Source organism: Miscanthus floridulus, chromosome 2 (genome assembly GCF_019320115.1).
Source record: "Miscanthus floridulus cultivar M001 chromosome 2, ASM1932011v1, whole genome shotgun sequence".
In the NCBI taxonomy this organism is placed as follows: Eukaryota; Viridiplantae; Streptophyta; class Magnoliopsida; order Poales; family Poaceae; genus Miscanthus; species Miscanthus floridulus.
In genome coordinates this window covers 47,852,660-47,923,816 of record NC_089581.1, presented here as the reverse complement: position 1 = coordinate 47,923,816, position 71,157 = coordinate 47,852,660, and the positions used below count along the sequence as shown (strand labels likewise).

The 71,157-nt window shown below is 49.0% G+C and overlaps 4 protein-coding genes, 1 long non-coding RNA gene and 2 pseudogenes across 6 annotated transcripts; 2 read left to right on the top strand and 5 right to left on the bottom strand.

Annotated features, from left to right (window-relative positions):
• Positions 1 to 34,937: 34,937 nt before the first annotated feature.
• On the top strand, positions 34,938 to 38,399 carry LOC136523442 (uncharacterized). The gene is made up of 2 exons (XM_066517127.1): positions 34,938 to 35,748; positions 37,662 to 38,399. The coding sequence occupies exons 1-2, from the start codon at positions 35,074 to 35,076 to the stop codon at positions 38,019 to 38,021; spliced, it is 1,035 nt and encodes a 344-aa protein (XP_066373224.1). The 5' UTR covers positions 34,938 to 35,073; the 3' UTR covers positions 38,022 to 38,399.
• A 258-nt stretch (positions 38,400 to 38,657) lies between these two features.
• Positions 38,658 to 42,758, bottom strand: LOC136523428 (putative disease resistance protein At3g14460). Of its 2 annotated transcripts, XM_066517121.1 has the most exons (2): positions 41,838 to 42,062; positions 38,658 to 41,751 (listed from the first exon to the last, which is right to left on the bottom strand). In XM_066517121.1, the coding sequence occupies exons 1-2, from the start codon at positions 41,916 to 41,918 to the stop codon at positions 38,890 to 38,892; spliced, it is 2,943 nt and encodes a 980-aa protein (XP_066373218.1). In that variant the 5' UTR covers positions 41,919 to 42,062; the 3' UTR covers positions 38,658 to 38,889. The 2 variants fall into 2 exon arrangements, with proteins under 2 accessions (XP_066373218.1, XP_066373212.1); XM_066517115.1 differs by having other exon boundaries at positions 38,658 to 42,758.
• Positions 42,759 to 45,218: 2,460 nt separating this feature from the next.
• On the top strand, positions 45,219 to 51,717 carry LOC136538708 (uncharacterized). Its single transcript, XM_066530671.1, has 5 exons — positions 45,219 to 45,774; positions 45,862 to 45,911; positions 49,015 to 49,141; positions 50,692 to 50,796; positions 50,878 to 51,717. The coding sequence occupies exons 1-5, from the start codon at positions 45,348 to 45,350 to the stop codon at positions 51,498 to 51,500; spliced, it is 1,332 nt and encodes a 443-aa protein (XP_066386768.1). The 5' UTR covers positions 45,219 to 45,347; the 3' UTR covers positions 51,501 to 51,717.
• Positions 51,718 to 52,853: 1,136 nt separating this feature from the next.
• LOC136538707 (uncharacterized) lies at positions 52,854 to 54,585 on the bottom strand. The gene has a single exon (XM_066530670.1). The coding sequence runs from the start codon at positions 53,521 to 53,523 to the stop codon at positions 53,185 to 53,187; it is 339 nt and encodes a 112-aa protein (XP_066386767.1). The 5' UTR covers positions 53,524 to 54,585; the 3' UTR covers positions 52,854 to 53,184.
• Positions 54,586 to 55,297: 712 nt separating this feature from the next.
• On the bottom strand, positions 55,298 to 58,610 carry LOC136536494 (tyrosine N-monooxygenase-like; annotated as a pseudogene).
• Positions 58,611 to 60,265: 1,655 nt separating this feature from the next.
• LOC136538706 (uncharacterized) lies at positions 60,266 to 60,793 on the bottom strand. Its single transcript, XR_010779437.1, has 3 exons — positions 60,704 to 60,793; positions 60,528 to 60,620; positions 60,266 to 60,446 (listed from the first exon to the last, which is right to left on the bottom strand). It is a non-coding gene; the product is annotated as an uncharacterized lncRNA (long non-coding RNA).
• A 120-nt stretch (positions 60,794 to 60,913) lies between these two features.
• LOC136536493 (uncharacterized) lies at positions 60,914 to 63,301 on the bottom strand (annotated as a pseudogene).
• Between the last annotated feature and the right edge of the window lie 7,856 nt (positions 63,302 to 71,157).

Sequence of the window (71,157 nt, the reverse complement as noted above, 5' to 3'; positions counted from 1 at the left end):
TATCATTCTGGATCTCCTTTGTGTCAACCCCCTTTATGTACATTTTTATCTTACCCCTCTATAGTTTGGCTGGTATATATATATAAACTAGCGATGATTTTTTTCCTTTTATCTTTGAATATTCTTTACGTACTTTCCGTGGAAAATTTCAATGCTCTAGAATATTCACTAATGAAATGCTATAGTAATATTCTGTACATTGTGAAATCATTAACATTCTTATCATGGTGTAGGAAATGCAAAACCGAGCATGCGGGGGGGGGGGGGGGGGGGGACAAGTGTGGAGATGGCTAGGGTTAAGGGCACTAGGCATGATCTTGTGAGGCATTGTCAAAGCACAATTTGGTAGGCGCTGGCCCTAAGGACTATTATGGGCTAGGCCTATATGGCAATGCAATGTTGATGTTGGGCTATAGTGGGTTTTTGTTCTAAAAACAACTGGAAGATGCTAAAAATATTTTGGCTTTTCTTTTTATTATATTAGACTTTTATTATACCAATTATGTTTCTATTATTTTAGTTATCGTTTACCATTTCTGCTTAGGATAAACAAAAATGATTTCAGAAAATCCTAGTTTTTCCTTTCTAGCCCTAACTAACATATGTATGTGTCGGGTTCATAAACCCGGGGTCTCCAATGGACCCGCTTCCCTGTAAAACCCGGCCCAGCAGGCGGCGCAGCGACAACGCGTGCCTGGGCCGGCCTAGGTACATAATGATAGGCCGGGACAACTGATTCGGTCCCTGACTAGAAGGCCTAGCCAAGGTGGGACCGTAGTTCGGCTCCAACATCCTTCTCCGACTGAGGATACGCCAGACCTCTGCTCGCTGCTCTTTTTCGACCGACACTGGTAGGGACCGACTGGGAACGACTGACCAGGGGGCGCCCGCTCGGTGAGGGCCCGGGGATTAGGCGGAGCAGATAAGGTAAGGCTCTCAAGTCAACCGCAATACCGAGGACCATACCATGCCATGCCCTGCGCACCTGCAGGACGGTGCCACCAGGCCATGCCAGACAGGCACTATACAACCTTCCAGATGCATCAGATCACAAACAGTATTGAAGGCGCTGACGTTTGCCGTAACAGGCGAATACGGTAGAGCCTACCAGATGCGTCTGAACATAAACAGTATTATGGGCGCCGATAACCGACTCGTGCCCAACAGCGTGGGCAACAAGACTAGTTAGCACACGTATACACACTCTCTCTCTCTCTTTCTCTGACTTGTAAGGCCATCCCCTTCAAACTATAAAAGGGGATGAACTCTCTCCTAAAAGCTCTCTCGAGAAAAAAAACAAAGGGCTAGACAACTCGAGGACTCGACAACCTGAGGACTCGAATAGCTCAATAGCTCTAGAACTTGACAGCTACACAGAGCATACGCTTCAATACTTAGCTCACGTTAGAGCATCTGTCACTCTCGGCCACTCGGATCAGAGTCAGACCAGACCTCTAACACCATCCTTCTCACTCCTACTCGTTTGTAACCCCACAACAAACTTAGAGCACCTAGGCTCAGGAATAAAGTCACCGACTGACTGAAACTGGACGTAGGGCATGTTGCCTGAATCAGTATAAATCCTGTGTCATTGAGTGCTAGGTCACATCCGATCACAATGCATGGCAAAACTACAAATATTTACTTGTTGCTCACTTTTCGCACCGACAGTTAGCGCCGTCCATGGGGAGGACACCGTGCGTTCACGCTTTTGGTCATCAGATGGCCCACCTTTCCACCATCTTCAGCATGGCGGGCTCGAGCGATACAATTCGCTTTGGCTCGCTGGAGTTTCCCATGCTCTCACCTGTTGGGATGTGGGTTCCTCCCGTCTTCGAGCCACTCCAGACTTTCCTCTTCGGAAGCCTAGACTTCATCGCCGACCAGCTCAGCGTACTCTGCCTCCGCAAGGAGGCGCTCATCCCAACATCCACTAGAGGAGGAGCGCCCTCCACCAGCCTCGGGCCACTTGATGACCTCAACATCGAGACACTCGCGCTTCGCCTTGGGACCATGCTGGGCTCAAATCCCATGGTGAGTGATGTACATATTGTTCTTTACTCACTATTTAATACCTTCCGTCGACTCTCTAGAGGGACCCCGTTGTCCCTAGCGTGACCGTCGTATGACTAGTTCCCCTATGGCTTCGTGTCCCCCGTGGACGCGTGCGCGTGGGGGCTCCAAAGGATGCTGACACTACCCCCTCTCATGTCCGAGTTCATGGGGATGGTGGGCTATGCTCCCACCTCCTTTCACGACCTCATCGACGATGAGGTCGAAAGCAACGACTCCAGCATCGGTGATGTTGTGGTACCTAGCCAGCCTCTGTCCTGGGAGTGCGCTATGGTGGACGTCTCAGGACAGCCACCGGTGGTAGTGGAGTCTCTACAGACTCACACCCCTCTAGACCCCCTGTGAAGCCCCTCACACTATGCCACATGCACGTAACCTAATGAGCGGCGCTCGGGGTCATGCCCGTCAGGTCCAGCGTAACATACTGGACGGAGGGGATGACCCCCTCAGTTTGCTCGGGCTAGTCAGAACATCGCTGCTACGGCGATGCTTCTACGTGGCCTCCTCAAGCCTACCGACCCTAGGAACAGGCAATCCACCGCAACCTCTAGGCGCTGGTGGACACCATCACTGTTCAGCAGGCGGAGAGCTCCACGTCGTGACACAGGCTCACGGCCTCTTGCCCAACTGGGGGACTTGGGCCGCACCAGTCGAATCGCTCCGTCCACTCACCACAGTAGTTGCCGAGCGTGGAGCAAGAAGCCATGGCTACACCATAGCCCAACCCAGTGCCCACTCCGCACCGACCACCTATGTGCGAACAGTTTGGGCCGAACCATGATGCTCGTAGCGTCATCAACAATTAACGCCATGCTCGACACGACGATAATGCCCATTGAATGGCAGTGAGACCAGGCGACGCGGGCCCCGGCCTGACCATCGAGGAGTGCGGGGACACGCCCCCTAGGCATGGTGGCTGACCAAACAATCAGAACCCAAGCCCGGATGGCCTAGGGCCATGGGCCTTTGGTCGTTGCATCCAGAAAGCACTGTTCCCACAGCATTTCTGACCATCCACCAACATCGCTAGATACACCGGGGAAACAAACCCCGGTATATGGCTCAAAAACTTCCAGCTTGCCTATCGATCTAGAGGAGTGGATGATGACCACTTCATCATCCAGTACCTCCACATCTATGTGGGGGAGCACGTTCGAGCATGGCTCAAATTCCTTCTGCCCGACAGCATCCGCGACTAGGCAGATCTCAAGAGGGTCTTTGTCAGAAATTTCCAGGGGACATATTGTCGGGGACCTAATACCAGGGTACCCTAGGAGGTGAAACTAATAACCATCGAACGCTAAAAACTCTCGGACGGACAAGGGCGCCACTGCGTTTTTTGCCCGAATGACGGGGGTTTGGTTCTGCCTCGCCCGACGCCCATGGGCCAACTTCGCCTCGCCCGAGGGCTAAGGGATAGACTCCGCCTCGCCCGACCCCCGAGGGCTAGGCTTGGTCTCGCCCGACGCATAAGGGCTAGACTCCGCCTCGCCTGACCCCCGAGGGCTAGGCTCGGTCTCGCCCGATGGATAAAAGCTAGGCTCCACCTCGCCCAATGTTCGAGGATGGACCTCGCCTCGCTCGATGTCTGAAGACTAGCTCCGTCTCGCCTGACAACCTCTCCCCGTTCCCTCATGATGATAGGTATAGGGTAAGACAAGATGTTTGGGTCAACCGCGGCATCGAGGACCATACCCTGCGCCCTGGCAGGAAAAGTACTGCCAGGGAACGATGGGATAGGTGCTTTAGACCCTTCTAGGCGTGGCAGAGCCTGAATAGTGTTGTGGGCGCATGCTCTTTGCCCTATAGAGTTGTAGGCGCCGCCTTCAGTCCTCAGACACGGAACCCGACATAGACATACGACAACCACTACGGTCCAGGAAAGGACTCGCGCCCTCCATAATGACGGATGTGTTGTCGCCACGCTGTGGTCCCAAGGGAGCAGCGCCCGCCCCACGGCCCCTCAGGCCCACCAGATTGGAGCACTCGCTTCGGCCTCCGGACGTCCTCTTCGATCAGAAGGCCTTGCCCATAGCGCTACTTCAGACTCCGACCCCGCATCCCTCTGATGGGGATTCATAGGAACTAGAAGGCGTGTAGAGCAAGGCTAGGCAAGGCTCATAAGTCAAAACCACTGTACCATAGTCCATATCCTGCACGGAGCAGTACTCTATAGCCATCCTGACATTCTATAGTGGCATTGATAGTATTATAGGTGCTTACCATTATCTGGTATCCGCCGGAATGGACAACAAGGCTTGGTAGACATAAACAAGAAGGCTCAGTAGCATATGCACCCTTTCCCTCTCACTTGTAAAGCCGTCCCCTTCATCTATAAAAGGGGATGTGCTTCCTCCAAATAAGGGGACCAACTTTTGACGGACAACACCACACACATCACACACGGCCAAGCTACTACCAGGCTCTTGGCATCCTTTCGACCCTTCCATCAGAGACTTGGGACCAGTCCCTCTCTTAACCATTTGTACCTCCTACTATGAACCATTTTCGGTGCTAATAACACGAGCAGCAATAGACTGGACATAGAGACATTCAGCCCGAACCAGTATAAATCTTGTGTACTTTAGCGCACCATCCAGGCCTAACGTGCATCAATATAAATTTACTTGTCGGTGCTTGTTTGAAACACCGATAGTTGGCGCGCCAGGTAGGGGACTTTGCACGTTCCAAATCAGGCCTCAGATGGCCAAGCACGCAATCAGCTAGGTCCCGGGTGTGCACATGCATTTTGGTGACCTGGATTTCATCATCACACTGGGAGGAGAGCTGGCGCTGGCCCACATGGCCATTCAGTCTCTCCCCTCTGTCAACTTCAACTACCGAAGGCTTGAGGGCTAGCCCGGCGTCTCCCTTGGACCCCAGTCATCCAGGGAGGTCACACGCTGCATCACCCGCTCTCCGGAACGCCACATGTGGAGCGCCCCGACAGCGTTTCCATTTGGTCTCCGCAACACTACGGCGACCGCTGGCCACCTTCTGGCACTACGCATGGTACAGCCGCCCACAGATAGAGAGTTCGTGGGGGCAATTGAACATGATACGGAGACTCTCCACAAGCTCCTCACGGAGGAGCCAGGATTGTCCTCCAGCTTTGACTCCAGCAGGGGCAGCCATCACCCTTCCCGGGAATGCTTCATGGCGCAAACCCTCGAGGGCGCATTGAACGCGTCTCTAGGGAGGAGGCTACCCCAACAAGCAACCCTGACGGTAGGTTCGGAGGGGAGGCAGTGGCCCCATCTCGCTTGAGGATGGGGCAGCTGAGAGCCCGAAAGCTAGAGATCGATGAGGCTGGACTAGGGCTCGCACGGGAGTACGCGGACATCAATCGCGAGATCGAACACAGCGAAAACGGTGGGCGCGTGCGCACCACGGCCCACAATGTACACCAGAGCATCCTCACCGACGATGGGACCCTCCCTCACTTCACTCAGGTGAGCCAAAACATCGCCGCTGCGACGGCCTTGCTGCATGGCCTTCCAGAGGCCGCGATGTCCGAGGATCGCCGAGCCCACCGAGAAATTCGTACGTTGCTCGAGCATGCGGCGGCATAGCAATAGGAAAGCTCGTTGTCTCAGTGACGCGAGCCCGAAGCCAGCCAGTGCACGCCCTCGGTGCGCCCCACCAAGGATGTGTCTATTCACCAGACACTGCCATGCGGCAGACAACACACCGCTGTCCCGGTACATCAACGTCTCTGCCACAACCACGACGTGCGCAGCACCATCGATGCCCGTAGGCGCACCCATGGCGACGCGAGGGAAGGAGCCCACCACGGCTATCATCCTCGATGCAGCGGACCCTATGACAACGGCGAGGACCGAAGCCCGAGCCCCGGCCTGCCAGGCCCTTAGGCCTTTGGCCAACACATCCTCAATGTTGCTTTCCCACCAAGGTACCGATCGCCTACCAATATCCCTAAATATTCTAGGGAAACAAACCCAGGGCTTTGGCTCAAAGACTATCGACTTGCCTGTCAAGCCAGTGGTGCGAGTGATGATGATTTCATTATTCACAATCTTCCGCTATTCTTGGCCGATTTGGCATGAGCGTGGTTGGAGCATCTACCGTGCAACGCCATTCAAAGTTGGGCGGATCTGAGGGAGATCTTTGTGGGGAACTTCCAGGGCATGTACAAATGCCCTAGAAACCCATAGGATCTCAAGAACTACTGCTAGAAGGCCGATGAGACCCTTCACGGGTACATCCGGTGCTTCTCCCAGTAGTGCAACGAGCTACCTAACGTCGCCAACGCTGACGTGATAGGAGCCTTCCTATCCAGGACAACCTGCGAGTCTTCGGTTCATAAGCTAGGGCACAGGGGCCTGCGGACCCCCAAGGAACTCCTAGACATCGCCACTAGCCATGCCTTAGGAGAGGAGGCGGTCGGAGCCATCTTCGACTATTCCGATAGCAAGGCGAGGTGGGACGAGGGCGCCGACGAAAGAAAGAATAAGAAGCAACGGTGCGACAACTCGCTCGTGGCCGCTGCCGATCACAAGGGTGGCCGGAAGCCCATGAAGGGCACTCTGAACCACTTTGAGAAAATGCTCGAGGGGCCATGCCCAAACCATGCTTTCCCGGCCAAGCATCTGTACAAGGATTATGGCCTCATGCGCAAATTCTTGTCCGGAAGCTCCAACAAAGGGGAACAGGGGAAGGATCCGCCCCCCGCTATGGATGACACCGAGGAGAAGGATGATGCCTTCCCGACTCCAAATGGTGCCCTCATGATCTTCGGAGGATCAACGGCTTATGACTCCAAACGATGCCAGAAGATCACACGCCGTGAGGTCTATACGACTGGATCGGCCATGCCTGCTTTCCCCTGGTGGTCAGAATCCGCCATAACCTTCGACAAGACCAACCATCCGGATGCCATCCCACACCCAGGAAGGTACCTGCTTGTCGTCGACCTAATCGTCGGCCCACAGCGACTCATGAAAGTGCTGATGGACGGAGGCAACGGCCTCAACATCATGTACGCCAAGACGCTCGACGAAATGGGCGTCGACCGAACGAACCTCCACCCCATCTGAGCTCCTTTCCATGGCATCGTGCGTAGTAAGCAGGCCATGCCACTAAGGTAGATCGATCTGCCCGTCACTTTTGGGGATCAGTCCAATTACAGGACTGAGACCCTCACCTTCGACGTAGTGGGGTTCCTGGGAACTTTCCACGCCATCCTGGGATGACCATGTTATGCGAAGTTCATGGCCGTCCCCAACTATACATACCTTAAGCTAAAGATGCCGGGTCCCTGTGGGGTCATCACCGTCGGCACCTCCTTCCAGCGCGCTTACGAGTGCGAAGTCGAATGCTGCGGCCATGCTGCCACAGTCATCACCTCCAAGGAACTCGCCACCCTCAGGGAGAAGGTTGCCAAAAAAATGCCCGACACCAAGAAATCAACCGGGTCGTTCGAATCAACGGAAGGGTCCAAGGAGGTTCTCGTGGACCCCAGCAGCTCCGAGGGCAAAAGGGTCCGCATCGGTACCACGCTCTCCTCTGAATAGGAAGGCACGCTCATCGACTTCCTCCGCGATAACAAAGACATCTTTCCATGGAAACCCTCGGATATGCCAGGCATCCTGAGGGAGATCACCGAGCATACCTTAAAAATCCACCCAGGTTCCAAGCCGGTGAAGCAACGCCTGCGCCGCTTCGATGAGGAAAAGCGCAGGGCCATCGGTGAAGAGATAACAAAACTATTGGCCGCTGGGTTCATCAGGGAAGTACACCACCCAGAGTGGTTAGCAAATCCCGTTCTTGTGCGAAAGAAGAGCGGGAAATGGATGATGTGTATCGACTACATGGGCCTCAACAAGGCGTGCCCAAAGGACCTATTTCCTTTGCCACGCATAGACCAAATAGTCGATTCTACCTTAGGGTGTGAAACCCTCTGCTTCCTTGACGCATACTCCGGCTACCACCAGATTGCGATGAAAGAGTCCGACCAGCTTGCGATGTCTTTTATCACCCCCTTCGGATCGTTCTGCTACATTTCAATGACGTTCGGTCTGAAGAACGCTGGGGCAACTTACCAGCGTTGTATGCTCAACTGCTTCAGGGACCTCATCGGGTGGACCATTGAGGCCTACGTCGACGACATCGTAGTTAAGTCCAAACGGGTTGACCACCTTATCGCCGACCTTGAACAAACCTTTGCGAAACTCTAGGCAAATGGCATCAAACTCAATCCCGAAAAGTGTGTTTTTAGGGTCCCGAGGGGCATGCTGCTCGGCTTCATTGTCTCCGAGCGTGGCATCGAAGCCAATCTAGAGAAAATCTCAGCCATCACAAGGATGGGCCCGATCTAGAACATAAAGGGGGGTTCAGTGGATCGTAGGATGCCTTGCCGCCCTCAGTCGATTCATTTCGCGCCTCGACGAACGAGGACTCCCCCTTTATCGACTTTTGAAGAAAGCTGACCGCTTTGAGTGGACCACCGAGGTCTAGGAGGCGCTTGACATGGTCAAGCTACTTCTAACAAAACCCCTAGTCCTGGTTCCTCCAAGCAATAGAGAATCTCTCCTGTTGTACATAGCAGCCACCACGCAAGTGGTCAGCGCCACCTTAGTAGTGGAGCGGGAAGAAGAGGGGCACGCCTTCAAGGTGCAGCGCCCTGTATATTTCATCAGCGAGGTATTATCCGACTCCAAAACCCGCTACTCCCAAATCCAGAAACTCCTCTACACCATCCTCATCACCAAAAGGAAGCTACGCCACTACTTCGAGTCACACCCTGTGATAGTCGTGATGTCGTTCCCCCTCGGTGAGGTCGTTCATAGCCAGGATGCCATAGGAAGAACCGTAAAGTGGGCACTCGAGCTGATGGATCAAGGCATTACTTATGCCCCCCGAATGGCAATCAAATCCCAGGTGATGGCTAACTTCATCATGGAGTGGACCGAGGTCCAGATGCCACCAGCAGTCATCGATCAAGAGTACTGGACGATGTACTTTGATGGATCGCTGATGAAAAAGGGCGCTGGCATGGGACTAGTCTTCATATCACCCCTCGGGGTCCGCATGAGGTACATGGTTCGGCTCCATTTCCCCCTCATCAAACAATATCGCCGAATACGAAGCGCTCATCAACGGCCTACGAATCACCATCGAGCTGGGCATCCGACGCCTTGACATTAGGGGAGACTCCCAGCTGGTCATCGACCAGGTCATGAAGGAGTCAAGCTGCCACAACACCAAGATGGCGGCATACTACCAAGAAGTCTGATGGCTGGAGGACAGATTCGACGGCCTCAAACTCAATCACATCCCAAGGCGCCTCAACGAAGCAATCGATGCACTCATGAAAGCAACATCCAGCCGAGAGCCAGTGCCAACGGGTGTCTTCGCTAGCGATCAACACAAGCCCTTGGTGTGCTACGAGGGGTCGGAATGGGCCGACGATAGCCCATCTGATCCGGCCCTGGGGGCCGACCCGTTGACTGCTCTGCCCAACCCCGAGGTCATGGAGCTTGAAGAAGATCTAGCAGTAGAGCCTGACCCTCTCAATGACTAGAGAACGCTTTACCTCGACTAACTCCTCCGCAACACACTACCAGAAGACAAGATGGAAGCCCGATGGCTCGCACGTCATGCCAAGTCCTTCATTCTTGTAGAAGGCGAACTCTACAAATGGAGCCACATCGGGATCCTATAGCTCTGCATCCCCAGCGAATAGGGAAGACTTCTACTGAGCGACATCCATGGTGGGGTCTTTGGTCACCATGCCACGCTGAGGACCTTGGTTGGAAATGCATTCCGATAGGGCTTCTACTGGCCCACCACAATAGCCGACGCCGAGCAAATTGTATACACCTGCGAAGGGTGTCAGTACTACGCTCGGCAGATTCACCTCCTGACCCAAGCACTCCAGATGATCCCCATCACGTGGCCCTTCACGGTCTAGGGGCTCGACCTAGTTGGGCCACTCAAAAAGGTGCCCGAGGGCTTCACCCACCTACTTGTCACCATAGACAAGTTTACAAAATGGATCGAAGCTCGACTGATCTCCATGATCAAATCTGAGAAAGCTGTGATGTTCTTCCTCGACATCATCCATCGCTTTGGAGTACCGAACTCCATCATCATAAACAACGGCACATAGTTCATCGGTAGGAAATTCATTTGATTCTGTGATGAACAACACATCCGGATCGATTGGGCGGCCGTCGCGCACCCCCGGACGAATGGGCAGATCGAGCCTGCAAACGGCATGCTCCTGTAGGGCCTCAAGCCCAGGATCTTCAACCGGTTGAACAAGTTCGGCGCGCGCTGGGTCGCCGAGCTCCCGGCGGTGCTCTGGAGCCTAAGGACAACTCCCAGCCGGGCCATCGGCTACACACCTTTCTTCATGGTCTATGGTTCCAAGGCTGTTCTCCCAATGGACCTTGACTATGGGGCACCAAGAATCAAAGCATACGACGAACAGGGGCCGAGGCATCCCACCAAGACACCATTGACCAGCTAGATGAAGCTCGTGACATCGCCCCCCTCCGTTCGGCCAAGTACCAGCAGGCGCTGCAATGGTACCACAGCCAATGGGTGAGGGACCGAGCCTTCAACGTCGGGGACCTTGTCCTCCACCTCGTGCAGAGCAATAAGGACCGCCACAAGCTCTCCCCGCCCTAGGAGGGGCCGTACGTCGTCGCAGAAGTACTCTGCCTAGGCGCCTACAAGTTGAAAACCATCAACGGCGAGGTCTTCACCAATGCCTAGAACATTGAGCAGCTACGTTGTTTTTACCCTTAAATAAACGCATGTTCTTTCTTATCAGTTTTTGTCTTTACAAATCCTTGATCTTTGGTGACATCCGACCCCTGCAAATCACGAGGGGCCGGACCTCACTCGGGGGCTGACACAAATAATACAAGTACGTTTATCTTGCAAACACTTCATGTGTTATCTTTGCAAACTTTCTCTAAGTTTTCCGTTCTTCTCATAACAAGTCCTAAAGACTAAGATTTTAGGAACAAATTCTGAGTACAACTGGTAGGACTACGGGAGACCCACGCCCCAGCGGCTACAACCTCTTTGCTCACCAGCATAATCAGAACTAATTCACCTGCACTCCTAGTTTTTTACAACTTGGGCCATGGGAAGGCATCGAAACCTCTTCCACAAAAAGAGGAAGCTGAAAAAGTTGTTTGCTGTAACAAAAGACGAAAATTTGATCATTTTCACACAAATTCACCACTTACAAAGTGATTTCTTTACAAAAAGGACTCTTCACTCGGGGGCTCCCCCACAAACTTATTCAATTATAGCTCCTACATAGCTTTGCCACAAATACTACTATGGCCACTGTGCCACGCTCTCCATCGGCGGCGTCCAGGCACATACACGGCCCAGTTCATCTACTGTGGCCACCGCGCACTGCTCCCCATCGGCGATGTCATATCGCTTCATGGGATCCTCGAAGGCGCCATCATCTGCAATGACGAGCACCACGCTGGTGACTACGGTGTCCCTCCACCGGGGCGCCCAGGGACTATGCCATCGTCATCGGCCACAACCCTAACAACGGCGCCTCTGCCAGGATGCCCAGGGACTACGCCATCGTCATTGGCCACAACCCCAACGATGGCGCCTCCGCTGGGACACCCAGGGACTACGCCATCGTCATCAGCCATGACCCCAACAACAGCGCCTCCGTCGGGATGCCCAAAGACTACACCATCATCATCGGCTGCAACCCAAACAACGGTGTCGGGGCAGGAAGCGCCTCCCGCTGAAGGAATGCCGCAACCAACGACGGTAGAATTGACAACGCTCAGCACCCTCCGACGCCCTTCCTCCTTCGACAGTGGCGACCCCTCCTCAGCACAGGCAAACTAGGCCATCTCATCTATGTTGGATGACCTCCAGCTCGACATCGCGCTCCAGATTCACGAGCGGATCTGTGAGTTCTTCTCTCCTTGGCATTACCCTCTCTTACTTAGGAGCTGATGCATTTAGTGAAAAGGAAGGAGAAGAGGTGGTGGCTTAGAGGCTGGCAAGGAGGAGGGACGAGAACTCTTTCCCCCCTATTTAAAGAGGGGGCTTAGTAGCTAAGGAAAGGCGAAAGGTTCGGACGAAAAACTCTCTGCCTTCCTCTATTCAATACAAATGTGAAATCAATGCCGACATAAATCTGAGGGGACGCGCTGGAAATGATGGGACGCGCTCTGGTCAACGGGACGCCGCCTGGTAAGTCAGAACATCACCCGGGCATGCCCCGCCACTAATACGCCCTGGGCGCAAGAACTAGGGCACGCTCACCTGCAGACAACTCTTCGCTTCCCCAGGAGGGACCATGGAACGACCCAACGATGGAACCTCCCTCCAGGGGGAGCCAACGGGCCTCCTGGGTCGATCGGGCAGCCCAGGCAAAACAACAAACGAATGACCAAATTGAAAGATAAGCACCCCTATTTACTTACTTTGAGTGTTAAATTCTTTACCGAGCCTCCGACCCCAGCAACGGTAGGGGCACGGACATCGCTCGGGGGCTGCCGAGGGTGCATGTTTGTTTAAACACCCTCTTAGCCCGACCCCTCCTTATGTTTGAGAAACCAAAAGCACGGCATGTGGGAATAAAACTGTGAATACAACTGGACGAACCACCAGACCCTACGCCCCGATGGCTACGGTGTTTTTTGTTCACCAGCATAATCGCATTCACAGTTCCTCACATTACTAGCCTTAGCTCCCACCTTCCCAAAAGGAGTTTGGAGGGGTCCACCTACAGAGCCCCCTTTTAGGGGGGAAGCTGATAGATCGCTTAAAAATCAATCGAGCGGCTCGGATTGCCGCCAAGAGACAAAAACAAAAATAGTAGTACTTATGCAGGTTACGCTGACCTCGTCGCAAACGTCGGACCCGAACCTAGCATGGACATGTCTGGTAGGAGCTTCCCATGGCTCATACCACCAAGGTAACGTTATCAACGCCCGCTTTCGTTTCGATTAAACTATATGCTAAATCCATACATCGAAACGTTGCATATGCAAATCTTTGCATCTCAATGCTTCATGTCGCGTCACGAAGCGGTAGACGCCTCATTCAATATGAGCAACGCTTGACCAGGGTTCGAAGGCTAGCCCACGAAGGGCTCGAGGCCGCCTCATGTCAAATAGAGCTAGGGGGGAAAAACCGAAATGAGCCCCAGTGGCCTTGCTCGACCCCATTCAGAAGCGGACAGGGACATCTTAACCTTTCTCATTCGATTCTAACCTCAAGCTAGACCCACAGAATCTCCATCGAGGAGAGGCCAACGGGCCACCTGAGCCTAGCAAATGGCTCGGGCATCTACCGAGAGGCGGGTTAAGAAGTAGTGGAATGCCACATGAGGGCTCTGCCGACCCCGTCAGCGAATGATGGATCTGGATTCCACACGAACATACCCGTTAGCGAGCTCATTGAGCGTGACACTCGAGCCATCGAGGCAAGTGTCATCAACTCAGCCCCTCCATTCGCGGAAACCGAGGATAGGGTAGCACGTGAAAACACGGTCGACCCCTAACAGACCCTAAAGGGCTCAGGGGCTTGAGCCGCTCTATCCAAGATCGAGAGACCGAGGTTCAAAGGCTAACCAGCGAAAGGTCCGAGGCCGCCTCATGTCAAACAAGAGCCAGGGGAGAAAACACAGATGAGCCCCAACGGCCTTTGCCCGACCCGCATTAAGGCAAATAGGGTCATCTCAACCTTCTTGTTCAATCCAGCCTCTAGCCGAGCCCATAGAAACCCCATTGAGGGGGAATCTGTTGGAAGGTGGGCCAAGGAGTAACGGAACACCACCTGAGGGCTTCGCCGACCCTACTGCGAAGCAAACGGGATCAGATTCCATCTGAACATCCCCGTTAGCGAGCTCATAAAGCACGTCACTCGAGCCATCGAGGCAAGAGACTTCGCCTTAACCCCTCTGGTTGTGAAAAACCATTGATGGGATGATGATCACGAATGAACCAGCCCTTAACCGAATCCCCCACCACGCACGGGGGCTCGGGGAAGGCCAAACCAGCGATAAGACCGAACGCACGGTCACGCAGCAACCGCAGCAAATACAAATGTAAGTTCGCCTCCCTCATTCCGGTCTCCAGTAACATCCGACCCCAGCAACCGCAAGGGGTCGGATCTCACTCGGGGGCTGATAAAGGTATGGGTACCTCCTTTCTTTTTTTTGAAAAAAACATTACATTAGACCTCCTCCTCGCATCAAGACTGATAGCAAGGTTCGGGGGAACAGACTGGTAAGACCGCAAAAAGCCCATGCCCAGACAGCTACGATAATTTTGCTCACCAGCACAATCAATATTTCCCCTAAAAAACCTCAGGCCCTACGGTCTTAACAAACGGAAGGGTTGATTGTCAAAATCTTTTTTCATCACAAAAAGAGAAGAAGGTAAGATCAAACAAACGAAACGAAAATTACGAAACTGTTTCCAGGACACAAAAGTACTGACACTTGTTCACATATTACAGATAAGTGTTTATCAAACTTATTCAGCTAACTACTTCCGCGAAGGGAGAACCTCTTGTTTCAGCTTGTCCGCCAGGTTCCACGTGAGGGGAGTCACTACCTTTTCCATCTCGTCTAGCTCATCATCATCATAGACAGGCGTGAAGCCATGACTCATTACCTCTAGGTTAATCTCCCGATCATAATGGGAATGGGCGACAGCAAAGGCTTGGGTGATCCCGGCGTGAAAGGCGTCCTCCTCAAGTTGGCCTACCTGCACTGTGATTCCCGCGGCGCGAGCTAGATTCTTCTGGCTGCACCACCCTCAGGGCGTCGGTGACCACTCCGACAGCGGCTTGTAGAAGATCATGTTCGTTGCTCTCAATCCGGAGGATCCCTCGCACTTTGGTAAGCTCTTTCTCTAGCTTGGCAACAACGCTCTCAACGTCCAACCTTCGGTTCACCGTGACTCCAAGATCCGCCCGGAGGGAGTTGGCCACCCCATGCGCCTCGTCGTGCTCTCGGATGGCCCGATCGCGATCCTCACAGGCTGCACTGCACTCTGAGCAAAGTCTTTCCTCGGTCCGGTGTAGCTCGTCCCGCTCCTCATGCAACCAGGTGATTGTCTTGGTGTCCTGGCCTACCATCTGCTGCAACACCGTGGACCTCTCCTTAGCCTTTAGCTTGAGGTCTCGCTTTGTCTCCAGCTCCGCCAGGAGCTCGCCGGCCCACTCGCTGGCTGCGGCGACCTTCTATAGTAGCTCATCCCGCTCCTTTTGAAGCCTGGCAGCATCCTCCTCGTCCAGCTTCACCCTCGTCGGTAGGTGCTCAAACATCCCATGAGCCTCCTCTGTGTCTCGATGCGCCTCGGCCTCCCGCTACTGGGCGGTAGCGAGTTGCGCACCCACATCTCCTCACAGCCTGGCCTCCTCGGTAAGGCAGTCCCATTTCGCCTTTTGCTCATGAAGGAACTGGGACTTGTCCCGGCTACGAGCAACAATATTCTGAAAAGAGGATCGGAATCAGAAGACACGAAAACACAGAAATGTGCGAAGTAAGAAGAAAACAAGCGAGAAGATCAAGCTGATATCTAGCTAGAAGGAACAAGGATTTCGTGCAAGGCACCACTAGCCTCCCTCAGGGCACCCATCACCGCTGAGAACCCGACGTCAAGATTCTCCCGCTCCAAGCTCTCGGCAGCATCGTCAAGCGAAAAAAGAAACGACATTGGGTCCTAAGCGGCCATCCATTGGACCGGTGGCTTGTCCCATGTGGGGGAGCGGCTGCCTCCCGACAATAGGGCCAAAGGCGGCTCCCTTCTGGTCCTCCCCACCACCATAACGATGCCCGAAGACCCTTTAGCCATGTCCTCCTCCATCCGGCCTACCCCGGGCGCCATGGCCTGGACCGCCGATGGCGCGGATTGCACCACCCCCTCGGATGCCACCATGGCAGTGTCTAACCCCATCGGGCTTGTCATGGTTGTGTCCACCTCCGTGTGGGCCTTTGGCAGCGCAAACTGCGCTACTCCGTCGGACACCACCACGGTGGCATCCAACTCCGCCCGGCCCACATCAGGCGCCGTCACTTGGGCCGCCGGGGGCACGGAATGCACCACCCCCCGGACGCTACCGCGGCTGCGTCCGGCTGCTCCTAGCTTGTCATGGTCGCAGTCGCCTACTCGACAACCACCAAGGGCACGGGTGCCACCGCGGACGCTGCCGGACTAGCCAACGAGGCCGCAACGTCAGCGCCGCTCCTGCCCAAAACAGGGGCAACATCGAGCAGCGCCATTAGTCCCTCCTGAAGGGCAAGGCTCTTCTTGGGTGCCGGCCCCAAAGGGTGGCCTCGTCGCAAGAATCTACAAAATGGAAAAGGGCATAAGGTCAGAACGGAAAAATAAAGAAAAAATGAGGGGAATCGGCGACATACTCTGACACTTTCGGGCGACGGGTACATTTTGGGGACGAACCCCCGGACCCCTGCTCCAACTCATGTGGGTGGGACCGTTTTGATCCTTCCCCCTGCTCCGAGGCACGGGGCTCGTCTCTCTTGTCTCTGGGGGTGTAGCGCCAGAGCCATTCCCCTCCATGGGCTCATAGGGCGCAGCGCCAAAGCCGCCCCCTCCATCAGCTCATGGGGCATGGCGTCAGAGCCGCCCCCCCTCCACCAGTACCCCGAGGATGGCCTCGGATCCGTCCCCTCCCATCCACCGATCCTCCACCGACACCCCAAGGGTGACGGCAGATTCACCGGCTCCCACCGGACCTAGGGGTAGGCCTGGCTCCACCGTCCTCACGGACTTGCTTCCCCCCACGTGGAATGGAAGGGGTCCCTGCATGGACAGCGAGTCCTCGTTCTCCAGGTCACCCCAAGCCACGCTGGCTACTGCTTCATCATCATCATCATCATCATCATCATCTTCACTGCTAGTCTCCTCTCCTCGATCACGAGCTTGCTGCTTCCGTATCGCCTTCTTCTTCGCGAGCTCCCTCGTCTTCTTGTCCCACTCTGCCACGGTGCGATTCGCCGCCGTCAAAACCCGGTCCTTCGGCTCCGGGGCCAGACTCTCCTTGAAAGAGAGTCTCCTCGGCTGGTTCTGCCATCCCAAAGTTAGCATCAAGGGATCGGAAATTTGAGCAAAAAGAGGAGCGCAGGGAAAGAAAGCTTACAAAGTCAAAAAAAACCCGGTTCCAGCCGCATTGGGGGATTCCCCGGCACTAGATACACATGATCAAGGACGTTGCCAGCGGAGTCCTTCATAGGCTCCATTGCCTCCTTGATGCGCTGCGCCACCTCAGAGGGAGGAAGCGCTTCATCAACGAGCACCGTCCCTTCAAACGACACCCCAGGCACCATCCGGTGAAAGGGGAGCGCATGCGCCATCAGCGGCGGCACCCTCCTCGCATGGTAGGCACCAATGATCCCTGACCCCTTCACACCCCACTCCTTCAAAGTATGGAGGGCGGCAAGAAGATCGGTGATATGCTTCTTCTCCTTGGTCAGGACGCCCCACTTCCACGACTCCAGGGCCTCTTCAATGGGGCGCCCTGAATACTTTGGCAGGGGGGGCATTCACGTCGTCTCTGACGTAAAACCACTGCGAATGTCACCCCTTGTTGGAGGACGACAAACGCATCAATGGGTAGCCGCTTGCCCGAGTATGGCATAGATGAATGCTGGCACATCCCATCGGCACACTCACCTCTTTCCCCCCAATCCGCCTCTCCGACAGACTGACGGTAAAGAAGTGCCGCCATAGATCAAAGTGAGGATCGATCCCCAGGAAACCCTCACATAGGGCGACAAACGCCACCATATGTTGAACCCCAATAGGAGTAAGATGCTGCAACTCCACCTAGTAGTAATCCAATAGCCCCCGAAGAAATCTATGCGCAGGTACAGTGAATCCTCACTCAAGAAAGATAGCAAAAAACACGACGTACCCTTTGGGCGGCGATGGTTGGTCCTCATCACTGGGCAGCAGCCACCCCTCGGCAGCGGCCGACGGGCGAAGAAGGCCACGGTAGACGAGGCCCTCCAAACGCCGAGGGGTAATTCTGGATCTGCCCCACAGCTCCATTAAGGCGTCGGGAAAAAATGTGGGTGCGAGCTCGACAACGGCTGCGATGCGGGCGCGAGCTTGACGGTGGCTACGACGCGGATGCAAGCCTAACAACAGTGGCAGTATGGGAGCTGGAGGCTAAAGCGATTTAATGGTGGAAGATTCAGACGCGAAGGTGAGGAGGCGAAATACGGAACCCTAGGGGCGAACCCATGGTTTTATAGGGGCGATGGATGCGAGAAGGGCAACCATCTGCCTCGATCTCCGAGCCTACCACGCGCACCGCTACGTCACCTCGCGGGATATGCGCCCACAATCTCTATCCTTTCCCACCAAAACTATGCTAGATGGTTCACTTTCCCAAGTGGACCGGACTATTTCCCCACAGAGGGAATATGGGTCAGAATGCTTCGTCTCTGGACCACCTAGGCCTAGAACGTCTAGGGATCGACCCAACGGTCTCGACGACCAACCCAACAGGGGATAGGCCCATAAGCAACCATAACCTAGGGACACAAGCATCACTAGGGCCTTGATCTACAGTCAAGTTCCAGCCAGGCCGACCCTGAATAAAATTCCCGTGAATGGAATACCACGATTCCCTTAAAAATATCCAGTTGACGAAAAACCAAGTCTTTTAGCCTTACCCGCGAAGGGTCTGATACTACCCCCCGGGCGACTCTACTCGAATCATCCGGGGGCTCGAGGGCTACACCCATCGGGTGCGGTCGCGCGCACCCTCTGGCAAATTAACTTCGACGAAATCGAAAACACCCCCCGAGCGATTCTGTCTGAATCACCCAGGGCTCAGGGGCTACTGTCAGGGACCTAATACCGGGGTACCCTAGGAGGTGAAACTAATAACCATCGAACATTAAAAACTCTCGGACGGACAAGGGCGCCACTACGTTTCTTGCCTGAATGATGGGAGTTTGGTTCCACCTCGCCCGATGCCCGTGGGCCAGCTCCGCCTTGCCCAAGGGCTAAGGGCTAGACTTCGCCTCGCTCGATGCCCATGGTCCAGCTCTGCCTCGCCCGAGGGCTAAGGGCTAGACTCCGCCTTGCCGATGCCCATGGGCCAGCTCTGCCTCGCCCGAGGGCTAAGGGCTAGACTCCGCCTTGCCTAACCCTCGAGGGCTAGGCTCGGTCTCACCCAATGGATAAGGGCTAGACTCCCCTCGCTCGACCCCCGAGGGCTGGGCTCGGTCTCACCCGATGGATAAAAGCTAGGCTCCACCTCGCTCGACGTCTGAGGATGGACCTTGCCTTGCCCGATGTCCGAAGACTGGTTCTGTCTTGCCTGACAACCTCTCCCCGTTCCCTCATGATGATAGGTACAGGTAAGACAAGACATTCGGGTCAACCGCGGCATCGAGGACCATACCCTGTGCCCCGGTAGGAAAAGTACTACCAGGGAACGACGGGATAGGTGCTTTAGACCCTTCTAGGCATGGTAGAGCCTGAATAGTGTTGTGGGTGCATGCTCTTCGCCCTGCAGAGTTGTAGGCGCCGCCTTCAGTCCTCAGACATGGAACCCGACGTAGACATACGACAACCACTACGGTCCAGGAAAGGACTCGCGCCCTCCACAATGATGGATGTGCTGTCACCACGCTGTGGTCCCTAGGGAGCAATGCCCACCCCATGGCCCCTTGGGCCCACCAGATCGGAGCACTCGCTTCGGCCTCTGGATGTCCTCTCCGATCGGAAGGCCTTGCCCACAGCGCTACTTTAGACTTTGACCCTGCGTCCCTCCGATGGGGATTCATAGGAACCAGAAGGCATGCGGAGCAAGGCTAGACAAGGCTCATAAGTCAAAACCACTATACTAGAGTCCATATCCTACACGGAGCAGTACTCTGTAGCCATCCTGACATTCTACAGTGGCATTGATAGTATTGTAGGCACTTACCATTATCTGGTATCCCCCGAAATGGACAACAAGGCTTGGTAGACATGAACAACAAGGCTCAGTAGCATACGCACCCTTTCCCTCTCACTTGTAAAGCCATCCCCTTCATCTATAAAAGGGGATGTGCTTCCTCCAAATAAGGGGACCGACTTTTGATGGACAACACCACACACATCACACACAGCCAAGCTGCTACCAGGCTCTTGGCATCCTTTCGACCCTTCCACCAAAGACTTGGGACCAGTCCCTCTCTCGACCATTTGTACCCCCTACTACAAACCATTTTCAGTGCTAATAACACGAGCAGCAATAGACTAGATGTAGGGACATTCAGCCCAAACCAGTGTAAATCTTGTGTCCTTTAGCGCACCATCCGGGCCTAACGCGCATCAATATAAATTTACTTGCTAGTGCTTGTTCGAAACACCGACACATATGTCTATCCTAGGAATTCCTGGGACCTTAAGAGTTGCCATCAGGAGCCCAATGGGTCCCTATGGGATTACATTCGTAGGTTCTCAAAGCGGTGCAACTCCCTTCCTAATGTTGTCGACGCGGACGTCATCAGCACGTTCCTCTCTGGGATAAACTGCGAGTCCTTGATCCACAAGCTTGGCTATGTGAAGCCCCGTACCACCTGTGACATGCTCAACATCACCATGAACCATGCCACCAGTGAGGAGGCGGTCGAGGCGGTCTTCAGCGGTGGTTAGGACAGGGGCAAGGCCAAGCGCAACAACCAAGGCGAATTCCCCACCACACAAAGGGGGAAAAGAATAAGAAGGATCGGCGCCAACCGGCCAACCCAGCTTTGGTTGCTGTGGCTGACCGAGCGGGCAAGCAGCCCTAGTAGGGTCAGCCCAACCACTTCAACAAGCTCATGGAGAGTCCATGCACCAACCACGCCTACCCTGTTAAGCACCTCAACAAGGACTGCGAGCTCCTCAAGCGCTTTCTATGGCAAGCCAACAAGCCAAAGGCGGGGAAAGGCAAGGAGGAGGAGGCCAAGAAAGGAGGCACGATAGATAAGGATGAAGATGGCTTCCCTGACCCCAAGGAATGCATCATGATCTTTGGGGGATCCGACACCATCCACTCCAAGCGCCAGCACAAGATATGCTATAGAGAGGCATGCGCCGCCAAGTCAGCCATCCCCTCTTTCCTTAGCTAGTCTGACTCCCTGATCACTTTTGATCAGAGAGACCATCCTTCCCACGTCGCTCGACTGGGTCCCTACCCGCTCATTGTTGACCCCATCATCCGCAAGAAGCGCCTCACTAAGGTGCTGATGGATGGAGGCCGTGGCCTCAACATTCTCTACGTCGACACCCTCGACGCCATGCGCATCCCCTGGTCGGAGCTCTACCCAGTGAGCTCTCCCTTCCATGGCATGATCCTAGGGATGTAGGCGTACCCACTCAGGCAGATCGACCTGCCCATCACATTTGGCAACCGAGCCAACTTCCGCTCGGAGGTCTTGACCTTCAAGGTGGCGGACTTTCTGGGGTCCTACCACGCCATCTTGGGGCGGCCATGCTACGTCAAGTTCATGGTGACCCCAACTACACCTACCTCAAGCTGAAGATGCCGGGACTAAATGACGTCATCACCGCGGGACATGGGTAGCACCTTTTCGCACGCCTATATGTGCGACCGCAAGCATTATGAGCTTGCCACTACCGTCGTCAACTCCATCGAGCTCCTAGAGCTCAGGAATTCATTGACTCCAGTAGTCCTCGACTGCAATGAGCTGACCTCCTCAAGTGACTTCCATCCGACTAAGGAAACCAAGGCGGTAGGGATTGACCCCACTGACCCAACCAAGATGATGTGGATCAGGACCAAGCTCCCAGCCAAATAGGAAAGCAAGCTCACTGACTTCCTATGCGCAAACCACGATGTCTTCACATGGAAGCCTTCTAACATGTCGGGCATATCGAGGGAGGTCGCTGAGCATGCACTACGCATTGTCTCGAGCTCAAAGCCCACCAAGCAACGCCTACGTCGCTTCAACGACGAGAGGCATAGGGCCATAGGCGAGGAGATCGCTAAACTCCTAGCAGCCGGATTCATCAAAGAGGTATACCACCCTGACTGGCTAGCTAATTCTGTTCTTATGAAAAAGAAGAATGGGAAATGGAGAATGTGTGTTGATTATACTGGCCACAACAAGGCATGTCCAAAGGACTATTTTCCTTTTCCACACATAGACCAGATAGTCGACTCCACCTCAGGATGCTAAATCCTCTTCTTTCTAGATGCCTACTCAGGCTACCACCAGATCACAATAAAAAAGTCCGACCAGGTCGTGACTTCACTCATCACCCCATATGGTTCATACTACTACATAATCATGCCTTTCGGTATGAAGAATGCTGGCACCACCTATCAATGGTGCATGTAGCGATGCTTCGTCGACCAAATTGATCCGCCTGACCAACCTAATCAGGTCGAGCGGCCAAAACCAACAATCGACATCTATGTAGATGACATAGTGGTGAAAACGGCTCAAGCTAGCGACCTGATCACAAACTTGGCCACAACATTCGCGAACCTCTGAAGGTTCAATGTCAAATTGAATCCTAAAAATGTGTTTTGGGTCCCAAAGGGGAAGCTGCTTGGATACATCATGTCCGAACGTGGCATCGAAGCCAACCCCAAAAAAATTGTGGCCATCTCCAACATGGGTTAGATCTATAACATCAAGGGCGTACAGAGGCTCACCGGCTATGTTGGCCACCCTGAGCCGGTTCATCTCCCAACTAGGTGAACGAGGGATGCCTATCTACAAACTTCTCAAGAAGATAGACGTGTTTGTTTGGACAAAGGAGGCACAACAGGCTTTGGAAACCCTCAAAGCATCGCTGACGTCAGCACCAATCTTCGTCGCTCCCAAATAGGGAGAATGCCTCCTCCTCTACATTACGGCGAGCAACCGTGTTGTGAGCGCCACCCTTGTCGTCGAGAAGGAGGAGCCAGGACACCCCCTGAAGGTCCAATGACCAATGTACTTTGTTGATGAGGTACTCGCCGATGCCAAGGTTTGCTACCCCCAGGCCTAGAAGCTTCTATACGCCATTTTGATGGCGACCCGGAAGCTCTTACACTACTTCACCGATCACGAAGTCATCGTTGTCACTTCATACCCACTGGGAGACATCGTCCGCAACCACGATGCCATAGGATGAATCTCCAAATGGGCTCTCGAGCTCATGGGCCATGACATCAGGTACATCCGCTGCACCACTATTAAGTCATAGGCTCTCGCCGACTTCATCGTCAAATGGACAGAAGTCCAGCTCCTAACCCCGGATGTCACCCACGAGTACTGGACGATGTATTTCGATGGGTTGGTCATGGCACCCGGCTTGGGGCTGGAGTAGTTCTGATCTCGCAAAATAGGAGCACGCTCTGCTATGCGATCTGTCTCCATTTTTTAGCCTCAAACAATGCCACGGAGTACGAAGCCCTCATTAATGGACTGTGCATCGCCGTCGAGCTCGGTGCCACACGGCTATATGTCTGTGGCAACTCGAAGTTGGTCATCGACCAAGTCATGAAGGAGTCCTCCTATAAGAGCCCTCTCAAGGCAGCATACTTCAAGGAGGTATGTAAGCTCGAGGACAAGTTCTGAGGGATCAAACTACATCATGTCCCCCGAAAGGACAATGATGTCGCCGACTTCCTTGCAAAATTAGCTATCAAGCGAGTTCCATCTCCAGATGGGGTCTTCTTCAATGATCTCCATGAGTCATCTACCCGAGTTCTAAAGGATCTGACCCAAACCCACTCCAACACCAATCTGGTACCTAGGGGCGTCGACCCCCCGACGTGCCTCGACCCTGACCAAGTGCTTGGGGGGCTCCAACCTTGGTGCCTCCATGGCAACATCGCCCATCAACATCGTCGTGATGGCACTCGATCCGGCCGACTAGAGAGCACCACTACTCACCTACCTCCTTGAGGAGGTTCTCTCACCGGAAAGGACTAAAGCATGATGAATCGCTAGACGTGCCATGACATTCATCGCCATCGGCGATGAACTTTACAAACAGAGTCCATCGGGAGTACTCATGAAGTGCATCCCGACCAACCAAGGGAAATAGCTCCTCCTCGAAGTCCATGCCAGAATCTGTGGACATCACGTAGCCTCGAGGTTGCTAGTCGAGAAAGCCTTTTGCCAAGGTTTCTACTAGCCCACTACACTCTGAGATGTAGAGGAGGTTGTCCGCAGGGGTGAAGGATGCTAGTTCTATGCTCGGCAAACTCATTTGCCGGCACAGGAGCTTCAGACCATCCCCATCACCTAGCCATTCATGGTCTAGGGCCTCGACATGGTCGAACCCCACAAAAAGGCTTCAGGCAGCTTCACTCACCTACACGTAGTGGTGGATAAGTTCACCAAGTGGATAGAGGCGAAGCCCATCACTAATATCTGCTCGGAAGAGGCGGTCAAGTTCTTCCTCGACATCATCTGTCGGTTTGGTGTTCCTAACTACATCATCACTGACCATGGAATAAACTTCACTAGGAAGAAGTTCCTAGACTTCTGTGATGGATACGGCATTAGGATCGATTGGGCCGTGGTCGGACACCCGCGTACTAACGGTTAGGTCGGGCGGGCCAATGGCATGGTCCTCCATGGACTCAAGCCCCACATCTTTGACCGACTCAAAAGGTATGCCGGGCGATGGGTTGCAGAGGTCCTAGTGATCGTCTAGAGCCTAAGAACGACCCGAAACTGGTCCACAGGGTTCACCCTTTTCTTCCTCGCATACGGAGCCGAAGCAGTTTTGCCCTCTGACCTCGATCACGGTGCCCCAAGATAAAGGCCTTCGACCAGGACTGAGCCGTGGAGGCTCAGTAGGACATGGTTGACCTACTCAAGGAGGCTCGTGAGATGACCGTCATCCGCTCCACTCGTTACCAGCAAACTCTCCGCAGGTATGATGAAAGAAAAATAAGAACAAGGATCCTCAAGGTCGGTGATCTCGTACTCCGAAGGACCTAGTCAACCAAAGAGAAACATAAGCTCTCTCCACCATGGGAAGGACCCTACATGGTGACCGAGGTGATCTAACCGGGCGCCTACCGGCTAAAGGACGATAATGGCAATGTTCTCACTAACACATGGAACGTCGAACAGTTACATCGTTTCTTTCCCTAAAACTCGGTCTTACCATTTATTTCCATTCAACGTTCGCTCCTACAGCGCCCTAGCCCGAGCACTCTTAGCCTAGATCGCTCAGGGGCTCCATGGGGGTGCGATATCACCCTCCTTTTTTTACTATCATGTAGTAATACTTTTCGCCCAAATGAAAGGGCATCGCCCAAACAAAAGGGTATTCCGTTCCTTTGATTATCCTATGTAAATTGCGCTTTAACTTCCCGACCGATCACAACCCGCCACGCCCTATGGTTACGAGCAGCTAAGCCTCGCGGGCCACGCTCGAGTTCTTAAGGTTGCAGCCTATGGGTCAACGGGTAGGTGCGAAAAAGAAAGGACAAAAAACAAAGCTATGCAAGGGTAAAAACAAGGGCGGATGGGACAAGCTTCCTCTCATGAGTGATTTCATCACAAAACTAACTTAAAATATTTATGAATGTAAAACTATTCACACGGGGGCTCCCCCACGAACTCATCTTTTACATGAACTAACTATTTCTACTCTAAACTATGGCCCCTTGGCGGCATCGACTGATGGTATGGTTGATGAGGATGAAGGCAGCTCGCTTTCGGTCGGGACGACGTTCGGCTCTGTTGGGGGCAGGACGACGCTCGCCTCCAACCTGGCCTCTACTGCCTCCGTAGGCTAGATGACATCTTCCCGGTGCATGTCTATGGCCACAGTCGAATGGAGAGCCTCCATCACCCACTGCGTGGTGACCTGCTCAGCGACGATCAGTGCATGTGGCACCAAACTCTCCCCCAACGCATGGATTTCATCTACGCTCCACCCATCGGCGTATCCTCTGCAGATGGCCACGAAGTCCAGATTGGGGTGATGGGTCACCACTGAGGTTAGCACCCTCAATGTCCTATAGAACATGTCGTCGGAGATGAGCACCCAAACTTCATTCAGGACCTCCGCTAGCTGGATAGTGGGCGTACTAGTGCTCGGTCCTGACCCGAACACCTTGGAGATGACCACCTACGTGATGTTGCGAATCTGGTCGAGCTCTCCCTTGAGAGCGCATCGCTCCTCAAGGGACTAGGCTAGCGCCTCTGTGCCCCGACCGACCGTCGCTTTGACCATCTCTAGCTCTTGCTCTAGAGAGCCGATCTTTCCACCTAGTTCTGGAAATAGACGACAAATTAAGAAGCAAAGGAAAGGAAAAAATCAAGGCATCAACCGAGGGTGAAATAGATACGTACCAAGGTGGGTGCTTTCGAGAATGGAGAGCCCTTCCTCTTGCTAGGTCACCCTCTCGAGCAGTCGAGCGTTCGACTCCTCTACCCCGAGCATCTACCCTCAGAGTGCGACCACTTCTTACTCGGCGTCCGACCAAGCCTTCCACTCCACCTCTAGATCCTCCAAGGACTTCTAGAGTGCCGCCTCAGTCTTTGCCAAGTGGGCCTTTGCCACGTCAAGTTCTCGCTTGGTAGCAGTCGCCCGCTCGACCGCACATAGCTTTGCCGCCCGTGCTTCCGTCACCTCAGTCACCCAGTCTTGAGACTCACAGTGGGCGGACTCCATTTAGTGCCTAAGCTCGTCAACCCACCGTGATGCCATCACTTCTTGCTCCATCTGACCATGCTCCTCCTGAAGAAATTAGGACTTACGTATCGACATCATCTCTAGGTCCTACAAGACAAGAAGCAGGTGTGCTGAGACAACCATTTAAAAGCCTAGGAATCAAAGACAACACCAAGAACATAGAAAACTTATCTCTGCAACATGTGGTAGGTCAACTGTCATGGCATGATGGATGAGCTCAACCCTCTCCAAGGCCTCCTTGAGCCTCGCCTTGGTAAGGACAAGATAGGACTCCATCGATAGTCCTCTCTCCCCGAGCAGGTGCTAGAGCTTCACCTCCTCCTCATCATGAAGGATGAACCAGGCCTTTCCCGACTCACCAGGCAAAGCCACACCAGCTCGCGGGTCACCCCCAACCCACTAGAAGATCCAGCCATCACAGTATCATGCGACGACCGGATCATCACCAACTCCCAAGATGGCGGGATGGCTAGCTGCTCCACCCCGGTGTCTTCCTCACCAAAGAAGGGGATGTTGAAAGGTCCTAATATGGCTAGAGGGGGGTGAATAGCCTATTTAAAAATCTACAAACCAACTAGCAAAATGCAAATTTGCTCTAGCTCTACAAGGGTTGCAAGCCACCTATCCAACAATTCTAGTTACTATGATCACTAGACACATAATTTGCTAAGTCACCACTCACTAAGAGCTCTCACACTTGCTACACTAAAGAGCTCCACTAGATGAACTCAAACTACAAAGCAAGCTCTCAATTTGAACTACACTAAAGAGCTTGCTACAACTAGTTTGCGAGAATATAAATGAGTAAGGTAATTATACCGCCATGTAGAGGAGTGAACCAATCACAAGATGAATACTAAATCAATCACCGGGAGAATACCAAAGGTTAAGAAATAACCAATTTTCTCCTGAGGTTTACATGCTTGCCAACATGCTACGTCCGCATTGTGTCAACCAACACTTGATGGTTCGGCGGCATGCTACGTCCGTGTAGAGGTGTTGCACAAACCTCATCCACACAATTGGACACAGCAAGAACCAACCCACAAGTGAGGTAACTCAATGACATGAGCAATCCACTAGGGTTACCTTTTAGTACTCCACTGGGGAAGGCACAAGTCCCCTCACAATCACTGGAGATGGCCACGAACAATCACCAACTCATGCCAATCCTCCTCCACTGCACTAAGCCATCTAGGTGGTGGCAATCACCAAGAGCAATAAGCGAATCCCACAGCGAAACACGAACACCAAGTGCCTCTAGATGCAATCCCTCAAGCAATGCACTTAGATTCTCTCCCAATCTCACAAAGATGATGAATAAATGATGGAGATGAGTGGGAGGGCTTTGGTTAAGCTCACAAGGTTGCTATGTCAATACAAATGGCCAAGAGAGTGAGCTTGAGCCGGCCATGGGGCATAAATAGAGAGCCCCCATGAATAGAGCCATTGGCTCTCTGTTCACTAAAAAATTAGGACGACTGGACGAGCTGGTCAGATCCATCGGACGTAGGACCCTAGCATTCGGTCGCGCGATGCACACCATGTGGCCCCTACTTCAAATGATGATCACCCGATCTCAATAGTCATCAGTACATTTAAGTTATGACCGGATGCACTGCTCAAAGTGACCGGACGCAGGACCCCAACGTCCGATCATTTCTAGTAACGTTCCAATCGTGACCAGACACGTTCGGTCACGCCCGACCGAACTCACCTAGCATCCTATCACATGCCATCTCCTCTATGCGATGCCACATCAGCATGACCGAACGCTGAATAGTGTTTAGCCAGAGTCCGATCGCCTACGTCCAGTCAAGAGACCGAGGGCGGCCTTCACTGTGTGCCACTGACCGGAAGTAGACTGTAGCGTCTGGTCACTGCGTGACCAGCATCCAGTGCACTCTGTAAAACCCTATCTTTTCTGTATAGGGCTCTACGAGCGGACACTCCACCGATGAAGTTTCAAACCCTTGCTCCCAAGTGCTAAACACAATGTGTATCACCTTTGTGCATGCGTGTTAGCATATTTTCACAAAGATTTTCAAGGGTGTTAGCACTCCACTAGATTCTAAATGCATATGCAATGAGTTAGAGCATCTAGTGGCACCTTGATAACTACATTTTGATACGAGTTTCACCCCTCTTAATAGTATGGCTATCGATCCTAAATGTGATCACACTCTCTAAGTGTCTTGATCACTAAACCAAAAAACTCTTTTCAATTTCACCTTTGCCTTGAGCTTTTTTATTTTCTTTCTCTTCTTTTCCAAGTCCAAGCACTTGATCATCACCATGGCATCACCATTATCATGTCATGATCTTCATTTGCTTCACTACTTGGAGTAGTGCTACCTATCTCATAATCACTTTAATAAACTAGGTTAGCACTTAGGGTTTCATCAATTCACCAAAATCAAACTAGAGCTTTCAGATGTCCACCGCCAGGACTCCATGGCTCACCGGTGGCTGCTCTACCTCTGGCCTGGCCGTAGTTCCACCAGACCCCTCCAGCTCTGACTAGGTGGGCAAACCGTGCGCTCCTCCATTGGGTGAGACAGGGAGCCTAGTTTCCCTCATCTCCTCCTCCACAACCATTGGGGGAGGGGCCACAAGAGTCACCTCTGACCCGACCTCTGCCATCACCACAAGGATCGCCACCATCACCGCCGCCATTGTCATCGTGCTCATGACCGACCGGGAAGACGAAACCCCCAATAAGGAAGGTCACGCCACCGCCAACCTGCTTCCCCCGCCACTCGTCATGACCCGCTATAGGCTGGGTCTCCACTCTTCTCGCATGGGAGATGGGGGGACTCCCAGTCCTGCTAGCCCCTGATTGCTGTCAAACAAGTGCAAGTTAGTCACACTCAAAAACTCAATTATGAGAACAAAAGGGAGCATGAATGCATACCTAGACGAAACCGGCAGAGCCCTGAAGCCCCAACTAGCTGACAATGAGCCAACTGAATGAGGATCGCTCGTGGGTCATGACCTACACCCCCTCGCATCAGCCGAGGGAGGAGGCGACCCAGTCGGTCCCCGATCGGCCCGTGAACGACAGCGGCTGCCAGCTCGTGGCGAAACCACCGGAGCAACTAGCAGGGCATCTCCCTATTGGGGGTCGCGCACACGCGTCAATCCCAAAGATGCAGGGGAACGATCACGTCCCCTCGACTGATCGGCGTGCTCTACCACACTCGGAGCAGGGGGCCACGAAGCCGACAATGCCTTCGAAGGGCGTGGCGACCGCACCCGCTTTGCCCCTCGTTCGAGGGTAGTGTCTTCACTTACGGCGTGCTTCCTCAACTCAGGAACATCGCCGCACATCTCCGTATCACGCCCGCCATGGATGGATGTGGCCGTGGGCTCACGGTGCTCTACCGAGGTCACAGCAGCGCCCCTGTCTCCTTCATCCTCTAAGGCACTCGCGTCATCACCCATCTTTGTGGGCTCCTCCGACTTGAGCTCTGCCTCCACGTCGCTCTGGCTCTCGCCACCCTAGACCTGCCGGTTGATCTCCTTCTCCATATTGAACCTCCTCCGAACCTTCTTGGCTTTTTTCTTCTTCTTGGAAAGTGTGTCCTCCCTCTGGGTAGCTTGTCGAACCACGCCATCTGGCCCTCTCAGAAGATGTGGCCGTGATTTATAGCTCATGAGTCCCTTCGAAACGGACAACTCAAAATCAATCAAAACATCAAAACAAGGAAAAGGTCACGGGAAAAAAACATACCAAATTGAATAGCTTCGCAGCATGAAGGGGACCGGGTGTCCCTTCGAGGGAGTCTTCATCCCTCAACTATAGCACCCAATCGAGACAACTCCAGACTTCATCCTTTGGCAACTCCTCTGGCGACGTGTGGTCGGGATCCACCGGGTCGAAGTATTCCCACATCGGCCGTGTTCTCTCCTGCCAACGGGATGACCCAACAGTGGAAGAAAGTATGGAAGACTCGCAACCCATCGAGGCCATGCCACACGAGCCTCTGAAGCTCCATCTCGATAATCTCCAGCTTGTTTTGCCAACGGGCGGGACCCCACGACTAGCTTTCCCTCCTCTCTGGCCTCTCCCTGGTGAACATCAGGAATGGCGCCTCTGTCAGGTTCCTAATGTAGAACCACTCACCGTGCCACCTCGGTTGGAGTCATAGGGGGATTATGCGGGGTAGGGGACCGACAACTTCAGCCTCTTCTATAGGGCAAACCCCCCAACCGGTGTGATTCTAGGTGGCTTCCCCTTAGAGAGGGCTCTCCCACTAAAAATCCACTGGAAGAGTTCCATGTGCGGCTCCATCCTGAGGAAGGCCTCACAGACGATGACAAAGCCGGCGATGTGTAGTACCCTAGTCAGGTTGAGATGCTACAACTCTAGGCCCCACTCATTGAGGAGCCCATGCAGGAACCAGTGTGCTGGATACATGAGCCCGCGCTCATGGAAGGCAAGGAAGGAGACGACGTCGTTAGCCTAGGGTTGTGGAACAACCTCCCCCGGTACAAGAGCCCTCCAATGCACCACCTCCTTCAATGGGACCAGACCCTTCTCGGCGAAGGCGGCTAGCACCTCCTTGTCCATGCTGGAAGGCCTCCAGTTCGACATCGCACCTCAGATGTATGAATGAATCTATGAGTTTTTCCTCTCCCTCGCTCTGCCCTCCTCTCTCCTAGAAACTACCGTGGCACACAAATAGGCTTGGCGAAGAGAAGGAAGGAGAAACGGCAGCGGTTGAAGAAAGGCAAAAGAACAGGAGGAAAACCCTCTCCCTTCCCCCTATTTAATGCGAAAAGGCGTGCGGCGGGATATTGCCCTAGCTAACGGGATGTGGCCTGCCCAATGAAACATCGCATGGCTAACGGGACATAGCCTGGGTAGGACCCACCACTACTACAACCCAGGCATGGGAAATAAGGCACAACTGCATGCAAACGACCCTTTGCCTTCTCAGGCAGGGTTTGAAGGGGCCCACCCATGGAATCTCCATTGAGGAGAGGCCAACGAGTTACCCGAGTTGATCGGATGGCTCGGGCAGCTGCCGAGAGACACGTAAGGAGCAGTGAGATGCCCCATGCGGGTTATGCTGACCCCGTCATGAATGATGGACATGGATCCCACTCGGACATATCCGATAGGAGCTCCCTGGACCCATCACTCGAGCCATCAAGGTAACTTTACCAACCCCCATTCTACTTTCCTAGTACATGAGCATTCATTCATCCATCCTCATACATGCATTCATACATTCAGTCACATATTCATCCATACACTCATCCCATACATCCAAGCATTGCATATGCAATTGTTGCATCACAACGCTTCACGTCGCGTCACGAAGCGGTAGTCGTCTCATTCGATATGAGCGACAACTGATCGTGGTTCGAAGACTAGCCCACAAAGGCCTCGAAGCCGCCTCACATCAAATAGAGCCAGGGGAGAAAAAAGATGAGCCCCAGCGGCCCTCGCCTGATCCACTCAGAAGCGGACAAAGTCATCTTGACCTTCTCATTCGATCCTAACCTCTAGCCAGGCCTACAGAATCTCCATCGAGGGGAGGCTAGCGGGCCACCTAAGTCGGTCTCTAGAATAACTCAGGCATCTATCGAGAGGCGGGTTAAGGAGTAGCGGAATGCCACATGAGGGCTATGCTGACCTCGTCATGAACGACGGACCCAGATTCCACTCGAACATGCCCGTTAGCGAGCTCATCGAGCACGACACTCGAGCCATCGAGGCAAGTGTTGTTAACTCAACCCCTCTAGTTGCGAAAACCGTGATGGGATGATGCATAAAACTTGACTGACCCCTACCTAGCCCAACAGGGCTCGGGGGCTCGAGCTGCCAGGTTCCTACTTAGGAACCCGATCGACCGCGCAGGTTGCGGTCGAAACGGACACGAGCGAACACCCCGACTGGAAAGAACATAGGAGTTCGCAGCCCTAGAAAAGAGTACCAAGGTGCTCAGCCTCCGACCGATTCTCCAGCCAGTTGTAGGCTCAAGGGCTACGCTCACCTCCATCTCGCCTGACCCTTGGGTTTGTGCTCCATCTCGCCCGGCCTCTCGACCGCGCCTAACCCTTGGGTTCACGCTCCATCTCGCCCGACCCCTCGGCCACGCCCGACACTTGGGTTCACGCTCCGTCTCGCCTGACCCCTCGGCCACGCCTAACCCTTAGGTTCATGCTCCATCTCGCCCAACCCCTCGACCGTGCCTGACCCTTGGCTTCACGCTCCGTCTCGCTCGACCCCTCGGGCACACCTGACCCTTGGGTTCATGCTCCGTCTCGCATGACCCTTGGGTTCACGCTCTGTCTCGCCCGACCCCTTGGCCACGCCTAACGCTTGGGTTCGCGCTCCGTCTCGCCCGACCCTCAGCCATGCCTAACCCTTGGGTTCGCGCTCAGTCTCACCCGACCCCAAGGCCACGCCGTAGGATTTGTCTCGCCCGACGCCTCGGGTTCACACTCCGTCTCATCCGACAGCAACCCACAACCTTACACCCATCGGGTGCGCTCATGAAACAAGTATAAACAACCCTTTTATGACTTCATAGAAGTTCCAAAGGGGCTCAGGAGCTCCTATTGGGTTCATAAACCTAGGGTCCCCAATGGACCTGCTTCCCTATAAAACCCGGCCCAGCAGGCGGTGCAACGACAATGTGCGCCTGGGCCGACCTAGGTACATAATGATAGGCTGGGACAACGATTCGGTCCCCGACCAAAAGGCCTGCCCAAGGTGGGACCACAGTCCAGCTCCGACCCAGGTACATAATGATACGCCAGACCTCTACTTGCTGCTCTTTTCTGACCGACACGGTAGGGACCGACTGGGAACGACTGACCGGGGGTGCCCGCTCGGTGAGGGCCCGGGGATCAAGCGGAGCAGATAAGGTAAGGCGCTCAAGTCAATCGCAATACCGAGGATCGTACTCTGCCATGCCCTACACACCTGCAGGACAGTGCCACCAGGCCATGCCAGACGGGCACTATACAACCTTCTAGACGCATCAGAGCACAAACAGTATTGTAGTCGTCGACGTTTGTCATACCAGGCAAACACGGTAGAGCCTGTCAGATGTGTCTAAATATAAACAGTATTGTGGGCGCCGATAACCGTCTCGTACTCGGCAGCGTGGGCAACAAGACGAGGTAGCACATGTATACATTCTCTCTCTTTCTCTGACTTGTAAGGCCATCCCCTTCAAACTATAAAAGAGGATGAGCTCTCTCCTAAAAGCTCTCTCGAGAAAGAAAGGGCTAGAAAACTTGAGGACTCGACGACCTGAGGACTTGAACAGCTCAATAGCTATAGAACTCGACAGCTACACAGAGCATACGCTCCAATACTTAGCGCACGTTAGAGCATCCGTCACTCTCGACCACTCGGATCGAAGTCCGACCGGACCTCTAATCCCTCTTCTCATTCTTACTCGTTTGTAACCCTACAGCAAACTTCGAGCACCTGGGCTCAGGAATAAAGTCACCGACCGACTGAAACTGGACGTAGGGCACGTTGTCTGAACCAATATAAATCCTGTATCATTGAGTGCTAGGCCACATCCGATCACAACGCACGACAAAACTACAAATATTTACTTGTTGGTCACTTTTCGCACCGACAGTACGACTCAACAAACAACTATCACCCTTTTGCTTTCCTCGCGGTCAACTCACCCAATAGTGCAGGTGTGATCCGAAATAGAAAAGAATCCTCCTCACGCCCTTTAACTATTAGGATATTATTTGCACTCAAACTTTTGGAACCAGTTGTTTTTAATAGTTGGTTGGTTTTAGGCTATGTTTGATTTAGCTCGTGGAAATTGCTTCTTCCGCTAAAAAGTAGAACACCAACGAGAAAGATGTTGTTTTTCAAAAACAATTACTTTTATATAGCATAATTTTCGTAGCACTTTGGACTTTGCTTTTCTTTTAGCTTCCTGTTTTTTCAAATACGTAGAAATAGAGAAACAATTTGTAACTGTAACTGTTTTAAGAAAGACACAGAGAAAATCACATTAGTTTTTTCACAGCTCACGATTTACCAGGTATCTCCATCGTGTGAGTTCGGCTGTCTCCTCTCTTTTTGGACGGAAAATAGTTTGGTTTGCCACCCTTTTTTTTTTTTTTTTTTTTTTTTTTTGCGTGGAGGTTTGCCAGCAGTTAAGCCAGGCCGAAATCACGCTGTCTCGGCCCACGAATGCGGCTGGACAGCTCGACGAGTGATTTTTGCCACACTGCCGGGGCGGCGCATGAGCGCAGAGCCCGGAGCCCGGAGCCCGGCGGCCTTCTTCCCCCACGCTATCCAGCACCGCCGCCGGCTGCTCCCCCAAAGCCCGGGCCCTGTTCACGAATGCCGGCCCCGCCGGCCGCGCCGCCGGCGCCACCGGCCGCTCCCTGGCGCCGGCACGCTCCGGCGGCGGCCTCCTCCACTCCCAGAACCGTCCTGCTCCTCCTCCCGATCCTCCTGCTGCTCCTCTTCGTGCTCTCCAAAGCGCCGGATCTAACTTTCTCCACCACCACCTCCTCCACCGCCGCCGCCTCCTCCTCCCCCGCCGCCTCCTCCTCCTCCCACCACCTTCCAGGCGACCTCCGCTCCTTTGACTGCTACGCCTCGCAGCAGGCTTTCCCGGTCGTCGCCAACCTTGTGGAGGGCGTGCCCTACCCCTTCTTGTACTCGCTCGCCGACATGGGCACCCTCCCCGACCACCCCCACAAGAACATCGCTCGCCTCCTCAAGGGCAAGCGCTTCCGCAAGCCCGACATCTCCCAGACCATCCAGGAGCTGCTCGGCGGGGAGGTGGGGAGGGGGGAACCATCCGGTGGTTTGGTGGTGGACGTGGGGGCCAATGTTGGCATGGCATCATTCGCGGCCGCCGTGATGGGGTTCCGGGTGCTGGCGTTCGAGCCCGTGTTCGAGAACCTGCAGCGGATCTGTGACGGGGTGTACCTCAACCGGGTGCAGGACCGCGTTGTGGTGTATCACGCGGCAGCTTCTGATCGAGCTGGGACTATTACGATGCACCAGGTACTGGTTCTGATCATAGTTTGATTTTCTTTAACCGATTAATTCATCGTTGCAACTTTGTGTATCACTGTTATAGTTGCTAAATGCAGCCATTTAGAATTGGAAAGTGCTATGTTCTTTTACCTTCTTATCAATGAACGAACATTTTTTGCATACTGGTCTCTATGTATGGCACTTTGACCATGTTATTAGCAGAACAAGCTCGCATGGATGTCATTGTAATTAGTGTTCGGAATTGTAACCAAGCCCCCCATGGGTTCTATACCCGATTCATAACTAGAAAGCTTCTCTGGCCCTTCACTAACCGTGGCTAAAAGTCCTGAAATCCAAAAATACCAAAATAGGAATAAGGTTTGCTATTATTAGAAATGCCCAAAAAATATCATATCCGTGAAGCAGAAACATAAGGGTATGTACAATCCGTGAACGCTTAAATGGGGCTCTTAAAGAAAGAGAATAATCAAACAATTGTGTAAGAGCCTTAACCTACAATGGAAAAAGCTAAACCTACATGCTAATGTGCTTATCCATCCTTAAAACCATCACTTTTTAAACTATAAAATCACCAAGCGCCGACTGCTTATTTGAGCGTCAATGTCACTGCTAAGCATGGTTCGAAAAAACCTAATTAAACCTCGTTTACTCTCGATTAAACCTGAAGCGGACCCCTAGCGTCTCGTTTAGGGCCTAGGCGTTCAATAAAACTCTGGACATGTCTAAGTGCTGCGCATAGGCGTGAGACAGTGCTTAAGCGGCGTAGAAACACGGAAAAGCGGTAGCCTGGCCGGCTTGATGGGCTATGTGTGGCCGTGCGGGCTGGAGAGTAGGAAAAAAGCATGCAGAAGAGCCAGGTAAAAGGGAAACAAGATGTGTGGGGATCAAAATTGCAAGTCTTTTCACCACTTCTTTGCAAGTTTGCAAGAATTGGAATCGAAATTTACTTAATATGCAACTGCAAGTTTGATGTCTGCTAGTGCTAGTTGCCTAGTTGGTCAATGAATTGGATTGGGGTCTGCAGTCTGCTAGTCTTTATGTGTGCTACCTCTTTAGTCTTTATGGGGTAGATATTGGATTGAGGTATGTTCACTGACTTGTTTTACTACTTAGTACTTACTACTAATCTTATTCTCAGCAGCACAAAAATAAAAACACACACAATCGATTAATCACGTTTAATCTACGTTTAATCTTCCTAGGCGCTAGTCAGTAGGCTAGCGCCTGCCTAGCGCCTAGCGTTTTCTTGAACCTTGCTGCTAAGCGCCTGGCCACATGTACACCGTGGCAAAAAAATAAAATAAAATGCAGAACCTCTGATTAGCGCCGCCGCCGCCCCAAGAGCCGGCGTTGTACCTGGTGTAAATGTACTCCCATTAATGTGGAATAGGCGGAACTGAATTAGTCAATTCAAGTTGACATTGTCAATTTATCCAGAACTTCTCTCTTTTCCTCGATGAAGCAAGAATCTGTTTTGCTCAAACCAAAGGCAAGGAGCGCTTAATTTAGCCTTTGGTTCTTTTGTGATATGTCTTCCTTAAGGAACAAGCTTACATGGAAAATCAGTATTACTTGTCCAATCTCATACTGATAAACTTTAATATTGTTAAAGCAACACAATGAACTTTTCATTATAGGATTACTATTTTTCGCAGAAATTTATAGCCTTGTATATTTTTTTGAACATTCATGTACAACCATGATTGATTGATTGCCACTATCACATATCTGAAATTAGGCAAGACATAAGTGCATAAACAAAATCTGCATGCATGTAAGACATTATAGTTTGGCAATTATTCTGATCCTTAGTTTTACAAGAGATATTTACATAATCTAGAAATCTCAAATTGTTTTCTATGTTTCTGTGCTTCTGTTTTGCCTTTTTCCACTACTTATTGCATATTCTGGTAATCTAGGTGATTGGTCGACTTGACAACAGTGCTATATCTGCAATTGGTGCAAAGTTAGCATTCAAGTCTAATGCAGAAATTGCTGTTGAAGTTTCCACAATTCCACTGGATGATGTTGTTCCAGATACTGAGAGAGTTCTTATGATCAAAGTTGATGTTCAAGGCTGGGAGTACCACGTACTGAGAGGTGCATCAAAATTGCTTTCAAGGAGGAAAGGTGAAGCTCCCTACCTTATATATGAAGAAGATGAACACCTGCTGCAGGCTAGCAACAGCAGTGCACAGGAGATAAGGGCATTTCTCACTAGTGTTGGTTACAATCACTGTACAAGGCATGGAAATGATGCTCACTGTACAAAGGAATAGACAAATTTGTTTCTGACTGTTGCTCTTATGCTCCTAAGCTTGGGTTGTATATGAACTGCGAAGAATCAATTGAGTTCTGGCAGTTTTGCCCCTTTGTTACTCAGCAAGGCCAGATGTTTAGACATGTCATGTGCCCAATAGTTGTGTTGCATCGAGTTCCATGGTATCCCTTTGCTTTAACTTTTAGGCTAGTTTGTTGGTTGCTGGACCTTTTGTTATTACTGCCTCTGGTAGGGAAAAGATGCCGTTCCTACTGGAGTTAGCAATTGAGTTAACTGACCATTTGCTGTCAGAAGTGACGTCTTTACCTGACCGGAGGGAGTGTATGTTATAGATACTTGGTATAAGTAACATCAATATTTGTGCATGTGCTGGGCATCTTGAATCTTAATGACATTTCCAGATACTAGTGCAGTTTTTTATTCTGACCTTGGAATGTATGCTTAGTACTGAATATCATTACATATATGCTTCAGTTTATCCTGTGTTTTGAGAAGCATCTAGGATTTTTTTTTGAACAGCCAAATTAATTTATTTTAACTCAGTTTTTGGGTTACCTTGCATATTTCCTTTCAGTTGTAGTTTACCTACTTAAGTTTTTAACATGGTTACTTCGAATGAGATTTGACATAACTTTTAACTGAAATGCTAAGATCTTACAAACAAGAGATATTTGGTTAAAAAATAACAAGCTGAAGCTGATTCTACCATTTTCGGAAGTACTGTGATAGTTTAGCTAGTAGTACTTTGGAGTTAAATTAATATTGTTTCCATATAGAATTATTTGGAACACAAATTTCCTTTCCGAAAATTAACGTTACATCAACATCTATCCATATTGGATCATAGGTTTCAGATTGAAAATACACTAAAAAGGGCGTACCCAGTGCAGAGAGCTCCCGCTCGCCTGTGCAATGCGAGGAGACTGCAAAATTTCACCATCTATTTCAATCCAAGGGATGTGTTTAATCTTTGGCCAGTCAACTCCATATTCTTTTATGAGCCTTTCCTTGAGCAGTGGGTGACAGAGTGCAACTTCAATCTTCCTAACTGATTGAGGCAGTGGTTCCTCTGTCAGTGATTCCAATGCAGGGCAGTTCCATAAGACCAACTTATCCAGGGATTGCACGCTGGACAGAGTGGAAGGAAGTGATCGCAGAGTGTTGCAACCAGATATACATAAGCTCCGGAGTGACTTTAGCTGTAGGAGGATATCATCGTCGTCTGCACTGAAGGAGGTGATCTCTGAGCAATCTTGGATGTCTAGGCTCTCAATGAGCTCAAGCCTATCTTCTAAAAGAGAACACGTTAGTATTGTCATTTGATCAGTGATAATGCTTCTAAGAGACCTAAACCTTGCAATTATTTCCGTGTTCATTTGTGCAGATAATCTGGCAAGTAACAAGGGGCAATTGAATATGCAAAGAGATGAGACACTGGACCTGCGTGCCGACTTTACATCATGGTGGTATGGCACCCAATACCCTTTCCCTGCAATTGTTATCTCTGTAAGGTTAGGAGGTACTGGAGGCAGCGCTTTGAGCTTATTGCAGTCCTTGATCACAACGTTCTGTAGATTCCTCATTGTCTGGTCACTCCATAACCACTCATTGAGTTCTGGCATGTCATCAAGCACCAGCTCTTCTAGTGACTGGAATGTCTCCATTTGGCTGCCACTGCCATATGCCTCTGGGCCTATCTGCCTCAACATTTTCAAACGCTGCAACCAGATTATTCGGATGGAGGGAAGCTGACCAAGTGGTGGAAGCTGCTCCCATGCATTGCAGCCACTTAGGAAAATAAGCTCAAGATTGCTTAGCCATTCGTTCTCAAGCCAATTAGGGGATTTGACTCCCATCCAACCCGCGATGTCTAGTCTCTTTAGATTTTCGTGCGGTTGGAGAGCTTCTAGCACATCCTCTTCCCTATTTCCATTTACCTCATCTCGATCAGACGCCCACATTAGCTGTAGCACAGAGAGCTGGTGTTTCTTGCAAAGCATGGCTTCCTTTGCCTCATTTGGAGCATCAATATTCTCAAGGTTTCTGATCTGTAGGGATCCTTGGAGTTCTAGTAGGTACCCAAGCTGAACTATACTTTGTGTTCTCTCTCTGGTAACCTTGAAAGTTGGCAACCTCTGAAGGTATTTCAGCCTGCCAATGTCTGTTATGGCTGAAATAATCTGATTAGCTGCTGTGAGATGTCGTAGATTGACCAAGTTGTTCATTCTGGAAGGCAATTTTCCAAGCCTGCAACCTGATAAATTCAGAACCTGTAGGTGGTAGAGTTTGCACAAGAATTCTGGTACTGTGACGATGGTAGTAGATGAGATATTTAGGTATCGGAGATGCACACAATTTGATATGCTATCAGGAAGTCTGTCCATCATGCACAGGGATAAATCCAACACACGGAGGCTTCTTATGTTATTGAGAGCCACTGGAGGGATGGAAACATTGATTGGAGCCACTGTTCTGCTAGGGAGAAAAATGAGAGTGCGTAGATTCTTGTATGGGATTGTGTCATCAAGTGCTGAAAGGCTATCTAGATGTACGGATAGATGGCGTACTGACGATGGGATTCTTGTCCATTCATCACCTCCTATTCTGAAGCATTCTTCAGCTGCAACTGATTTTGCAAGCTCATAAATTACAGGTGGTATCACATAATAGCTTACAAATTCTTTCTTCTGTATCGTGAAGAATGACTTATTACGTAGATCATTTATGTATTCTTTCCCAATGTCCTCCAATCTCCTGCAACCATCTGGGTTTACAAAACCTTGTGCTAACCACAGCAGAATCAGCTGCTCCGCTTCAAATTCCCAGTTTCTGGGGAAGATGCTGCAATATGCAAAGCATTGTTTCAGGTGTGGTGACAGATTGTCATAGCTTGTTCGTAGAATTGGCATGATTTCCTCCCATACTGCATTTCTTTGCAAGACTTGTTTCCACTCATCTACACTGTGTTTACATTTCAGGTGTCCAGCTACCACCTTTGCGGCAAGAGGAAGACCACTGAGTGTCTCAGCAATTTCCCTTCCAATGTTCTCCAATTTTGAGTTGATGGTATGTTCTGTCTCATCAAACACAGAAGTCTTTACTAGGGACCAACAGTCATTAACTTGCAAGGTCTCCAAACTAATTATATAGGATGATTGCAGCATCTCTGCTACTATACTTGACCGAGTTGTCAGAAGTATCTTGCTCCCATTTGCTCCATCCTTTAGAGGGGCTAGCAGCTTCTGCCAGTTCTCTTGTTCTATTGCTATTGTTCTGTTGTCATTGTTCCAAACATCATCTAAGACAAGGAGGAACCGTTTTGAAGCAAGCCTTGCCTTCAGTGCGGCTTGAAGTCTATTGAAATTTGTTATGCCACCATGCCTAAACCGACTGCTGGAAGCTGACTCCAGCATTTCTTTTGTGATCCTCAACTCGTCCAAGAGACAAGTAACACAGATCCACATTCTCACATCAAAGTTCTCTGTTATTCTAGCATTGCTGTACACATGCTGTGCTAGAGCAGTCTTACCTATGCCACCTACCCCAACAATAGAGACAACAGAGACTGGGATCTCGACCTGAGAACTTATCAGAGCGGTTACCAGCTGTTGGGCTTCGAATTCCCGACCGATGAGTTTCCCGTGGGGTATTGAGCTTGTCATGATGTTGTGATTTCTGCTTCTGATGTTCCTGGGTAGGCTGACTACTTCACTAACTCCATTTGTAACCTGATCAATACGCTCCAATAGATTTACCATCTTATTCTTTACCCTCGTTGATCTATCCCAACATGGTTCCAGGCTAGAAGGGGTACCTTGGTTGTGAAACCGGGAGAGCATGAAGGCGCTGATTGGGCTACTGCTGCTCTCGTTTGCACTTGATTCTTCCATTTCATGATGGAGGCGGTTGTACTCAAGCTTGTCTAGGAGATCCTCTGCATGATACATGACATCTCGGAGCTCTCGCATCCATGGAAGAGAGCTGTAGGAGAGTGTCGGCACCAGCTCAGCACCATGGAGAAGTGACTGCGTGCGAAGCAAAGCAACACGAAGCCTGTCCAGCTCATGCTCGATGCCACAGTTGGCCGCCCATCGCCGGAGCTGGTAGGACAGGTACTTGTCGAAGATAACTTGGATGAACCAGCCACCTACAGCCAAGTAGCTGGAGATATCCATATTGGCAATTACTGAGCTTGCTATCCATTCTTAAGACCAATAGTCTCATATATACAGCTAGATACCAGGTCGAAGTCTTCCAAGAGCCTTCGAAGAAAAGTCTACACCATATGTTAATGGGCTACCTTTAAAATTTGAAAGGGACACATTTGTCAGCTTTAATCATTTGTTGGTTCCTTTATGAACCTCAATGCACCCTTTTCAACTGACCTACATTATCGGTGGTTAGAGACTTAAATTTCTAAGTTCTAGACTTTGTTTGGATCTCATGTAAGGCTCTGGTACCTAGAAAGCATAGATAGAGCATCTATATTTTCAACGTCCTTTCGCTGGATTCGTAGATTACAGTTTGTACTGAGTTTTGGTGTGAAGAATAAGCAAAGATGTTTTTGGTCGTCACATCAGTTTCCAGGAGATTCCAATCAACTCTTGGTTAGCTAGGCCCATTTGGGGCCACCCATCAATTTGTTCTTAGAGATCCTGCTACTTTTGTTTAACGAAATACACAGGCTGGTTTAGATGTTGGAGAGCGCACAGGTTCAAGGAGGGTTGATATTTTGTCTCCATATGTTATCTGGTCTTGTTAAGCCCTTGGTCATAGCTGGATTGGTTCTGTCTTCAGTTTTGAAACTTCGATCGCTAAATGCTGGCAGGCTGCCTCTGTAACGCTTGTAGATCCATCAATGAACAGAGGAAACACAATAGAGGTTTTTGTCTTTTTGTGAGCATAATAATAATAACTAGTTGAATATCCTGTGCGTTGCTGGGGGATTTTAGGACACCCATTTTGAAGTTGATTATGCTGAAGGATCAAACTATGAAGTTGCAGCCAATTTTAGCACTGCAAATAAGGCATGGTTTGGTATGCTTGTATATAAGATATGCTTAAATATCAAAGTCGATGAGGTTCTGACGAAACACATAAAAAGAGGAAGCACGATATACATGGTAGGGTCACATTCATGTTATTTTGGGAGGACATGGAAATGTCTGCAGTATGTTGCGAGTCAAGTGATTTGGACTTTTTACTGACTCATTTGGATAAGTGAAGTTTCTGCAAATAAAAAAAGATAATGTGTGAGCAAAGTAGATGTGTGAAACATAGATGAGTGAAAAGAAGAAATTTTGTTTAATATTTTTAGTACCTATGTTTCATTGGTTACAAGTAGATCTTTTGAATTTGTTATGGATTGTCCAGCATCGTGATCTACAACTGCAGGAATAACAGGGTGTTAGGAATGCTTGTGAAAAAAAAATGAATGAGGGCCGGGATGTTAGCACTTGCATTATTTTTTGACGTTTTGGATCATCATCCGAAGCCGCTCCATGTGTTTGGCTGAATTGGATATAGTAGTATCAATATCGGGGAAATGGAATGGTTAAAAAAATTGCATTCAGAGCTTTTTATAGGAATGCTTGAACAATTGTGTACCTATATGATCAAAATCTAAAGTTCTTTTGGCAGTAGAGCTTGGTGTTGTGCGCAGTTAAAAAAAAAGACTAAAAGTGCATCGAATTCTATTATGGGTTTTGGTGCTCCCTCTCCCCAATTATTCAAATGATGAACATTGCGATTCACTACTACAGAATATTTATCCGTGTCGGGCGTTTTGGGTTTCCGCGGCGGGCAAACCGGTCCGCCGCCGCCGAAAGGCCACGGTAAATCGTGGCTTCCTGTGGCGGACAGCTTTGCCCGCCGCGGTTAATCGATTTACCGCGGCGGCCACATAAGAACGTCCGCCGTGGCAAATCGTTCAGGAAAAACAAAAAAAAAAACAAAAAAAACCCACACGGGCTTGGATCCGGGCCGCACTGAACCTAGATCCCGCCACCGCCGTCGATCCACCACCGTCGATTGGATCCGCCGCAGCTCCAACCCGCCGCACCGCCGGAGGGAGAGGAAGGGCCGGGGTGGGCGCCACGCCCACCGAATCTGCGCCGCCGTCGATTGGGTGGGAGGGAGACGACGCCCCGCCGTGGATCCGCGACGTCGCGGCGGGTTGGGGCCGCCCCTCCGTGGATCCGTGCCGTCGCGGCGGGTTGGGGCCGCCCCTCCGTGGATCCGCGCCGGACGGGCCACGCCGCTGCTCGCCACCGTGCGCGGAGGAGCACCCGTCGCCGCTACTCGCCACCATCGTCGGGGATCTGCAAGGGTGCAAGTGTGAGAGGGACAAGATCCACCATTGATCTGAGAGAGAAGAAAGAGGGCTCCGCACCTTGCGCCGGATCCGCCGCCGCCGCCGGGGCCTCCATGCCGGCGTCGGGGCCTCCACGCCGGCCGGAGGAGGGAGAGGAAGGGGCGCCGTCGGGGCCTCCACCGCCGGCGTCGGGGCGGCCTGACCTGGAGCGCGTGGGGAGGAAGAGAGGGAGGAGGAAGAGAGTGGGGAGGAAGAGAGGCCGACTGCGCGACAGAAACAGAGTGGGGAGGCTGACTGCGCCCCCCGAAACCCTAAGTATACCTATATATACGTGTAGACGAATATCGGGCCAGCTTGGGCCTGATGGGCCTAGGCCTTTTCTGTGGCGGGCTTTTAACGTTGTCCGCCACGGTAAATAGGGTATTTACTGTGGCGGACATCTTAATATGTCGGCCACGGTAAATCGATTTACTGTGGCGGGCAAAACTGCCCGCTGCGGTAAATAAAAAATGTCCGCCGCGGTAAATCGTGGGATTTACCGCATCGGGCAAAAATAGGTGCCCGCTACGGAGTGCAAAGTGCAACGCTGCGCATATTCGTTTGTGTAGTAGTGATTACTGGATGATATTGGAAGAAGATTGATCTCACGGTATTTGTTTTTACTTTATCTTGAGTTCTTGACTATATGAAAGTCGCAAGCAGAATCGATGCTAAGTCCATATATATTTAAGAACATCTAACAAAATACAAAATCATAGACGCCATACACAAAAAAAATCAGACACTTCACATATAGGAGAAGTGTACAAATAATGAAATACGACCAAGGTATAAACCCTTCCCTGGTCTCTTGTTTGATTTGATGATCGGTACAAACCGACCTGAGCGTGAGCGACGCTAGAGTGGTGTCCCCTTGGCGCGGCGCCCACCTCTGACCTCGGCGCTGGAGACGCTGCTGCTGCAGTGCTGAGCCAAAACCCCGGGAAATCAGGCGGCAGGCCGCCGGAGGAAATGGAGCAGCTGGTGGGAGTTCACCACCACCACCACTCGCTCTCCCCTCGGGCTCCTCGCACCCCGACCCGCCCGCAGCCGCACCCGCTCCTCCACCACCTCCCCCCGTCCAACAGGCTCCGGGATCTCCACTCCCAGATTCGCATTCACCCCGCGGTCCCCGCGGCCAGCAGGGTCCTCCGCGCCACCCCGCCCTTCTTCCTCATCCTCCTCGCTGCCGTCTACCTCCTCGCCTCCGTCACCATCTTCTCCGCCCCCACGCCGCTGCTCCGCCTCCGCTCCGCCTCTCCCAGGCCGCTGCTCCTCCCGATGCCCGCGCCGCCGCCGCCTGCGCCGGAGCTCTTTGATCTCGACGGTGGGAGCGTGCGGGTCCGCCTCACCAATGTCGGCGCCGCCGTCACCTCGCTCCTCGTCCCGGACAAGAACGGTGCGGCTTCTCTTTGGTGCCCACCTTCTGTTTGCCTGTACTGTTGCTCGGCTCTGAGTCTTTTGGTTCACGATGTTCTGCTCCCAGGGGTTCTCGCTGATGTGGTGCTCGGATTCGACTCGCTGGATCCGTACCTGGTGAGTTCTCGATGCATGCGTTTCGATTTGGAACCATTAATTAGCGCATTGCCTCGTTTCTCGGAGATCTCTGAGTTAGGAGTCTGAAGGGAGATATTTTTGTTGGTTTCTGACTTTTGAAAGTCAACTTGTGCGTGCAAGCGCTGCATATTTTGGTAGCTTGTGTGTGAATGTATCTGCGTATGTGCTAGGCCCCCTTCTTTTTCTGGCTCGTTGGTTACTCAATTATGGCGTGGGTTTTGTAATATTATACTACTAGAAGAAGATGAGCTAGTAATTTTTAAATAATTTATTTTCCTGCAAAAGTGCAGCAAAATTTATTGATTCATGTCTATAGAAACTCTGAATACTGTTATTAACTACAGTATTATGATGCCATCTCTAAAATATTTTTGCCAGTAATAAAAGCTTTTAACCTTGTATATGTAAGCTCTATCTTTAATATCTCTTACATTAAGGCATTACTCCCATCTTTTCTTGGTAACTTGGAGCATCCATTGTTTGGTTCAGTGCGGATATTAACAACTGTGCTGCCATTCCAAACTACATTGAGCGCTCAAAAGTATGAAGTGAAGTTCAAGTGTAAAAATAAACTTAAAATATGATGCCTCATTTGATTTAGTTTCGCCTGAGTGTTGCTTATAAGTTACAGCGCTAATACTGCATAACAGTTTAATGATTTTGCCTCTGACATCATTGTGGTAGGGTCTGAACTCTGAACACTAGTACCATTTGTTACATTTCACATATAGTTTTAACTCATAGCATTAAATTTGGAAATAACATTGAAATAAATTCAACACTCAGCCCCACACTTAATTTGTTTCAATATTGTTCATTACTGTAGCTTGCAGCATGAGTTTTATTTCAATGAACAGTTAAGTTGTCTTGCATGTTTTCCTATTTCTAAAATCTTTCACGCTGATGGCAGCATGAATTGGTGTTCCAGCACTTACTTTAGAAACAATAGGTGGAAGATTGTGGCTGTGTGCCTCTGCCACAAACTTCACATTTTTTCAGCTTGAATCACATTTTGCGAAACTGCATTGTGGTGGCCAGCTGGCACTGCTAGCCAAGAGTCAGCATTTAGTATACCTGGTATATAAGTAAATGTTTTTTCATTGCTTGATGATAGGATCCAGGAATTGGTATTGTTGCTGAGTTCTAAAGTTTGGCTGACATCCTTTTCTACCACTGAACCACCTTAGAAGTTAGACCTACTCCGTCTGGTTTACATACCTTTTGGATAAGAGTTAGTCAAACTTTCAAAACTTCGACTATCAATATGTTTAAAACTATTTTGCTTGGAAATGTGAAAAATCATATATGTAGATATTGTCTTAAAAATACTTACATATTCTCATAAATTTATTGGATTCTATAAATATATCAAAATACAAAATAGTGGTCCAAGGTACACATCAAAGACTATGTAATGTCCAAAACGGCCAAGTATTTTTTTGACTCGAGGGAGTACTTTGCAAGTGCAATGTCCATTAATATTAACCTTTTTTGTTTTTATCTTACTTTTCAAATGCCGTAACTTCAGTTTTTCATTTGCAAACTAACTCATATTACTTTTAAGTGTTGTAGTCTTAATTTTATGGATATCTGGATTACTGTGTGGTGTCGTGTTCCTCGACTCCTAATTAATAACAAACTTGAAACAATACATTACATCTCTTTGAGCAGTTCGCTTAAATTGCATGCTGACCACCTGCTATCCACATGTCATGGCTGGTGTGCCCATGATGGGATAAACCATAGGAAAGATGGTTGGGTGGAGTCGGCTTTGTTGGAGATGAGGTCTAGATCAAACTATCAAAGATGAGAGGAATGAACAGTCAAACACAAGAGGGGGACTACATTGATTGTTTCTTGCTTGCCTTTAATTGTACATCTCCTTTCCTAATATATGGAGTTTCTACTTGACTCGTAAGAAAGAGATCCAATCTAATACTACCAAATCTTATCTCTAACTAACCCTAAACCTGAGGGAGGCAGTGCTACAGGCCTGGCGCTACAATATGTTCCTGCTACAGTGCCAAACCAGCCCAAAGAGCACAGCTGGCTGCTCATAACATCTCATGCTGCCATTTTACTTATTCTTCCAGTGCACACAGCCACACACCACCACATTTAACAACATGAAGCCCTCCTAACCCCCTTGTTGACAGTTTTAGGTTTCACTGATGTGGTCAGAGAGCATTTTATTAACATATTGTTCTCTCTTTACTAAGAAAGCAATACTCTATTTGTTCCAAATTATAGATCATTTTAGCTTTGTTCTAAGTCAAACTTGTTTAACTTTGACCAATTTTATAGAAAAATACATCAACGTCTAGAATATCAAATTAGTTTCATTAAATTCCCCAAGATCTTGGTAGAGCCTTTATTGAACTTGTAGATTTTACTATTCTTTTCTAAAAACTTGGTCAAAGTTAGACTTAGGACAAGGCCAAAGTGAACTATAATGGAATAGAGGGAGTAGTTCCTTTTTTCATCAAGTACTCTGTTGAAAAGGTTTATCAAGGGTGGGCTAGGCACAATGGTTGTCTCCACTTATGCCCTCGAGGTCCTGGGTTCGAATCAGCCTCCTTGCAAAATAAGCAAAGACAAGGTTGCCTAGGAATTCCCTTCCCTAGAGGCCTGGAGTCCACCTAATGTGGTAGTTTTCAGTGCTGGGTACACCCTCTTACTTTGTTGATTTTTTTTTGTTTGAAAAGTACGGTTTTTTGGAATGAAAACTATTTGGAGAACTGATTCTTGTCGGCTGGGATTGTTATTCCGCAGAACTCCTTTGGATCCCCTAAACATCAAAATGACCTTCAAAAGCAACCATAGGTGGTAGGTTATCCAGTTTTATAGTTCAGGGGTTATGCGGATTTTCACGAAAGCATAGTGGGTGTGAAATGGATTTATTCCTAATTTAGGTTTGCATTTCTTTTCTGGTTTGCCCTTATATTTTAATGTACATTTTCCCCTTAGGGATTAGCTTCACAACTGTGGCTGTTGTTTATCTGCAGTTTGTAAATAGTTATTTACGTATATCTCAGCGATCAAGAATTGCTTTGGTGCTAACAGTTGGAGTCTCTTTGATCAGAATGGAACCTCACCTTACTTTGGCTGCATTGTTGGTCGAGTTGCAAATAGAATCAAGGATGGAAAGTTCACTCTAAATGGGGTGCAGTACAATCTGAGTATCAACAACCCACCTAACACCCTTCATGGTAAGGAAAATCTGTAATGTTATATTGTTATTTAAAAGTTATTTAAACATGCAAATATAAATAATAATGAAAAATGCCTTATAACAATCCTGGTACTAAATGACTTTGACAAATTGGGATGTAACTGCATATGGTATTCATTGTACAACAAAAAGGGGCAGACCCGCCGGAGGCTCCCACATGAGTGGGGTCTGGGGAAGGGATAAACCGAGCCAAGCCTTTCCCTCGCAAAATCTGCGGAGAGGCTGCTTCGAACCCACGACCTAGTGACTCAGTGAGACAGCTCTCGCCACTGCACCAGGCAGGCTAATAAATATCCACATTGTGTAGTTTGTACAAAGCTTTCAATGGGGATATTTTGTTATTGCTAAGCTATTAATTGTAGTCATACGATATAAAACTTTCAACGTCCACACTGTAAATTTCCCATTTCTCATTAAATACATTGCTGCTCTCTCATAGGATAAGACAGGTACACACTAATTTTGACTATCACCTATGCATTGATAATATTGCAAGTTACTGTCATGGAACATGTGGTACAATGATGCCAACAACTAGCAGCCACACTGTCAGGACAGGAGAAAAGGAGTTTGGGATGAGATTGATATTAATGTGTGCTTGTGTGAGCTGAGGGAGTTAAGCATGATCTGGCTTCTATGGTGGAAAAACCTGGTCTTGTGGTGGCCTGCAGCAGCAAGCCACTCTCAAAACCGGCTTCATGGGTGAAATGATCTTGCATTAAACTTGGTTTAGTGGACCCAAAGAAAAATAGTATTGTGGGGAACAAAATACTGTTTCCTCAATACTTCCTTTCCCTTGCTGAATGAAAATAACTGCTGGCTGCTCTTTATAGATCTAGGCATGGACTTAACAAGTGCACTCTAGAATTTCTCAATACCAAATCAGTGAGCTAATTAATGACCAAAATCAGTCATTAAACATCAAATATCGTAAACAAATAACTAATAGGATATAGGTAATCAAAGTAGACAGGGAGACTTATCTCGGAAGCCACCATGTGCTACAATACCCTTACCCCAGACTTATGCACAACAGCACATGACAACTGAACCCACTAAGGGGTTGGGACACAAGGAGTAACAGTTACCCTTAGGGCCAGTTGAGGTAAGGTAAGGGGTTGCCATTGCCATTTCTTTAGACAAACAGTACAAATGAATCAATCTAGTTGCAACTCAACTGCACGGTTTGAACCTCCTTTACATAATACTGAACACTTGCTGGACAAGATGTTTTTGACCAAAAGAAGGCTGGGGGAAAGCAAGTGGTTGCGCTGCTGCAGTTGAGACTCAGTGGCCACAACAACCTTGGTGCTGGCATGCTCTGTTTTCTCGGTGCCTGCTACTGAACTATATAGTCAGTTAGATGTATGTTTTTATCCAGTCTCTTATTTTGGTACATCTATTGTATTAGGGACACCTAACATCCAATACAGATGCATGTTTGCACATAGAAAGAAGAGATCTACATCACTTCGATTATTTGTGCTTCTGTTCCATTAACTAATCTAGGGGCAATACCGTATTCAGGTGGATTTAAAGGGTTTGACAAAACTGTATGGGGAGTCGCCGAATATAACAAAGGGGACAAGCCCTCAATTACCTTCAAGTATTATAGTAGAGATGGAGAGGAAGGTACTGTGACAATTACCTTCTATGAAAAATAACTGTATATACATGCCTTATTTCAATAAATACTAATGCTGTGAAAAACAGGTTACCCAGGTGATGTTTCTGTTACTGTCAGATATTCACTTCTTCCAAGTGCAACACTGAAGCTTGAGATGGAAGCCATACCATTGAACAAGGCCACACCCATCAGTTTAGCACAGCACACCTATTGGAACCTGGCAGGCCACGACTCAGGAGATGTGCTTTCACATTCGGTCCAGATATGGGGCTCTCAGATAACTCCAGTAGATCAAACCTCAATACCTACAGGCGAATTCATGCCAGTAAGTGGCACTCCCTTTGATTTTCTGACTGGGAGCAGAATTGGAAGCAGAATTGATCAGGTCCCTGGTGGTTATGATCATAATTACATGCTTGACTCCAGTGAAGTGAGGTCAGGTTTGCGACATGTGGCAAAAGTGGTAGACCCGTCTAGTTCGAGGGCCCTAGACATTTGGGCTGATGCGCCTGGAGTGCAGTTCTACACTGGAAATTTTCTTCATGGCATTGTGGGCAAAGGAGGTGCGGTCTATGGAAAGCATGCTGGCCTCTGCCTCGAGACGCAAGGTTTCCCAAATGCTGTTAATCAACCTAATTTTCCCTCAGTTATCTTTCACCCTGGTGAGAAGTACAGGCATACGATGCTGTTTGAGTTCTCTACGGAGTAATGTAACCCATGTAGATATACACCATTTTTCCTGTGTTTTCTGCTTGTCAGTAGTTAAAAACTATGGTGCAGCAGTTGTTAAATTGATTCTTGATAGGGCTGAATATATAGCAGAATGTAGCAAAATTAGTAGGAAAGATACAAATTTGACGTGAAGTAGTAGGTTACTAGGTCCGCATCTCATGTGAACCTGTTACTTGTGAGTTCAGTATAGTTCATTCAGGATTAGCAATTCTTGCATGAGGTAGGTTAACATCACATTTTCTGTTGAGAAAAACTGAATGCAAACATGATTTATTCGAATATTTTAAAACCACATGGAAAAGGAAAGTATGTTGAAAGATTAAGTTATATATGTTGTGTCTAATTGCCTTCGATATGGGACAGTACGTTCTTTCTTCAGAGTTATAACCATGAATCATGGTTGAACTGTTTCGTAGCTGGTATTCTCCCTCATTGGTTTGTAGATCCTTATTGTATTAAGCACTCCATAATGCACAGGGACATATGTCCATACACCTCATATTTAGAACTCAGTCCGTTCTCCATACACCTTTCATGCCAACTATTGCGCAATGTAGATGGCCATACGCCTGTTGTATCGCGTCTTGAAAAAATTAATAGGCTTTTTATGGAAATAACTATAAGTTCTATTTTGAGTTTGTAACCTGTTGACTGAGAAAACTTCAGAAGGCTGCACATGTAGTGAAATATTTGTTTGAATTTTGTGTGGCACCCATCCACTTCTGGGAAACAGCATCTATCTATAATGATAAATCCAAGTAAAATGAATGTTGAACTGTATTCATTTGCTAGATTTATATTTAGTGGAAGAGAAGCCTGCTTTTGATATGAAGTTGTTAGATCTGATTCTGAAGCAACAGGCAGGTGCAGCGCTGCAGCTTAATTTCAGTGGATGCAGCAATTCGTAGTGCGAGAGAGTCCTTTGTTGGAGGGACCCGGGGCACTGTCTGTTGTTTGATGCATTGTACAGTTATTCTCAGAATGTCTTTTTAAAATCTGATAAATGTATCTTTCATCAAGCCGAAATCTACGTGTGGCGTTAATGTTTTTTTTGGGCTAAATATGTTTAATGGTTAGAAGTTTCACCGGAAATAACGAGTATGTGACTATTTGTGATGCAAGAGACCATTTTCATGGTTTACGGAGAGCCAACGTTGCTTCTTCAAAAAATCAAGCAAGAAATCACATTATCCAAATGCAGGGTTGGTTAATGGAACAAAGCGGTGCATCCTCCGTCCTGCCTGTAGTGGAGAATTCAATGGAACAAGAGCAATACATTCGAAGTGAACACCAAATTTGGCTCGGATTGTGAAGCAATACAGTTCTGTCAATGGGTAGCAAAATAGATTACGAGTCTGAAACACAGACAATCAAATCAAACTACATAATATGGATACGAGTCAAACCAGTCAAAACATAGATACTTCTTTGATTTTCTCATGTACTATAGTCCTAACTCCTAACTCCTAAACAGTACTACTGCTACTATAACATAAATAACACTGAACAAAATGTCAAAAAAAAAAAACACTGAACAAGCGGAGGGGAAACCGAAAGAAACGGACGAGAAAAATGGCATCCAGTACCTAATATTGGCACAGATTTCTCCGGATCTGAATCTGATACAGAATAATAATGCAGCATATCATCCCTCTGATCAGCTAGTCCAGCTGAGGCAGAGCGTCCCCATCGTCGCCCAGAGGCCGGTACAGGACCCTGGAGGGTCGCTCCCTCCGGCCGCTGCCGTGGTCCTCGGCGACCTCCGCCGACGAGCACATCCTCGGCAAGAAGGACCCACCATTGCCTGCCACGGCATCCTTCTTCTTCTTGGGCTTCTTGCTGTTGCTGCCGCCGCCGCCGCCGCTGGCTGCAACGACCTTGCTGCTGCTCTTCTTGCCGTGGCCGCCGGCGGCGACCTCCATCCTCCGGAAGTACTCGACCTCCCGGAGCACCAGCGAGCCCACCGTGCCCTGCGCGCCGACCTCCACCGGCGCCGCCATGCTGGCCGGGGCAGCAGCAATGCTCGTGCACAGTAGTGCTTATGGGATGGCTCGCGACAAGGAAGGTCTGGCCACAAAGCAGATGATGAGGTGGCAGATGGGTCTGGTCCTTTTTGGGCGCGCGCGCAGGGAGTGCCGGAGGCGTGGTCGGACGCTACTTCAGTACCCGACGATTGGCATGCACATGCTGTCCAAATGCAAGTGGTTGGTCCTTCCGTGTGGATGCATTCGTTGGAGACAAGCAAACCATGGTCCACATGGATGGATGGATGCCCAACAGCCTATGCATAAGGGTATCTAAACCCAAAATAAATGATGCATAGTAGAAAAAATCCCTCCAACAAAGAAGGCAAAGTAGCTACCTATTTTGCGTACGAAGAGAGAGGGAACCCAAAAAAACGTCGTTCTCTCTCCACGACACAAATCCATCTCCGACATGCCGCTCGTCGGGCCGAGGAGAAGATGGCGGGGGACGCCCGCGCCGCCGGCGTGCCAGTTGGCCGCCGCATCTCCAGCCGCGCGTGCCAGGAAGGGGAGGTCGCGCGGGTTCGCATGCCGCGGCCGAGCTCCACCGCCCGCCACCGGCCGCTGCTCCCTCACCGGCCGCGCGAGGTCCCAGATCCGGCTGTGCAAGGTCCGGCTCCTCCTCTCCCCGTCACCGGCCGCTGCTTCTTCCCGGCGGCGCGCACAGGTACGACTTCTCTCCTTCCCGGCGGCGCGAGTAGGTACGGCTCCTTCCCGGCAGCGCGCGAGGTCCTTCCCAGCGGCGGCGCGAGCTCCTTCTCCATGTTCGGCGGCGCGCGAGCTCCTCTCCCTTGCCCGGTGCGAGCTCTTCCCATGGCCAGCGCGAGCTCCTTCCCCATGCATGGCGCCGTGCGCCAGTTCGCCGAGGTCTACGGGGAGGGGATTTGCGTTCTTTTCACTGTTGGAGAAAGGTAGATTTTAGGTGGGGATGCTTTCACTGTGCATGACCCAAAGGTGGCGTATTTTGGATCATCTTGGAGATAGTCTAATGGAGGGCGTCTTTGTGATGATCGTCCTGAGACTGAGACGGACATGGAGTACAGTACTGCTGCCTAAGCAAGTGATCATGCACATAATGTCACAAGACTATTAATACTAGCATATCTTCACCCATTTATTTCATTGGACGTACACGCCGTACACGACCATATATAAGCAGGTTACCAATACCACACACGCCATGAAACAACCGACAAAAACTAGCTACTCCCTCCGTTCCAAATTAATATGTCTACATACATATATTAATATATCTAGATATATAACAAAATAGATGAAAAAAAAGTCAAAACGACTTATAATTTAGAACCGAAGGAGTAGTAAACTATGTAAGCACGCACTGTAAGATCATTGACACTGGGAGATATATATATATATATATATATATATATATATATATATATATATATATATATATATAGAGAGAGAGAGAGAGAGAGAGAGAGAGAGAGAGAGAGAGAGACACACACGCATGATCACATAAATAATATATCTTCGTGCATGAATATTTTTTTTACTCAATTCTACCATTATATTCGGCCATCCAAGAGAAGTAAAGAACTACATGGTGGCCGTTTTTTTAGCAGACGACAAACTTAGAAGATCCGCTCCTTGTTTTCTTTGTGCCGTTGTAACAGTGCCAAGTGACAAAGCCAGTGCGCTGCCTTGACCTCAACCGGACTTGTGTAGAGCAATATAGTATAATAGTATATATAAAGCCGCTCTATCAGAGTCCAGACCATGGTGATGACTAAGCAGACACATTGTAGAGATGCACCGGCAAACGAGGCTGAGCTTGTAAGAAGAGTGGCTCAGCTAGTGCGAGACTTGCAGTGGATTCCTTGAGCTCGATCGTACGGACGCCAGGAGGCTTGGTCCACGTGAACCCTTACAGAAGCCTTGCGAATAGCATCACTGTAACAGAGCTGCCAAGTGACACCCCTGGGCATCCCCTCCTACCTGCGCTGAACGAGATGAACCTAAGGTCCAGCTCGGTGAGAACCACATGCTCGTTCATCATCAGGTGTCGCTCTGGCCGGAATTGGAGAGGAGCATCCCAGACGTCTGAGTTCCGGCCAAGCTCCACCCGGCTCAGAAGGACATGGCTGCCCTTGGGAATGAGGTAGCCGGAGACGACGGCGTCTTCCATGGCGAAGTGGGGCGGGTTGAAAGCAGTAGGGGTGCAAGCGGAAGGCCTCCCGTAGGCACGCTTTCAGATAGTTGAGGTGAGGGATGTCGGATTCTTGCACGAGCCTGTCCTTGCCAACCGTAGTGTCCAGCTCGTTCATTGCTTTGTGCATCACCTCTGGCTGGTTCATCATCTCCACGAGTGCCCATTCAACCGCGTTTGATGGGTTGTCAACAGTTGCAAACATTATCTCCTGAACATGACACAACATAGATGAATCGGTGACACAGAAAAACATAGAACTTTTTGTAGATAAATTAAAGGAAAACCATGGCTAGGTCTGGTGCTGTACTTCAACTACTCTCTACAAGATAATAGCTTGATCAAATCTCAACTGTTGTTTTTTATGGCTCTCTCTCACGCAGGCAACCTCTATCTTTCCTTCCTGACATGGGCCCGTCACGGATTGCAAAACTTTAGACCATAGAATCGAAATAGGCTCTAATCCTGAGTTATTATTAACCTAACTTCTGACCATGTGCATGCTAAATATTTATATATGAGTTACAACTTACAAATTATGCCAGTACCACGGAACGTAACACCAGGGATCAGTTCAGTACTGCTAACACATAAACAATATCTGCTTGTCGTATAATTAAATTGATTCAATACTAATGCATAATTCATGATATTTAAGGGGTATCTATTTTTTAATAACTCGGTGCCGAGCCAAATCCGTGTCTTGTTGTTCACAGTATTACTTTCTCCCATCTCTATGGACGATATATACGTGCATCTATCACAACTTCCCTACACTTGTTGTGAGGTGGTCAAAAAGCACACAAAAATCACGCTTGAATACATCACAGTGACTATTAAAGACCATTTCATAGTTATGTAACAAACATGTCAGGTTAGTTATGACTTTGTGTTATACACATTTAAAAAGAATAACATTAACCTTTTTATTTTAGAAAACTTACAATTTTTGTCGATCAAGACAAAAGAAACGTCATGACAAAAGTAAGTCACGTCACGTAACTATGATGTTTACTATATTTGGAATGTCATGTATACCCCGTCCATAAAAGAATGCAATTCTCGCTTTTCAAGAGGTCAAACAGTTTGAACTTTAACAAAATTTACATAAAAGTACTAACATTCATGATACAAAATAAGTAGCATTAGATTAATTATTGAATATATTTTATACTAAATTTATTTGAAAATATAAATGCTAATAATAGTTACTATAAACTTGGTTAAATTTGAACTAGTTTGACCGGCATGGATCCCATAATTGTATTCTTTTATGGACGGAGAGACTATTATTTTAGAATGTTCCCAATTTCCAAAATAAACTAATGCTTGTTCCAACTAAGGGTTTGTTTGGATAGATTAGGGCTAGTTGTTAGCCATGGTTAAAAAATAGCTAGCTAGAGAGAAAATAGAGGATAGAGATGACTTTTTTTTTTATATCTGTAGCACTTTTAGCGCCCTTGTTAGCTAGGTTTGAAGGACTAGTGAACTAACAACGGGGGTTTCGGCTAAACTTTAGCCCACCCATTAGCCTTCCTATTTGGATCCTCAAGGGCCAAAGTTTATCAATTAGTTGTTAGTCCATGACACAAACAGACAGAGTGAGTCTCAAAACTGCATGCAATTTCAAATACTCTTACACAATAAGAAGTCAATAAGAATTTACTGTAGAGAAATAATTCTGTTTGGAATGCAGCGTAGTAATTAGTAAATATTAACATATCTTACCGCTGTCTGTGCTTGTATTTCGCCAAACGATAAAAATCGTCGCCCTTGTGAATCCTGAAGAGAGACTAGCACGTCAAGAAAATCTCTGGCCTCCCTCTTGTCACCGCGTTTGCGAAGACCATCCCACTCATGGATTCTCTCTTGTATGATGGGACCATGCAATCTGTTTATAGTCTCCATTACTCTCTTGGCAACCTTCTTATGGCCGTCCGGGTCGAGGCCAGCAATCATCCACGTCCACGCAGCAGGGATGTAATCAGAGACGGAGAAGCTGTACACGTAGTTGAGCAGCGTGAAGAGCGCGTCCACGTGCGCCACCTCCTCAGGGCCTGGACCGCCGCCGCCATTGTCAGCACCCGCACCAGCAGCGACGGAGAAGTGTCGCTTGCCGAACACGAGTCTCCGTATCATGTTGCCGCAGAAATGCCGGGCTACATGGCGCACATCAACGACGCTGTTAGCGTTAGCTGATGTGCCGCTGCACTGGCTGTACACGAACCTGACGAGGTGGTCGGCCTCCTCCGCTCGCCGGCGCTGTAGCCGCTGCTCCATTGACGTGGACAGGATCTCGGAGGTGAGAACCCGCCTCATCTTCTTCCACTGCTCCCCGTAGGGTGACAGGATTGAGCCCTTGTACCCGAAGCTGAGCAGTCCAGAGGCGACCGTGGTCTCCGGGCGAGACGCGAAGACGGCGTCATTCTTTCTGAGAATCTCACGAGCTATTTCTGGGCTGGAAACTACTACGACATGAACGGCTCCAAATTAAGTGGAGGCATAGGATGTTGGTGTTCATGTCCTTGAGAAGGCCATGAATCCATTGGAACACCGGCCTCTTTGACACCACACAGTGCAGGCTGCCGATGATAGGCAACCCAGCCGGCCCTGGCGGCAGCCGGTGCAGCAGCTGTGTTTTCTTGGATGGCGTTGCTTTGGTTCGGTAGAGAAATAATAATAAAGCTAGGGCAAGAAAGGTGCAAAGTACTGTGAACGGAGGGACGACATGTGCATGGCTAGGTGCTAGTTCCAGGATTGATGATGCGTTGGAGCTCATCATATCTATTTGTGTTGGGAAGTACATGGTTCTGTGTTCAGCACAGTCTGTGGTATTTGGGCAAGCAGGCTGCAAGTTTGTGTTGATGCTCTTGTTATGCTGCTGGTGAGCCATAGGGGAGCATATATTATATATAGTACTCCTCTTGATGAAGACCCTCTCTACCCAACCTGCTTGGATTGGCTCCCTGTTGCTGTTATCCATTTTGATCGGTCTGATTTGGAACTCCTTCAATGTTAAGAAAGAAACGATTATAATGTTTTAAATAATAGCAGGATAAAGCATGCATTTAACGCTGGCCTTCTCCAGAAAATATAAAAATATATAACAGATACAAAGCAAGCTATTTCATTTAGCTGTTTACGGTAAATAATGTGAAATATACAATACATCCATACAAACATTTGACTAAAGCAAATTTCATAAACACAAATACTCAAATACATGTACAGGTTCTAGAGTAACATGTCTCCATGTCTATCACATAACATTCACTAAATTAATCAACATCCTCGTATTCACGAAACCTTCAATATTCAATGGTTTATTATACATATTTTATTAAGTAAATAGGCATATATTGTAGTCCTCTGGAAATATTTGCCTCGATTAGGATTTGTAGCGCTAAAAATATTTTATGGCTAAACCAAATAATGGAAGCCAAAGTGTTATTAGCGGCAATAGCGAAACAGTTGGCAATATCGTAGCAGTAGACCTATGAAAAAAAGCTATAGCGGGCTATTTTAACAATGAGAAGAAAAGACCAACCTAGCAAACTAATTAAGACTCCCATCCATTTGTTTGCCTCTTCGTTCACAAAGGGTAGAATGTGATATCTAAGAGCACATGCAGCAAGGGGAAAGGTCTACACAAGAAAGAAGGGAGACGAGGATGAGAGAACCAAGGACATTTGGAAGGATCTCAATGTACACTCAGTAGATTCTTCTAACATAAGCCTGGCACCTAACTCACTATTTGATCTTTGTGGACACAAGTGATTGGCACGTTCTTGTACCTCGGCACATAATATGCAAATACCGGCATTTAAAAATGTTTGTAGAGTGGATCACTTGTATATGAGCAGTGGACACTACTACAGAATGTTACTGTAGGGGCGGCTCTAGAGTCTCTGTAGGGGCGGCTGCGCCAGCCGCCCTTCCCAGGGTGTTCCTACAGAGGGTGCCTCTGTAGGGGCGGTTTCCTAACCGCCCCTGCAGTGCCCTCTGTAGGGGCGGCTGATGTTTTCAGCCGCCCCTATAGTTCCCTCTGTAAGGGCGGCTGGTAATATCAGCCACCCATGTAGTGTACTTCTGTAAGGGCGGCTGTATCACCAGCCGCCCTTGCTGTGTGTATTTATAAGGGCGGTTCAATCAAGAACCGCCCGTACAGTGGATTTTCCAGCAAAAAAAAAATAATTCAAATTCAAATCTGACCACACATATATATATATATGTGTGTGTGTGTGTGTGTGTGTGTATATATATATATATATATATATATATATATATATATATATATATATATATATATAATTCATATTCGAATCTGACTGCCACAAATATACATATATACATAAGTCACAAGACCATCATCACAAATCATAATTCACAAAAGTTCATCATTATAACATAGTTCATTATGAAGTCCATCATTACAACATAGTCTATTAAGATATCCACAAGTCCACATGCAAAACAAAGTCCAAACCGTTCCAAAGTCTGATCCAAATCATACCACAAGTCCGCATTGTCATCAACAGCCTAGGGCTAACCTATCAGTCTCCCGAAGGTGTTGGTACAGAGGATTACTACCTAAGTCGGAAAGAAGATGATGGTAAGTGCCTTTATGATACACAATCTGGTCCATTATAAAGTTGCAAAGGTCGCCGACCATCTCTAAGAGCTCGTCATCCTTGTATGGGTTCCTTCTCGTGTCTTTATCTTTCTCCAACTACAAGAGAACAAGTTTAGGTTTACTATATCACAACATATGCAAACTTTTCATACTACGAGCGAAGAGGTTCAAACTTACCAGATTGGGGTTTCTGTTGTAGCCACCGATGGTACTCATCATAATACATGTGTAGTATCCACAATGTAGACTCCCAGGCTTCTGCTTGGGGCACTGTGTGTTTTGCATATGGAGATGTTAAGTAATGCTATTGACAGACACGTAATATATGGAGTACCAAAGTAAATGACACTTACCGCACATAGAGTTTTAACATACAACTTTTCCTTCCTATTTGGATGATGCCTCCCCTTATGTTTCTGGACATAGTGCCTGAATGCCCTGTTCCAATGGTTTAGGAAATGCAACTTGTTAGTATCCCACATTGAACCTTACAAGTATGTATACAAACATAGTAGCTAAAATGAGGATTGTCAATATGTATATGTCTTGACAATCATTATGAAGTCTTTGTATGTCTTGACTGGGAAATCTGCTGAATCAAAGACCCATGCCATGCTATGTGAGAGCCAGACGCCTATGCAAATCCAGTGATCGCTGCATGAATTTAGTCATAGAAGGAACACATAAGCTCTTTTGCATCGAATAAAGTATATTGAACAAAGCTAAGTATACAGTCGAACTTACTTAAAGTGGTATGGTATCCATATATTATCGTGTTGTTGGAGATTTTTAAAACATAGGGCAATATATGCCGCAACCTTGAGGGACTCTTCCAATATTTTCTTGTTCCTGATGTCCTCTTTCTTCTTAAGTGTCTTTCCAGCTCCTAGTTCTTTGCAATCTAGTTTCCACTTTTTAGGGTAATTAAAATTTGTTGATGCTATAGGTGAAGGGTCTATATACCCATGTTTCAGAGCTAGCATCTTTTTCACAAAGTCCGCTTGCATTCTACAAATCACGGCGCGGGTTAGTTACAACAAAATTAAAAGATTACATTCATATCATATCGAGAGGGCAAGGACTTACAGGCACCATATGTGAATCAGATTCATTTCCATTCGTCCGAGGTGGAAGCATGCCTGGATATCCTTAAACTCAACGGTAATTTGCCCACCTGGGGCTCCAAATGTGCCGGCAGGGATCCATGCTTGTAAGATTTCTAGTTCTGTTATCTGAGCACGCAAGTACCAATCGTGGAACTTTCTCATTCCACGTGGCAAGCACTGTATGACTCGGTTTGGTAGGAAGTTCTTGCCTTTTTCATATTTATCCGGGCAATCATCTGACCATTTGAGGTTATCAACAGCTGGATACTTGTTAAACCCTTTGTGCAGTTTGCTAGTGGTGCCCTCCTCAGAAGCTGGTGCTCTGAATTCTTTTACTTGGTTCTTAGGCTTGAACTGGTCATGAGCCATCCACTTGTGCACCGACGAGACGTCATTAATGCCCACATACGATGGCCTTATCTTGATTGGGATTTTGTTTCGAGCTTCCCATTCGGGCACGTCCTTGTCAACTTGTGCATCACCTGCTCCAGGGGCCACTTGTTCTTCACGTATCGGCTGTTCATGAGGCAATTGCTGTTCATGCGACACTTGTTGTTCATGTATCGGCTGCGCTTGTTGATAAGAATGTTGCATCTCATCATGCCTTTGCTCGGTACGAGGTGGAGAAGGACATGGCATGTCATCATGCCCATGCTCGATACGAGGTGGAGAAGGATGTGGTATGTCATCATGCCCTTGCTCGGTACGAGGTGGAGAAGTCTCTAGCGTGTGGTGGTCATGGTCATGGGCCGGTGAGTATACCTCCCCGTCCTCGACGGGTCGCTCCCGAGGATGAACTTCAGTCGGAGTTGGCGAAGACTCGGTCAATACAATGTCCCGTCTATGCCAGAGGATGAACTGGTTCATGACGTCTCTGAGTAACATGAGCCCCTCGGGAGTAGGGTGTTCTATCTTCCAAGTCATGAACTCGGGCTTCATGGTATGCACCTCGACCCGAGTGTAATCCTGCGGGATGTCCCTATTGTGCCACGTGCCGCCCGGAGGATGTGCCACTCCTGTTGCCACCTCAATGATCACGTTTTGCCTGCCCATCGGAACCACCAATTTACAACTGGTTGGCGCCCGTATGCGATCGACGGGGGTTCCGGTTGCATTGGAACCTTGACTGCTGGGAACATCCGGAGGGCTGCCAACTACCACCAGTTCTCTAGGTGGCCCCATTGGTGTCTATGGCTCCATCGTAGATAGTCCTTTCTCCACCAACATCTTTTCAACTAGAGCCTTCACTTGGTGCTCAAGATTAGACTCTCGGTCTCTACCATGTTTCTTGTACATGTGCCTCTCCTCTACGAATCCGTGCTTCCAGGACATCCTCTTCCCTAGCCCCCTGGTGCGTCCTGTGTGCTCGGGGTTTCCCAAGGCAACGGTAAGCTCGTCCCTCTCTCTGGAAGGGTTGAATGCACCCTTCTCCTTGTCTTCAGCAAGTTTCAGTATTTTTGATACTACCTCTCCGGTCTCCGGCTTAGCAAACTTGAGGCTACTACCGGATGAATCGACACTCCTCGTGTATATCCACTGTTTAAGGCGTGGCTTCAACTTTGGCATTTCCGTATTCCCGGCAGCTTCGGCCTCTGCGTCCATCTTCCTAAAGACCTCTTGCTTGCCAGCATAGCCACCGGGGCCTAGACGAGGGTAGTGTTGGTTCTTCTTCGCCTGCTCGTTGTTACGGGCACTAAGGGACAATGATGCCTCTGAAGTCTTCTCAGCCACGAGCTCCACCCATTGACTAGGAGTTATGTTGCCATACTTGTGGAAAGGAGTTAACTTCTGTTGGATAAAATTCTTGTTCAGATCTGACCGCCAACGTCGGAAGCTCTGCCCCATTATCTTAAAAGCATTTTGTTGTACCAACTCGTGCGTTCCCTCCGGAAACCTGAAGTTCTACTTCAGCTTCTCCCATAGGTCTACCTTTTGGCTCATAGGTACAAGATTCCAGCTACGGATAGCTGGGTTCAACTTATCTCTAACTACAAACCCGATGTGATTACGGAATTTCACCCTGTATGTATATGGCTCAAGGATCTGCCCGTCTGGTCCGACCTCCGTTATCACATAGCATGCCTTGTCATGATATTGGTTTGGCTTTCTAATCCCCCCTCGTTTCCTCTTTGGCTGGGCAGTCTCAGTCGTGGTTGTGTCCTGAGGTTGTGGAGCGGAGGCCTCATTGTGAGTACCTATGGCTCCTTCCTCTGATCTCCTTTGCCCCGCTACGTATTGTCTGGCAAGACGAGCCAGAGGCCGACGTCGTCTTTTCAGAGGTTGAGTAGGGACGACCTGTGTATCCGGCAGGTCAAAAGTGTTAGCAGAGGTAACATAAAGCCATATCATTAGCCAAATTTACAAGCTACTAAGGCTTTATCCATACCTCGTCGTTTGGATCAAAATCCTTGTCCAACTCGTCCTCCATTGGCCTCCGTCTGGGTTCTTGCATATCCCCCTGATGAGGTGTCGTCATCATCATCCCCTTCTTCGCCTTGGGCATCCTCTCCGCCTTCTCTTCCCTGGGCTCCCCCCCCCCACTGGATCATCATCATCGACAAGGTCCTCCTGAGTAAGCATCACTTCTAGACCATTTTCTAACTCATTATCGAACTGCTCTTGAGTAAGCTGGTCATCTAGTTCTTGCTCTCCATGGGATGGCTGCTCATCATTCACAGGGCATCGGGATGCACTCTTTGATGTTCGCGACATTTCGTGCCTTGTTCTAAGAGATGCAAGAAAAAAAGTAGTATAAGTAGTAGAAGTAGTAGTACTAGTGGTAGAAGTAGTAGTGCAAGTAGTAGTACTAATAGTAGTAGTACTAGTAGTAGTAGTACTTGTAGTAGTACTAGTAGTAGTAGTACTTGTAGTAGTACTAGTAGTAGCAGCAGCAGCAGCACTTAGTGAAGAAACAGATGCTTGTCACAAGGGACCTTAATCTCATCCACTCACAATATAACTTAAGCCTTTGAAGCTTTGGCGTCACTCCTCGAGCAAACTCCAGCCAACATCTTGTGTAGTGCTTAAACTTAAACTCTGCTAGAGAGCGGAAGGGGTGATCAGCACCAACCACCAACTGTTCTTCGGTGGTGGTGCCACCGGCTTTTACTTTTAGATCAAGAAAACGTAGCACCGGCAAAGCTCCAAGCAGTTTGAGATCCTCCTGTCTTAGTAGATCGACCCACATGGACAAGCTGGAGAGTTCAGAGAGGGAGGAAAACCACCAGGGCACCTGGGAAAAGGTTACCAAATTCCCATGAAAGCTTTGGAGACGTGCAGGGCCCGTCTATTGGTCTGGCATGTAATCTAGGGAGCATGTTCCGACTCCAATAAAAACTAGTCTGCGAAGGTTGACTAGATTGGATAAGGACTGTAGAAATGTCTTCACGTAACTCTGGTTTTTATATGAGCCATGTATTGTCAGCACTCGGAGTTTAGTAAGGTTACCAAGTTCAGCCAAAGTATTTGGTGATTCGTAAAGAGATAGACATGACAGCTCGTGTAAGGATATTAGATTCCCAGTTCCATCTGGAAATTTCACCCCATCAATACCAGTTAACAGATTTTCAAGTTGTCGTAGCTGACTAATGTTAGAATCAGTGGATGTGTGTACCTTTCTGTGTGTAACCCGTAGATCCGGGTAACATCCCATTCGCCGTGCGCGGTTGTGCTGTGATCTCGCGGACGCCGGTGTCGAGGCAACTCCGGCTCGGTGGCGAGGTCCAGTGGCCGGTGGTGACTCGCAGGGGCGAGGCAGAGGCGGAGTCGGTGGGCCATCCCGTCGCTGGCAGCACGGCTTTAGATCGGTATTAGGGTTTCTGTAGGTGGGTGTGGCGGCTCCAGTGAACCTCGTAGTCCGAGCCCCCACCCCCACCTTCCTTTTATGTGTGCTGTGCGACAGGGGCCCACCAACCGGATTAGGGTTGGGCTCCCCCGATCAGGGAGCCGAGATAAGGGCCCAATAGGCCGTTGGGCCTATTGGTAGAGATCAACTAACATTCTCCCCCTTGATCTCATTCCATCTTTCACTTTCATATCATTTGCTTTTGTTCATTCCATTACAGATTAGCTTATAGAGCATGTCTCATCGTCACGGTCCATTGCCGATAGACTTAACAGCTACAACTCACTACTCTGTTCTGAAATAGATACTTATCTTTGGGCCTTCTTTTGTCCAGGAATATTTTAGGCTTTCCCTTAAACCCAAGCTAGCTACATGTTCTCTGAACACCATGTCCTCTGAACATGTTGGGTGGTAAGCCTTTTGTAAGCGGATCCGCGAGCATCCTTTCTTTACTTATATGCTCAAGATTTATGACTTGATCCCGGACTTTATCTTTCACAACATAATACTCCATGTCAATGTGTTTGGCAGCACCACTTGACTTATGTTGTGAGCATCCTGTACTGCCAGATTATAATCACAGTATTACTTTAGTGGTCTATAGATGTCGTCAACCACCTTCAAACCGGGTATGAACTTCGTTAGTTAGTTCACCTGCCCGTTGCCTCATAGCACGCTACAAACCGTCATACATTGTGGACGATGTAGTGACAGTTTGTTTTGAGCTTTTCCATGAAATAGCTCCCCTTTGCGAGATGATAGAAAATCCACGTCTGGATATGCATTCACTCTCGCATAATCAGAATCTGAATATCCCACCATGTGGAGTGAATCAGATCTTCTAAATGTCATCATGAGGCCTTTCGTTCCTTGCAAATAACGCAAGACTTTCTTTATCAATTTCAGTGTTCTATTCCAGAATTCTTCTGGAATCTGCCAAGTAAAACCCGGTAATAAATGCAAAATCAGGGCGCGTACATACTTGAGCATGTTGCAAGCTTCCGACAGCTGAAGCATATGGAACCACTTTCACTTTGTCGATTGAGCTCATATTGGTTCCTGGGGCATTAAAAATCCCCACATCTGTCGCCCTTGACTATAGGAGCAGGTGAGGGACTACATTTGTGCATACTGAATTTCTTTAAGATCTTTTCCATGTATGCCTTTTGTGACAGTCCTTATACCCTTTTTCTTTTATCTTGGTGAATCTCGATCCCTAGAACGAATGAGACTTCGCCAAGATCTTTCATATCAAATTTCTTTGTCTCCAGTAGTAGACTGACATCACTACTAGCAAGTAAGATATCATCTACATACAGGACAAGGAAGATAAACTTCCCATTCTTAAACTTTGCATAGACACAATTGTCCTCTACATTCTCTTTTAAAACCCAAAATTCTTTATTGACTGATCAAACTTCAAGTACCACCCGTCTTGAAGCTTGCTTTAATCTATAAATGGATTTTTTTAGGCGGCATCCCATTCGTTCTTTTCCTTCCATGACAAAACCTTTCGGTTGTGCCATGTAAACATTTTCCTCCAAGTCTCCGTTGAGAAATGCCGTCTTTACATCCATCTGATGTAATTTTCAATCGTAATGTGCCACTAATGTCATTATGATTCTGAAGGAAACTTTACATGAGACTGAAGAAAATATCTCATTGTAATCAATCTCTTCTCTTTGCTCAAAAACTTTTGCCACAAGTCGAGCTTTATATCTCTCTATATTCCCTTGAGAGTCATGTTTAGTCTTGTAGACCCATTTATAGCCTACTGTTTTGACTCTTTTAGGAATTATTTCCAAGTCCCAAACTTTATTAGCATTCAATGATTTCATTTCATCTTTCATGGCCTCAAGCCACTTTGATGACTGATCACTACTCATGGCTTCTTCAAACGAGGCGGGATCATCCTCCATTTGAAATTCTTTAGTGTTGTACACTTCATAATCAGCAGGAATAGCTGATTTTCTAACTCTTTTGAGACCTTTTAGGGGCCTTCGCATTCGGCACATCTTCTATTTTGAGGCTGTTGTTGCTCCCCCTCATGTGTGGCAATAGGTTCTATAGAATCCTGAAGAACAGGTTCCTCATCATCATTCATTGTTGCCACAGGTGGGATAACAACAGGTGCTAGCACCACAGTATCTAGCACTGTCGGTGCAGCTACAGCAGGTAGTGAGAAAAATGGCTCATGAATCATTAGAGTGGGCGCATACACCCGCTTCACTTCAAGGACAATTTCTCGAGCTACCATGCTCCCCCTCATCTTTTCATTCTCTAGGAAAACAGCGTGTCTCGTTTCCACAAACTTTGTATGTCTTTCTGGACAGTGGAAAACGAAAACTTTTTGACTTTTCTGTGTAGCCAATAAAATGGCACCTTACTATTTTGGGATCTAACTTCTCAATGTTTGGGTTAAATACTTTAGCCTCAGCAGGGCTCCCCCACACACGCAAGTGGTTTAGTGAGGGTACATTTTCTGTCCACAACTCATACGGTGTTTTGGGCACCGATTTACTTGATACTCTTTTGAGAATATGAATGAGGTTTTTAACGCCTCCATCCACAGGCTCAACTGTAAGGTGGAGTAACTTATCATACTGCCCACCATATCCATCAGGGTACGATTGATTCTTTTAGCTACTTTATTCTGCTGAGATTCGCCCGGTATAGAATACTGGGCTACTATACCATTCTTTTAGGGTATGCCGACCGTAGTACTCCACCACGGTCAGACCTGACTGTCTTTAATCTTTAATATACTAAATTTATCCAATACATCTTTTCTTTCTTTGATTGGATAAATATAGTCATAATGGGAGTAATCATCTGTGAATGTTATGAACGAATCATAACCATCCACACTCTTTACAGGAAAGCTGATCACAAATGTCTGTGTGAATAATCTATAAAATTCCTGCGCTTCTTTACATACTTTTTCTTTTATGCATTCTCTGCATTGTTCTAAATCTGAGAGCTCTAATGAAGGAAGAATATCATTCTTAACTTTTCTTTCTATTCTCCCCCTCGAAATATGGCCTAAACGACATTGCCATAATTTCGACAACGCATCGTGAGCTCTCTTATGCCACCACTTCAGCTGAGTAGCATATGTCTTTGAAGAGCCAGTGAACTGACTATTTATTCTATCGAGGTACTCGATGACCGTGTCACACTCTGAGATTGAGCCCACAATTGCAAGCTCAATCATGTTCTTTATCATAGCTAAACTTTTTCTTGTTGGCAGTGATTCACTTTCTATGCTCAAAAGCCATAGGATATCTTTTGGGATTCAAAATCCCTTTCTTTAGTTGCCCAAGTGGTATTATTCTCTTTTGTCTCCCTCATCGGTGCCACAATCTCAGTGGAACACGGTGAGGTGACTACCCAGTCCACCTTAGATAAGATGAAAACCAGATCATAACTTTTCTTAACATAAAAGCAGAACCATTTGCATGCCTTGATTCCAATGTTGATCAAAATCAAAACATACACCTATTCTTATACACTAATTCCACATCACCGTTGGGCAGAAATAGAATTAATGCATAAATCTTTAACTTTCACAACTGTTCTTACACACTAATTCTACATCACCGTTGGGCAGAAGTAGAATTAATGCATAAATCTTTAAAATTAACATCTGTTCTTATACACTAATTCTACATCACCGTTGGGCAGAAGTAGAATCAATGCATAAATCATTAAAATTAACAACTTTTCTTATACACTAATTCTACATCACCGTTGGGCAGAAGTAGAATTAATGCATAAAACATTAACATTACGATATTGTTATTAACAACGTTGGTCAGTAAATAACAACATCATAATCATATCAAAACTCTTTTTCTCCAATTAAATACCACATTGGTTCAAAATAACTGGAGAATCAACAATTTCTTTAGCAGCGGAATAACTTTCTTTTTCTCCAATTAAATACCACGTTGGTACATAATTAACTGGAGATTTAAACAATTTCTTTGACTGTGGAAAAACTCTCTTTTCCTTTAATTTTACCCACAGGTAAAAAATACTTTTTCTATTTTTTTCTTTTGAGCCAATTTGTATTTTCAATTTTCCAGGAAAAAGAAAAAAAAAACCGAAATTGGGCCCTTGCTTTTCCTGTGTCGACCGAAAAAAAACAAAACTGATTCATACTCTGCACTGTTCCTTCGGCCCAAAACGGCGAGGTGGCCCACGGCCCACGCCCGCGTGGGCGCTTCCCGCGCGCTCATCCGCGCCCAGGCCGCAACCTGGGCCTGGGCCGGGAATTCAGCCTGGCGCGCTCGCCCGCCTGGGCTGAAAGCCGGCCTTCTCAGTCTGAGCCGTCCGATGGAGATCGACGGCTGCGCGTCGATTTCGCTCCAACAAAACCCCCCGGCCGCGGCCTCCGACCTGAAACCCTAGGTCATTCGGCCTTTCTGCTTCTCTCTCTTCTTTCTCTCTCAGTGCCGCTCTCTCCACTCTCTTCCTCGCTCTCTCTTCTCAGCCGAGCACAACCGAGCCAGCGACGAGAGCGAGTGGTGGAGCGAGGCGGGCAATCCATGGCACCGCCGCCGGCCCCCTCGCCGGCGTGCGCGCTCCCCAGCGGGTGAGCGCGCCGCCGTCGAGCGGCCTGGCCGCGGTGACCCCTTTGCCGAGCCCGGCGAGCAGCAGCACCGGTTCGGCGGTCTTTCTTCTCCCGCGTCGGCGAAAGGTTTTCGCGACGCCCGGCGAGGAGCTTTCTTTTCCCGTTCTTCCCCGTCTCCTTCTCTCTTCATACCGACGCACAGGAATTAGGGTTAGGGTTTGGGAATGGGGTTTTCACTGTTTTCTTTTCGCTTGTTCATCCGAATGGGATTAGGGTTAGGGTTTCAGTGTCCCGACCCCTGTTCTTTTCCCCTTCCCCTTTCGGATTTGGATGCTTTTCTTTGTTTGACCGATTGGGGTTAGCCCTTTCTCCATGCGAGTTAGGGTTAGGTCTTAGGGTTCTTGAGATCCCTTTTCCCCTTTCTTTTCTCTGACATCCGAATGGTTCTAGGGTTCGATTCTGTTTTCTTTTATTTCTTTTCTTTCTTTTGATTTAGGGTTCGGCTTTGTTCATCTCAAGGCCGAAACCTTTTCTTTCTTTTTATCCATTCTTTAACCCAGTTAGGGTTAGAGTTCAAGTGCCGATGGCCCTTCCTTTTCTATGATCCGAATGGATCTTGTTTACTTTTCTTATTCTTCTCTGATCCGAACACGGATCTGTTCTTTCCTTTACTTTTGCCGTGCGCCGGTGTAGAACAGCGGTGCGGCCATCTTTCCTCCCCGTGCAGTGGCGGTGGATTTTCTTTCTTCTTTTACCCGGTTAGGGTTAGGGTTACACACTTGTAACCAACCTGGCTCTGATACCATTGTTAGAATCAGTGGATGTGTGTACCTTTCTGTGTGTAACCCGTAGATCCGGGTAACATCCCATTCGCCGTGCGCGGTTGTGCTGTGATCTCGCGGACGCCGGTGTCGAGGCAACTCCGGCTCGGTGGCGAGGTCCAGTGGCCGGTGGTGACTCGCAGGGGCGAGGCAGAGGCGGAGTCGGTGGGCCATCCCGTCGCTGGCAGCACGGCTTTAGATCGGTATTAGGGTTTCTGTAGGTGGGTGTGGCGGCTCCAGTGAACCTCGTAGTCCGAGCCCCCACCCCCACCTTCCTTTTATGTGTGCTGTGCGACAGGGGCCCACCAACCGGATTAGGGTTGGGCTCCCCCGATCAGGGAGCCGAGATAAGGGCCCAATAGGCCGTTGGGCCTATTGGTAGAGATCAACTAACAACTAATGCTAGCTGGCACTTGCCGAGGAAAATCTATAGAGCAAACCACATCTATATTCAGAACAC

Bases quoted from the DNA above. Each gene is read 5' to 3' on its own strand.
- LOC136538707 (XM_066530670.1), bottom strand. From the start codon at position 53,523: ATGGCGGCGCCGGTGGAGGTCGGCGCGCAGGGCACGGTGGGCTCGCTG.
- LOC136523428 (XM_066517115.1), bottom strand. From the start codon at position 42,198: ATGGATATCTCCAGCTACTTGGCTGTAGGTGGCTGGTTCATCCAAGTT.
- LOC136523442 (XM_066517127.1), top strand. From the start codon at position 35,074: ATGCCGGCCCCGCCGGCCGCGCCGCCGGCGCCACCGGCCGCTCCCTGG. The intron at 35,749-37,661 runs GTACTGGTTCTG...CTGGTAATCTAG, and splicing joins GGACTATTACGATGCACCAG to GTGATTGGTCGACTTGACAA.
- LOC136538708 (XM_066530671.1), top strand. From the start codon at position 45,348: ATGGAGCAGCTGGTGGGAGTTCACCACCACCACCACTCGCTCTCCCCT. The intron at 49,142-50,691 runs GTAAGGAAAATC...TACCGTATTCAG, and splicing joins CCCACCTAACACCCTTCATG to GTGGATTTAAAGGGTTTGAC. The intron at 50,797-50,877 runs GTACTGTGACAA...TGTGAAAAACAG, and splicing joins TAGTAGAGATGGAGAGGAAG to GTTACCCAGGTGATGTTTCT.